We start from the raw sequence: 72,089 nt of genomic DNA, 5'->3' as shown, positions 1-72,089 counted from the left end.
TTTGTTACTACCCGGATGAATAAAATTATTTATGACATTGATATTGTAAAGTCTCAAAAGAAACTTTTTGAGTTTCAAATATATAAGTCAAATTGGTTGGCATATTTAGAGTATAAATGAAAGGAAGATTGAATATCTTCATATTTCTATAATCATACCGGGGAAATATGAAAGGTTACCCGATTTTCTTTCTATTTGTACTACAAAATATAAGCATGATGATGGAATTATATTGTCACACCTCCTTTTTCCGCCCATGCGAGGGGTGAAGGAGTTTTTTCCAATTAAAGGATAATCGAAACGGGATTTGTTTATTTATTTCAGAGTCGCCACTTGGGAGATTTAGGGAGTCCCAAGTCACCAATTTAATCCCGAATCGAGGAAAAGAATGACTCTGTATTACAGTCTGCGAACCAGAAATCTGGATAATGAATTCTGTTAACCCGGGAGAAGGTGTCAGGCATTCCCGAGTTCCGTGGTTCTAGCACGGTCGCTCAACTGTCATATTCAGCTTAATTATCTGATTTTATACATGTTGAACCTATGTGCGAATTTTAACTTTTAACCGCTTTTATCATTTACTGTTATTTTTTTTATCAAGAATTGCAACATCGTGGAAACACATCTCGAACCACGTCACATTCAATGCACCCGTGGTTGTTGGCATATTTCAACTCTGTTGAGATTGGGATTTGGGTCACATAAATGTGCACCCGAGTTTAAGAAGATAACATTATTAAATACGCACCTAAAGCGACTAACGTGTCATTATTTTGGGTAGGGCCGTGAAATTTGCTAAACGGCCCGTCCCGGAATCTAAGTACCCGAAACAACTATCCGCTAAGGGCCCCGCACTTCGGGTATTCTCGTTTATCGAGGCTCGTCTCATTCGTTATTATTTATTATTATTATTGGGCGAATTTGCAACGTTGTGAAAATACATCTCGAGTCACGTTACAGTCAATGTACCCGTGATTAAAGACGCATTTCGACTCCGCTGAGATTTGGATTTGGGTCACATAAATGTACACCCGAGTTTAAGAATGTAATTTATTAAATACGCGCCTAAAGCGACTAACGTATTATTATTTTGGGTAGGGTCGTGAAATTTGCTAAACGGCCCGTCCCGGAATCTAAGCTTTTTTAAAGCAAATTTTTACTGGGGGCCCCGCAATTTTTGTATTTTTATTCGGCGAGGCTCATCTCATTCTTATTATTAAAAGGGCAATCCTAGAAGTGGCTAAGGTTTTCTATTAAATTTGTCTCTAAATATGAAAAAAAATAAAGTCCTAATTAGTTCAACATGCTGAAAAAGTCCGGGCCCTTTAATAACTTCTGCAAATTCGATTAGTTCCGAAATGTCGTTACACAGTAAAACGTACCGGAATCCTGGCATGATTCGAGCCACCGTAAATTGCTAACTCACCACATCACGCGAGCCTACTCTTGCTCGTTACCTTAGCTAACAATCTTAGACTTACAACTATGCTTCTTTTTCCTTAAAGTGTTGCAATACCTTTTGAGTAACAATCGAGGGTAAGATTAATGCTAAGATCTAGTTGACCGAGAACTCAAACAATCATGCTATAATTCGAGATTAGTTAACAACCTACTAGCCATTTCCGGGATCAAACCGCAAGTGCTATTTTGCAAATTATCGGAAGTTATATCCAACATTCATTACATGACCAAGTTCTGATTGAATACGAGCTAAACTACATTACTCCAATACACGATCTAACGCCTAGCAGTTTTATGCAGTCCCTTACAAACAACTAGAATGATGAAACTATATTTTTACAAATTACAGATTCAGCAATGCCTTAAGGAACTAAATAAAACAGTAACAACAGGTTTTAAATAAAACGGATTTGCTTTTTCTGGTTTCCATTTCAACTTCAACTTTCACATGAATTCATGCTTCACATTTTTTCAGCTTACAACAAACAGGATAAAGTCGTGTACCTGATAGAGGAACAGAAACAGAGTAGAAAAAGAAGTCAGCTGCAGTTGCAATAGCACAATAGCAGATTCAACAAACAGCAGTCCAAAAACAACCCAGCAAATAGATCAAGACCCAACAGCAGCTTCAGAAAATACCATGCAGCAACACCAAATGACCCAAAAAAAACTTGAGTTTGCAACAGAAGATAGACCCACAGATTTCCAGAAAAATTCCCACAGATCTCAATGCCACAGTAACCGAGGTAAATACTGATTTTTTAACAGTAAAATGAAGCAGATTTTTCCTTCTTAAATATCAAAACCACTAAACTTTAGTGTAGGAACATCTAGCCTACTCCCCCTATTAAAGTTAAATTTCCATTTTTTATCCTCTTCTTTTCTCTCTGGTCTCTTAAGATTTTAGCCAAAAGAAAAACTAGCCCTTTTTCCTCTAAAAATCAACCTATTAATAGGCCAGAAATGGCAAGCCCCCAGGCTGCCTTGATCCCTTTAGCTTTTCATGCCCATACCCCTTTGATTCCCATGCCTAAGTGTCCTTTATTGATCCCTACTATGTTGTCCCCCATGCTTGTCCTATTTGTTTTAATCAAGAGTTATGGGTGTATTATAATACTCGCTTAATTCTCATGTCTTGTTGTTTTGTTCCCCATTGTCATTAAAATAAGCTTAATGAGTGACCCTCTAAGCATACCCCATCCTTAACAGCCTGTTAGTATGTTACTAAATTCCCGGAATTACCCCTTAACCCTTGCATATTACTGTACTACCCTAAGCCTTACTTGTCTGAACTTACCAACTATATAAGCTTAACACTGATTTCTGATTGATCTGCTAGATTTCTATAGCTATATCCAATACTTAGCCTAAGTTCAACTTAAAATCAAATTACAAAGGGGTGTCAATCAGGTGAAATAAGTTGATCAAATTGGGGAACCAATCCTGATCAACTTAAATCAAACAAACAACAGGGAGCAAAAATGATGAAACAGTGGCAATCAGGTTTCCATGGTCAACTATGAAGAACAGGGGATTACTGAATGAACAAGCAATCTAGTTCAAAGACAAAAACTGAACATATTTAACGGGTTCATTACAAGTTAGCATAGCAGATGCTGAACTGGTGTATACATGGAGAACATCAATGAACTATTATCATGTATCCTCTGATTTTAAATAAATTAATTGACGACACTTATTTGAATGACTATACAAGCTATAATATACAACATACAATCAAATAAAACATTAAAACAAACTAAACACTATCTCAGGGTTCACAGATTTGACAGAAAAATCAGAAACAAACCACCAAACATGAAAGACAGATAGAATCCACAAGAGAACGAAAGAAAAGGGAAAATTACCTCAGGGATTTGAAATTAAAACTGCCTCAGGCTCGAACTCGCACTCGACCATTTTTGGGGTCGAATGGACTTTAATCGAAGTGTTCTCAACTGAGAACACCTCGGTTAAAGTCTATTAGACCCCTATCTTTTGTTGATTTGGACAGACCCCATAAATCTGAGTTCTAAGGTTCTTGGGGGTTTGATTTGGGATTTGTTCAGTCCTGGTCAGACTCGAACGGAACCAAGGTCATTCAGGGGGTGAGGAAGGTCAGGAGGTGTTGTGGTGTGAGTTTGGGGTCGGTGGGTGTAGATCTGTTTGTTGCTCGAATCTTCGATTGAAAATTCGAGAAGTTGCAGGGTGATTCGAGGTAAACGGTTGGTGGATTCGTGTTCAGGGTGGTTGGGTGCATCAGGGGTGTTGTTTTGGTGGCCATCGGAGTCCGGGTGGCCGGGTTTATGGTGGGGGAAACCTAAGACAGCTAGGGTTTGAGAGGGGGAGGCTCTAGGGACGAAGGTGAATAATGTGTGAAGGGGGGGGGTCTGGTTTGGGGCGTAGGGTGGCAGGTTGGGCTTATATATGGGGTGGATGGTGTAATCCTGGCCGTTGGATCAATCAAGATCGATGGCCAGGATTAGGGGAGCTTATCCATACGGTGTCGTTTGGTTAAGTGGGGGGTCGGTTTAAGAAGGGAGTGGGTCAGGTCACGAGGGAAGCCAGGGACCGTTGGATTGCAACAGATCAACGGCTCTGATTTGAGTCGCCAAAACTGCACCGTTTGGTGCATCTGAAGGGTCAGGTGATCGGACTGGGTCAGTGCAGCGGATTGTGCCTGATTTTCATTTGAATTTTTGGCCCAAATCTGGTGTTTCCTTTCCCTATAATTAAACAAAAATTCCCAAAACCCAAAATTAAATTATACAACTATTAATTAACACTTAACAACAATTATCATACGATTTAAGACCTTTAATAAAATCACCATGACAACAAATAGAATAAAACGCATATTTTTGTGATTTTTGCTTTTATAACCAGATTACGGTTAATTAATTCCGAAATGTACCATTTATTCCTAAATGTCTGCAACACGTATCTTTGTATTTTTAACTATAGTGAGGCGAGCATTACGGACAAAACCTTTATCAAAATGTCACGCAAATTCTCAAAATTATGCACAGATGAAATTTGTTTCATTTTTGATTTCTTTTGGAGTAGTTTTTTCGTGAAGCAAAAATCACGTGCTCATAGCTGCCCCTCTTTGGCCGAAAACACAAAGAGTTTTCATGCAAAGATAAAGTGAGCGGATACGAGAGATTTTTGCCCGCTGGAATACTCCGTGTGAAGCATTTTCTGGAAAAAGATTTAACCGAACCTTTGCTTTAAAGGTTTCCTACATATCCCTGGCTAAAGGGGAATCAGGTTAATATAGTTCGGGAAATTTTGGTAGCTGGGATTACCATGGGACTGCAAGGTACTGCTGTTGCATACTATTACTATTGCTTATCGATCTCCTTGTTACACCGTGCTTAAAAAAAATCAAGAAGTTAGGCTAGACTACGGATCATGAGATCTCATCTGCCTTCAAACTTGTTCTTGTTGCCTTGCTTTCTTGTTGGCTCGTGCTTCCTCTGGTGCTTTTCTTCCGATAACTTGGGGATGACACTAGCCTTTTACTTTTCTGAATACCGGTTTCATCATTTTGCTTGGTTCGCTGGGGATATGGCTTTCTTCATCAGACTTTTCGGTGGTTCTTCTGGGGATACGGCTTTCTTCATCAGATTTGTTATGTTGGGCATAATTTAATGTCCACAGGCCGCTTCTTTCAAGACGCGTCTTCTCTTCCTTTTGACTCATGCCCTTGAATTTGTGTTGGAACCTCCTCTTGCAACCTTCTGCTTTCCGGTGCCGGGGATTTTTTATTGTTTCATGCTGAGAATTCTTGTGGTAACCTTCTGCCTTTCAGTGGGTTACTGATTTCAAGATCTGCAGTATGAGACTGAAAAGTATTCCTCTCGTTATACAGGTGGGCGCCCTCATTATACTGGTGGGCGACCTAGAACAGGAAATGAAAACAGAAATGCATACCCTCATTATACTGGTGGGCGACCTAGGACATAAAATGTAAAGACAGAAATGTGTATACCCTCATTATACTGGTGGGCGACCTAGAACATGAAATGAAAACAGAAATGTGTACCCTCATTATACTGGTGGGCGACCTAGGACAGGAAATGAAAACAGAAATGCATACCCTCATTATATTGGTGGGCGACCTAGGACATGAAATGTAAAGACAGAAATGTGTATACCCTCATTATACTGGTGGGCGACCTAGAACATGAAATGAAAACAGAAATGTGTACCCTCATTATACTGGTGGGCGACCTAGGACAGGAAATGAAAACAGAAATGCATACCCTCATTATACTGGTGGGCGACCTAGGACATGAAATGTAAAGACAGAAATGTGTATACCCTCATTATACTGGTGGGCGACCTAGAACATGAAATGAAAACAGAAATGTGTACCCTCATTATACTGGTGGGCGACCTAGGACAGGAAATGAAAACAGAAATGTATACCCTCATTATACTGGTGGGCGATCTAGGACAGGAAATGAAAACAGAAATGCATACCCTCATTATACTGGTGGGCGACCTAGGACAATGAAATGAGAAGACTGAAATGCATACCCTTATTATATTGGTGGGCAACCTAGGACATGAAATGAAAAGACTAAAATGCATACCCTCGTTATACTGGTGGGCGACCTGGGACATGAAATGAAAACAGAAATGTATACCCTCATTATACTGGTGGGCTACCTAGAACATGAAATGTAAAGACAGAAATGTGTACCCTCATTATACTAGTGGGCAACCTAGGACAATGAAATGAAAACAGAAATGCATACCCTTATTATACTGGTGGGCGACCTAGGACATGAAATGTAAAGACAGAAATGTGTATACCCTCAATATACTGGTGGGCGACCTAGAACATGAAATGAAAACAGAAATGTGTATACCCTCATTATACTGGTGGGCGACCTAGAACATGAAATGAAAACAGAAATGTGTACCCTCATTATACTGGTGGGCGACCTAAGACAGGAAATGAAAACAGAAATGTATACCCTCATTATACTGGTGGGCGACCTAGGACAGGAAATGAAAACAGAAATGTGTATGAATTTGTTTCCTCGTTCCCCCGAAAATTTTTTGGACAACGACAGAAAATTTTCTGCCCCGGTTTTGGTGACCTTTCTTGTGGCGTGTCTTTCTGCCATCATCAACTTTTATTTTTCTGTAGAAATCAAAGAGAATCTTGTTAGTTTTAACATGGTGAGTGATCGTGTCACTCCTGCTGGGGGATGATTGTTCCTTTCCCTTTCCCTTGCTCTGTGCTCCCAAAAATTGGTTGGGGATAAAGTTGCTTGCTGGGGATGGTATTTCTGCTGGGGATGGTTTTCCATTTATCCCTTCCCCGCTCTTTTGTTTCAGAACATGCTGTGGGAGTCCTCTTCACTTCAAAACTATTCCCTTGAAAGTTTATTTTCTCCCAGCCCTGCAGGGCATAGAATGTTATCACCTGGGGATAACGTTATTGGGGACAGGACAGTTAGGGTTATCTTGCGGCGGATTAATTTTCTCTTCCTTCCCCCTTTCTGCGATGTCTGACCACCTCGGACCTTGGTCCGTGATCTATCAAAGTTTTGCTGGGGGTCTTCTTGGAACTTGGTTCATAAGTCCCTCAATCGTCGTTTTCCGCTTCTTTTTCATGTCCCCCCTTAACTTTCCAAGCCAGTTTGTCATTTGGTTTTGCAGCAAACGCCTTTTGTCTTTTGCCTCTGCTTTGGCCTGTCCCATTCGCATTTTGCTTTGCACCATTTTGGCCCCTGGTAGTAAACTTTGAAAAATCCTTTTCAAAACAAATTTCTGGAAAAATACTTTTAGACAAAAAAAATGAAAAGTAAAGAGAAAAATCTTTCTGAACAGATGCTGGGGAAGAAGAAAAGGAAAGAACTTGTCTGGATGGTAGGAACGGTCCCAACTATCATGTCGTGCATTGCAGATTAATCGACCCAGTCTATCTGTATCAATCAATCTTCCTGATGGCCTTACTTGCTGGGGATAAATAGGTGCCCACCTCTTCGCAAATGCGGATCCTTTTTGCCGATATATCTTGCGCCTTATAGTGCCCTTCGAGGGGTTTTCACTAATAAGGCTCTCTCCTTTCTCTCAGCTCCCGTCGCCTTATGGTGCCTGTGAAGGTTTTCACCGATAATACTCTCTCATTTTATTTCTCTCATCTTTCGTCTTTCGTCGCCTTATGGTGCCTGTGAAGGTTTTCACCGATAAGATTCTCTCATTTTATTTTCTAGCGGGGGGTTGGAGTGCTGCCGATATGACTCTTTCTTTTGGAGATTCTTTTCGGCTATCAACTCTTTTGGGGATCAGTGTATTATTCTCGGTGTTCATTTGCTTGACTCGGAACCTCTCGGATATTGATCGGGAGGTCTTTTTGGGACATCGACGTTGGTTTTGCGGGGGTTTAATGAAAAGCTATCAAAATTCAAAAATCACTTCGACGGGTGAAACACTACAACTCTTGGAATCAAACCCCTTTTTAAACTTCAAAACATAACTCCTGCCCCAGTTTTCTTGCTTGGGGATATTTTTTTTTTATATTTTCACTATGTGGAGTTATGCATACTATGCACATTATGGTGCACTTATGACCGAGCCGTGAGGCGCCTACATATCCTCTTTGAGGAATCAGGTCAAAACGTAGTTCCTACTTCCTCTATTTTCTCTTTTTTTTTTTCATATATATTTTCCGTTGTGATTCCAAAAGAGGGGTATGGAAAAATAACTAAGGCTCAAAAGGGGGAAAGCAAAGGTTAAAAGTGTTTGGATAAAGAAAGAATTGCCTCCGTCATTTCATTATCCAATAAGTACCAAGTACAAACAAACGAACCAATAACTACCATAATCAAATAAATTACGCATAATATCTTTTGACTGCATCAGAATTGATAGCCATGTCGACGCATCTTCCCTCGATATCTGTTAGACATAAAGTGATGTTGGACAACACTCTGGTCACGATATAAGACCCTTGCCAATTTGGGACGAACTTGCCTTTTGCTTCAATCTGATGCGGGAGGATCCGTTTCAATACTTGCTGCCCTACTTCAAATCTCCTGGGGCGCACCTTCTTATTGTATGCCCTCGCCATTCTTTTCTAATACAACTGGCCATGACACACTGCTTCCAATCGTTTTTCATCTATTAAGTTCAGCTGCTCTAGTCGAGCTTTGACCCATTCATCGTCGTCAATCCCGGCTTCAGCGACAGTTCGGAGGGACGAAATTTCGACCTCTACTGGTATTACTGCTTCAGTTCCGTATACCAACAAATAAGGAGTTGCACCTATGGAAGTCCGGACTGCAGTGCGATAACCCAACAAGGCAAAGGGTAATTTCTCATGCCATTGTCTAGATCCTTCCACCATCTTCCGCAGTATCTTCTTGATGTTCATATTGGCTGCTTCGACCGCTCCATTCGCCTTGGGACGATATGGGTGGAATTGCGGTGTGTAATCTTAAACTGTTGGCATACCTCTCTCATCAAATTGCTGTTAAGATTTGCACCATTATCCGTGATGATCACTTTTGGGACCCCAAATCTGCAGATGATATGGGAGTGAACAAAATCCACCACTGCCTTCTTAGTTACCGACTTGAAAGTTTTAGCTTCAACCCACTTGGTGAAGTAGTCGATGATCACCAGAATGAACCTATGGCCGTTGGCTGCTGCCGGCTCGATAGGCTCAATGACATCCATGCCCCATGCGACAAATGGCCAGGGCGCTGACACCATATGCAACTCTATTGGCGGAGAATGAATCAGATCTCCGTGTATCTGACATTGATGGCATTTCCTCATGAAATTGATGCAATCATGCTCCATAGTGAGCCAATAGTATCCTGCTCAAAGAATCTTATTTGCCAATACATATCCGCTCATATGTGGCCCACAAACTCCAGCATGCACTTCTGCCATAATTGTCGTGGCTTGACCGACGTCTATACATCTTAGCAATCCCAAGTCTGGGGTTCTTCTGTACAACACTCCTCCACTGAGGAAGAAACCATTTGACAAACGCCGAAGGGCTCTTTTTTGGTCTCCAGTGGCCTGCTCCGGATATATCCCCATTTTGAGGTACCCCTTTATGTCATAAAACCATGGCTCGCCATCTACCTCCTCCTCTACCACGTTGCAATAAGCATGCTGATCACGAACCTGAATGTGCAACAGGTCAATATACATTTTGTCGGGGTGGTGCAACATTGATGCTAAGGTGGCCAATGCATCGACAACCTCATTATGAACTCTCGGGATATGTCTGAATTCCACTGATCGAAATCGCTTGCTCAGATCGTGCAAACATTGTCGATATGGTATGAGTTTCAAATCCCGTGTTTCCCACTCACCTTGAATCTGATGCACCAGGAGGTCCGAGTCTCCCAAGACCAAAACGTCCTGGACATCCATGTCTGCAGCTAGTCGCAGACCCAAAATGCATGCTTTATACTCGGCCATGTTGTTGGTATAATAGAAGCGTAGCTGAGCTGTAACAGGATAATGACGTCCTGTTTCAGAAATGAGTACTGCTCCTATTCCAACCCCTTTCGCGTTTGCGGCTCCATCAAAGAAAAGCTTCCAACCTGGTTCCTCGGGTAATTCCAGCTCACCTGTATGCATTACTTCTTCGTCGGGAAAATACGTCCTCAAAGGCTTGTATTCTTCATCAACGGGATTCTCAGCCAAGTGATCGGACAGCGCTTGGGCTTTCATGGACGTCCTCGTCACGTAGACGATATCAAACTCTATGAGCAAAATTTTCCATTTTGCTAACCTCCCTGTAGGCATAGGTTTCTGGAAAATATACTTTAATGGATCCAAACGGGAGATGAGATAAGTAGTATACGAGGACAAGTAGTGCTTCAACTTCTGAGCCACCCAAGTTAGGGCGCAACATGTCCTCTCGAGTTGAGTGTACTTGACCTCATACACTGTGAACTTCTTGCTAAGATAATAAATGGCCTGCTCCTTCCTTCCTGTAATGTCGTGTTGCCCCAACACGCAGCCAAATGAATTCTCCAGGACAGTCAGATAAAGAATTAATGGCTTCCCCGGCTCAGGTGGAACCAACACAGGTGGATTGGACAAATACCCTTTGATCTGGTCGAAAGCCTCTTGGAACTCCGCCGTCCAGTCTACCGCAACATTTTTCTTCAGTAGCCGAAATATGGGTTCACAAGTCGCCGTGAGTTGAGCGATGAACCTGCTGATATAATTTAGTCTTCCCAATAGACTCATTACCTCCGTTTTGTTCTTTGGCGGTGGCAAATCTTGGATGGATTTGATCTTGGATGGGTCCAGCTCAATACCCCATCGACTGACGATGAATCCTAATAGCTTTCCTGATGGAACCCCGAAGGCGCATTTGGCTGGGTTGAGCTTAATATCATACCTTCGAAGTCTTTGAAAGAACCTCCTTAAGTCCGCTACATGATCTTCCTGATGCCAAGATTTTATGATCACATCATCTACGTACACTTCAATTTCTTTATGTATCATGTCGTGAAACACAGCAGTCATTGCTCGCATGTACGTTGCCCCAGCGTTCTTCAGTCCGAATGGCATTACCCGGTAGCAATAAGTTCCCCATGGTGTAATGAAAGCTGTCTTTTCTGCATCTTCTTCGTCCATTAATATTTGATGGTATCCTGCATAGCAGTCTACAAAGGATCCGATCTCGCGCCCGACGCAATTATCGATCAGGATATAGATGTTGGACAATGGAAAATTATCCTTAGGACTTGCTTTGTTGAGATTGCGGTAGTCGACACATACCCTGATTTTTCTATCCTTCTTCGGCACTGGTACCACATTGGCCAACCAATCGGGATATCGAGTGACCCGAATAACTTTTGCCTGCAACTGCTTAGTCACCTCTTCTTTGATCTTCACACTCATCTCTATTTTAAACTTCCTCAGTTTTTGCTTGACCGGAGAGTATGCCGGGTCAGTGGGCAATTTGTGAACCACTAGATCGTTGCTTAATCCCGGCATATCATCATATGACCATGCAAAAACATCTTTGAACTCAATGAGGGCTTTGATTAATTCCTCCTTGACGTTTGGCTCAATGTGGATGCTGATTTTGGTTTCTCTGACATTATCTGCATCCCCTAGATTCACAGCCTCAGTGTCATTCAGATTAGGCTTGGGTTTCTCTTCAAATTGGCACAGTTCTCGGTTTATTTCTTCGAAGGCTTCATCCTCGTCATATTCAGACTCATCGTCACAATCAACCTCTTGTATCATTAAGTCGGAGTCGAATTGATTTATTAGACTAGGTCGAAGATCCGCTGTGCATGCCATGTCATTAGAACCAGTAAAAAGAGAACTGTTCAAAAAAAAAATTAAAATGAGACAAGAGAAGAGAATTTTATTAAACATGCGGGATAACAGGGTTCACACTTTTACAAAATAAAATAAGATTTGGATTACACCCTAGAATAATCCGAAACAAGAAAGCAAAAATCAAAGCCTACTACCAGGACTCCCCCCGGATAGGAAGAGGAGTAACCGTCCAATTGTTGGTTTTGGCCCCAGGCCCCACAAACTGTATGTCTGCTCTGCTGGAACCCTCTCCAACTTCTACCATATTGACATTAGTGAACAGCCTTTCGAAACTCTAATTCAAATCCCCGTCCATCCCAATCAATGGTCCGAGAATTTTTGGGACCGGTGACCCCTTGACACTTGCTCTAATAAAGGATCTTGAGAGACGCGGTATTGGTTTGGGAAGAAACCAAACTCTCTTCTTCATTTTCCGCGCTTGCTTTACATCTGCCGCAGTCGGTTTGACCCCCAGTCCAAAGGTCTCCAAATTCTTGGGCAAGGAGACAGGTTGGACAATCCCCTGAAGCTCAGCCCCTAGGCCTTTTCCCTGCACAAACCCATTACCCAGCATTTCTGAAACCATCATGACCGTTGCGGAAGCTACCCTAGGGTGCTGAATGATCTCACCCTCGGGAATCTTGTTTGCCGACACTGCATCGAAAATCTGGTAAACCCAGGGACCTTTGTCAACATTGGTCTCTATGAAGGGCACAATGGCGCCTCCCATGGTGCATACAGTGTCCTCGCCGTGTAGTACGACCTCTTGTCTATCCCACTCTAACTTGACCATTTGATGCAAGATGGATGGCACTGCTTTAGCCGCATGGATCCACGGTCATCCCAACAGAAGGTTATAAGATACCGCGACATCTAATACCTGGAACTCCATGGTAAACTGGACCGGACCGATGGTCAACTCAAGTATAATATCCCCCACGATGGCTGTTCCATTTTCGTCAAATCCTCGGACGCAAATGTTGTTCTTGTAGATTCTACAGTGGTCGATCTTCAGCTGATTCAGGGTGGATAGTGGACAAATATTGGCCCTTGATCCGTTATCCACCAGTGCTCGAGTAACTGCCGAATCTTCACATTTGACAGTCAAGTAGAGAGCTTTGTTATGTTCCGTGCCTTCCACTCGCAGATCATCATCAGAGAATGTTACCCTGTTTACCTTAAAATTTTTGTTGGCAATCATTTCAAGGTGGTTTATTGAAATTTCATTGGGCACATGAGCTTCATTCAGTATCTTCATCAGGGCCCGGCGATGTTCATCCGAATGGATCAGTAATGATAGCAGCGAGATCTGGGCCGGTGTTTTCTTCAACTGTTCGACCACGGAGTAATCCAACACTTTCATCTTTTTCAAGAATTCCTCAGCTTCTTCTTCTGACACAGGTTTCTTTGTCACAGCTGGGTTGGATCTTCTCAACTCCACTGGAGCAAAACACCGTCCTGATCGAGTCAGTCCCTGTGCCTCACAACTATCCTCCTCCACTTGTTTTCCCTTGTACATCACCACTGCCTTTTCATACTTCCAAGGCATGGCCTTTCTATCAATCATTGGCAATTGGACTACCGGCTTTATGGTGACTAGTTCCCTGCATACCCCTTTCAACACAACTGCGGGTGTGGGTGATGTCCCTGATATTACCAATTTGGCTGGCTCTGGTTTCTTCGTTGCGGTGGACGGACTCTTTCCCAATATCACCACTGGCTTGACACCTTCCCCCTTCAACTGTACCCCTGGTCTTCCACCGGTCGATTCTTCTTTCAGAGCGGCCTTGATCATCATCATTGTCTGTGAGGGCTTCCTCAGCTCTCCTCCCTTATACACCAACTCGATCATGTGAGCTTCGTGGTGTGTTGGCAATGAGTTCTGGTTGATGTTAGGTGCCTCCGGCGCCTGGACCTCGATCTTGTTGGCATCAATAAGATCTTGTATTGCCTGCCTCAACCTCCAACATTTTTCGGTATCATGCCCCAACATTCCCGAGTAGTACTCGTAGCTTATCGATCGGTCCAAATTTTGGGGTGGGGGGTTTGGCTCTCTAGGCTCGACAGGACTCACCAAACCTAGCCGTCTCAATTTGTGGAACACGGCGGTATAGGTCTCTCCCAACTCAGTAAAAGCTCTCTGTCTCTGTAACCTGTCATTTATAGCAGCATGATTTCCTCGAAAGCCCGCCCTTGGAGGGTTCCTGTATGCTCTTGGTAGAGGATAGGTGTTTTGTGGTGGAGGGTAGGTGTTTTGTGGTGGTGCATATATGTTCTGGGGAGCCGGCGCGCGCCATTGCGGGCGAACCGGAGGCTGAGTGTATGTTTGGGCTTGGTGCACGGAGAAGTGTGGTTCTTGAGGTGGATAGTAGTGTTGTGGTGGGCTGTATGGGTAGTTTGGTCTGTGGGGTATGGGTTGGTTGTAGTATGGTTTGCCGGACCTGGACCAACGGCCTGCCTCATCCGTGGCGACTTCTTCTTTCTTCTTCCTTCCCAGCGCACCTCCCGTGCCGTTCTGAATAGCTTGGGTCGTTGCCTTGAGTGCTGAGTAATTCAGGATTTTATTAGACCTCAGCCCTTCCTCGATCATAACCCCTATCTTTACTACTTCATTGAAGGATTTTCCAACCGTCGTCACCAAGTGACCAAAGTAAGTTGGATCTAGCGTTTGCAGGAAGTAGTCCACCATTTCTCCCTCTTTCATGGGAGGATCAACCCTGGTTGCCTGTTCTCTCCAGCGGAAACCAAACTCACGAAAGCTTTCCCCAGGCTTCTTTCCGGTCCTCAGCAATGTGAGACGGTCGGGGACTATCTCGATATTGTATTGAAAGTGACCCGCGAAAGCCTGCGCTAGATCATCCCAAGTGTACCATCTGTTGGAATCCTGCCTGGTATACCATTCCAATGCCGATCCACTCAAGCTTTGACCGAAATAAGCTATCAGTAGCTCATCTTTGCCTCTTTCCCCTCTCATTTTGCTACAAAAGCCCCGCAAATGTGCCATGGGATCGTCGTGCCCTTCATATAAATCAAACTTAGGCATCTTGAACCCAGCCGGGAGTTGGACGTCCGGGAAAGGGCATAGATCTTTGTAGGCCACACTGACCTGGTTGCCCAATCCATGCAGGCTCCTGAAGGATTGCTCCAGGCTTTTGAACTTCCTCATTACCTCATCTTGCTCTGGGACCTTAACCGGCTTTTCAATCTCCGCCGGTACTTCCAAGTGCGGATTATAGGTATGGGGTTCTGGTGCATTGAATGTGGGTTTAGGGGGATAGTACTGCGTATCGTGAGCCTGAAACAACGGCTCACTAGTTGATCTTTGCAGTATGGCTGGTGTGGGTCCCATAAAAGTGGGAACATTTGGTGTTGGGAGAGGTTGATGGGGTGGTGGAGCTTGGGAATCATGGGAGCTTCTCTCCTGATAATAACGGTGATTTGGGAGGCTTGTTGAAGGGCCAGAGTGAGGGTAGTCCGGCATATGCCCTAGTGGTTCAGGGCTCTTTTGCACTTTGGCCAAAGCTAACTGCATTGCATTCATCTCCAATCCCATCCTTTCTATCTTCTCCATCGCTTCTTTCAACAACTGGCTTACCGGCCTTTCTTCCTCGGTACTATTTTCTGAAGTAGTCATGCTTGTTGGTACCGGTCCTTTGGATCTGGTTTGATAAGGGTGTGTTGCCAGAACGCTTTAACAACTAACTGTCTGATATATGGGAAAACAACAAACTAGTTAGCATTAGAGTTTTAATAGATTTGACAACAACACATTGGGGATGCAATGCTCCTAAGCAGTTAACCATTTCTAACATGTTTTGCTTCAAACGCATGCGTCATCCTGGCTTGCTTTTTTGTGCCTTTAAAGTGTTTTGGGAAACCCCCGTATTTCTTTCCATCATTTTTTTTCTTTTTAATGGCGGTCGAATCTTACGTGGATTGCCTACGTATCACCTCCCCGCGTGAATCAGACCGGGCGTAGTTCTTCCACAAAGTAAAGACGCAAAATTCTTTTTGGAATCATTCAATTTATCGCCAAAATTTGCTATTACAAACTACTTATCTTAAACAAAGAAACAACAGTAGTACAGATTCCAAAATTCTTAACCTGACTCGATGAAAAGAAAAACAACATATGGGAAGACAATGGACCCATACAGCCAACATACAAGACTCGAACTAGGGATACACTAGGGATTTCAACTTAGGTACTCGCGAGGCATCGTTCGGCCTTTCTGCGGGCTTTGGTGTGAGACCTCTTTGTAAACTTTTCAACTCATTCATGATCCGGTGAACATAGCTCATGACGGAGGTGAGTAGGATATCGCGAGGCATCTGCTCACATGCCAAGCATCTCCTGTAAATGTAGTGCCCAATCTCGTCAATCCTATCTCAGATGTTGTCCCTTTCCCTGAATAATTGCTCGATTCGCCGGTTTTTCAGTCCCAGTGCTTGAGCATTGTCGGCGAGTCGATCCTGGAACCTTTCCATTTGTTTTTCCATTCTGGTCATCGCATCATAACAGCGCCTTCGGTCAGCTTGGGCATCTCGTGCTTGTTTGAAGATCCGCTCCTGAAGAGTGGAGTTCGTTTCCCTTAATATCCCGATGCTCATTTCAGAATCCCTTATGACTTGTTGCAGATGCTTCCTCCGGGCCATTGTACCTTTTGCCCATCTGACTTTTATTATTTCTATGCAAGCTTCAGACCTCTCTAAGTCCTCTTGGCTTTTGCTGACCTGACTCCTAAGCTCTGCTATCAACCTCACATTGGATCGATTTTTCTGTCGGTCACCGGCATTCTTTCTGTCTTGGCGGATTCGGGCTCTCAGGGCCTTGTTTTCTTGAGTCAACTTGCTTTTCTCCCCTGTATCAACATCAATTTGCAAGCTGTTTTGATATTTAAGCCCCTCAATTTGCCGTTTTAGTTTGCCAATCTCGACCCGATATTCTTTCTCTTTGGCTAACCAACCCCATTGTGCATGCGACGATTCTGCAAAGTCTTGGACGTGAGCTCTCTTAGTTGGTCTCTGGTGCTCAAGCTCTCTTCTGTACCACGTGAGGTATTTTGGCGACACTTCGCCCTTGGCCCGATCTTGTACACAAGTATCTATTTTCAGGGTTTGACATTCATTCCAGATTCTCCGAACGACTGCTTCAGGGAACTGCCCACCAGGCCCAATTTCAACCACCTGGCTACTGAGATCCTCTTCCTTCGGGCTATTTGACATCGCCCCAATTGCCTCAATACTCTGTATGGCGCATAAGGCTGGATACTTTGGAGACCCATCAACAACAAATGAGACTCGACGGCTGACATGTGTATGATCTCATATATGGGTAGCCACCCAAATGCCCATTCTATCTGGTTTGCTGAGACGGAGCGCAACAGAGTGACCCATTTGGCGACCCCTTCTGGCAGGCTGAACCCGTCGACCCTGGTGGAAAACTCTTCTATACAAGTCTTTTGTGATGACCCATATTTCAGAAACTGAGGGCGATGACATAGATGCTCTATTATCCACATTTGCAGTAGTATATTGAATCCCTCAAAGAAACCTCCTCCGGTTTTGCAAAGAGTGAGTGCGCGGAAGATGTCTGCTATTATCATCGGTGCCAGAGTGTTGTTGTCTTGCTTGAGCAAAGTGCTGACGACCCCAGCGATTTGTATGTTAATTTTTTCATACTTTCTAAGGAATACCAGAAAACCCAGAAAGGCTATCATAAAAGCAATACACCTATGTCTTTCCCATTTCGGCCGGCTTTCCCCACTGCAGATCTTACTCTCGGGATTGCTGAACCCTCCAAGATGACCATACCTGTCGTATAGAAATGCCAAACTAAAAAACCCTTCTGATAACTCTGGATTGTGTACAATTCTGCGAATCTTCACGGTGTCTAGGAACCTGTGTATGGTCACGGTCCTCGGTGCAATAAGATACTACTCTCTCATAGGGATTTTAGGACATCCGATGTACCATGCCAGCTCCTCTAGCGTCGGTGTGAGCTCAAAGTCTGAGAAATGAAATACATTGTGTGCTGAGTCCCAGAATGAAATTAAAGCCCTTATAATGTCCCCTCGCGGATCGATGTCCAGTAATCCAACCAAGTTTCCTAAGTATATTTTGACTGTATCTTGCCCTGATTCTTCCAAGTCGTTCCACCACATGCATAACCCCAAAGGGACTCTGTTTATAATGGCCCCAGATGAACTCTTACTCGTGCTCATTCTGCACATTTATTAAGGTGATTTAGACGAAAGCAAAAATCTTTATTTTGACTCCAAAACTATTTTTCCCATTTTCCTTAATTTTTGAGAAAAGAAAGACTGACTTTCCCAATACGGCCTTTCAACTCTTCAGGGATGAAGACTTTAAGGCAGTGGGGTTTTAATCGGCCAAAAGGTAAGAATAATGGCCCAAAGGCGGCCGTTTGTGCAAAGACAGCCTTCCGGCGTCCCTTTCGGGAACATTCGGCTGTTTCCGCAAAATGGCATCACCCGACTCTTTTATGAAAGAAGCAATATATATATATATATTTTTTATTATTATTTGCAAAAATAGGAAGTTGGACCCGATAAGGGTTGCCTACGTATCTCACATCCGGTGAGAATCAAACCGACGTAGTTCGGGTAAGAAAAATTAACTAAATCACGAATCCAATTTTCTTTCCTCAAAAATCAAAAGGCGGCGTTTTCACACTATTTGGTTTTTCTTAAATGAGCAGCTCGTAATTTTTCAAAATTCCCGTTTTCACCCACCGGTCAGCATGCAAATTCGAAGCAAATTATATGCGCCAACAGACAAGATGCAGCAGGATGGTCTTTTTGTTCCAGGTTGCTATTCCTAGACGGACCCAACCCCTGTGTTGAGCCCCCTAAGTCAAATGCAACGTGATGCAAATAAGCATTTTCCTACTAGGGATCCGGCATGAAGTCATGTTTTACTAAATTTCAAACTGGGCTTTGTTCTAGACTTGGCTTACCCGAGCGGACAACTCGAGTCGAGGAGGGGGTTACGTACCGGGGACCCGCGGGGTCGTCCGGCTTTGTAACTTATCCGAGCCTCTTTCTACTTGGGCATGACACTAATAGAATAGGGAGTATCAAACCAGTGAGCCGCATCCCCGAAGGTAAGAAGAGAAGGGTTTCAGCACAGTTTATATATACAGTCAAATAATATCAAAGCGGTAACATACATCATTTTGCACATGAAGCACATATCTCATAAAAATATCAGATAATAAAAAATCCAAATAGAACAATTATTTTAAGCTCGAATTTCTAACCCTGAACCAATGGTTCTGGGATAAGAAATCCCCAGCAGAGTCGCCAGAGCTGTCATACCTCCTTTTTTCGCCCCCGCGAGGGGTGAAGGAGTTTTTTCCAATTAAAGGACAATTGAAACGGGATTTGTTTATTTATTTTAGAGTAGCCACTTGGGAGATTTAGGGTGTCCCAAGTCACCAATTTAATCCCGAATAGAGGAAAAGAATGACTCTGTATTACAGTCTGCGAACCAGAAATCGGATAAGGAATTCTGTTAACCCGGGAGAAGGTGTTAGGCATTCCCGAGTTCCGTGGTTCTAGCACGGTCGCTCAACTGTCATATTCGGCTTAAATATCTGATTTTATACATGTTGAACCTATGTGCGAATTTTAACTTTTAACCGCTTTTATCATTTACTGTTATTTTTTTTATCAAGAATTGCAACATCGTGGAAACACATCTCGAACCACGTCACATTCAATGCACCCGTGGTTGTTGGCATATTTCAACTCTGTTGATATTGGGATTTGGGTCACATAAATGTGCACCCGAGTTTAAGAAGATAACATTATTAAATACGCGCCTAAAGCGACTAACGTGTCATTATTTTGGGTAGGGCCGTGAAATTTGCTAAACGGCCCGTCCCGGAATCTAAGTACCCGAAACAACTATCCGTTGAGGGCCCCGCACTTCGGGTATTCTCGTTTATCGAGGCTCGTCTCATTCGTTATTATTTATTATTATTATTATTATTATTATTGGGCGAATTTTCAATGTTGTGAAAATACATCTCGAGTCCCGTTACAGTCAATGTACCCGTGATTAAAGACGCATTTTGACTCCGCTGAGATTTGGATTTGGGTCACATAAATGTGCACCCGAGTTTAAGAATGTAATTTATTAAATACGTGCCTAAAGCGACTAACGTATCATTATTTTGGGTAGGGCCGTGAAATTTGCTAAACGGCCCGTCCCGGAATCTAAGCAATTTTAAAGCAAATATTTACTGAGGGCCCCGCAATTTTTGCATTTTTATTCGGCGAGGCTCATCTCATTCTTATTATTAAAAGGGTAATCCTAGAAGTGGCTAAGGTTTTCTATTAAATTTGTCTCTAAATATGAAAAAAAATAAAGTCCTAATTAGTTCAACATGCTGGAAAAGTCCGGGCCCTTTAATAACTTCTGCAAATTCGATTAGTTCCGAAATGTCGTTACAGAGTAAAACGTACCTGAATCCTGGCATGATTCGAGCCACCGGAAATTGCTAACTCACCACATCACGCGAGCCTACTCTTGCTCGTTACCTTAGCTAACAATCTTAGACTTACAACTATGCTTCTTTTTCCTTAAAGTGTTGCAATACCTTTTGAGTAACAATCGAGGGTAAGACTAATGCTAAGATTTAGTTGAATGAGAACTCAAACAATCATGCTACAATCCGAGATTAGTTAACAACCTACTAGCCATTTCCGGGAACAAACCGCAAGTGCTATTTTGCAAATTATCGGAAGTTATATCCAACATTCATTACATGGACAAGTTCTGATTGAATACGAGCTAAACTACATTACTCCAATACACGATCTAACGCCTAGCAGTTTTATGCAGTCCCTTACAAACAACTAGAATGATGAAACTATATTTTTACAAATTACAGATTCAACAATGCCTTAAGGAACTAAATAAAACAGTAACAATAGGTTTTAAACAAAACAGATTTGCTTTTTCTAGTTTCCATTTCAACTTCAACTTTCACATGAATTCATGCTTCACATTTTTTCAGCTTACAACAAACAGGATAAAGTCGTGTGCCTGATAGAGGAACAGAAACAGAGTAGAAAAAGAAGTCAGCTGCAGTTGCAATAGCACAATAGCAGATTCAGCAAACAGCAGTCCAAAAACAGCCCAGCAAATAGATCAAGACCCAACAGCAGCTTCAGAAAATACCATGCAGCAACACCAAATGACCCAAAAAAAACTTGAGTTTGCAACAGAAGATAGACCCACAGATTTCCAGAAAAATTCCTACAGCTCTCAATGCCACAGTAACCGAGGTAAATACTGATTTTTTAACAGTAAAATGAAGCAGATTTTTCCTTCTTAAATATCAAAACCACTAAACTTTAGTGTAGGAACCTCTAGCCTACTCCCCCTATTAAAGTTAAATTTCCATTTTTTATCCTCTTCTTTTCTCTCTGGTCTCTTAAGATTTTAGCCAAAAGAAAAACTAGCCCTTTTTCCTCTAAAAATCAACCTATTAATAGGCCAGAAATGGCAAGCCCCCAGGCTGCCTTGATCCCTTTAGCTTTTCATGCCCATACCCCTTTGATTCCCATGCCTAAGTGTCCTTTATTGATCCCTACTATGTTGTCCCCCATGCTTGTCCTATTTGTTTTAATCAAGAGTTATGGGTGTATTATAATACTCGCTTAATTCTCATGTCTTGTTGTTTTGTTCCCCATTGTCATTAAAATAAGCTTAATGAGTGACCCTCTAAGCATACCCCATCCTTAACAGCCTGTTAGTATGTTACTAAATTCCCGGAATTACCCCTTAACCCTTGCATATTACTGTACTACCCTAAGCCTTACTTGTCTGAACTTACCAACTATATAAGCTTAACACTGATTTCTGATTGATCTCCTAGATTTCTACAGCTATATCCAATACTCAGCCTAAGTTCAACTTAAAATCAGATTACAAAAGGGTGTCAATCAGGTGAAATAAGTTGATCAAATTGGGGAACCAATCCTGATCAACTTAAATCAAACAAACAATAGGGAGCAAAAATGATGAAACAGTGGCAATCAGGTTTCCATGGTCAACTATGAAGAACAGGGGATTACTGAATGAACGAGCAATCTAATTCAAAGACAAAAACTGAACATATTCAACGGGTTCATTACAAGTTAGCATAGCAGATGCTGAACTGGTATATACATGGAGAACATCAATGAACTATTATCATGTATCCTCTGATTTTAAACAAATTAATTGACGACACTTATTTGAACGACTATACAAGCTATAATATACAGCAGGCAATCAAATAAAACATTAAAACAAACTAAACACTATCTCAGGGTTCACAGATTTGACAGAAAAATCAGAAACAAACCACCAAACATGAAAGACAGATAGAATCCACAAGAGAACGAAAGAAAAGGGAAAATTACCTCAGGGATTTGAAATTAAAACTGCCTCAGACTCGAACTCGCACTCGACCATTTTTGGGGTCGAATGGACTTTAATCGAAGTGTTCTCAACTGAGAACACCTCGGTTAAAGTCTATTAGACCCCTATCTTTTGTTGATTTGGATAGACCCCATAAATCTGAGTTCTAGAGTTCTTGGGGGTCTGATTTGGGATTTGTTCAGTCCTGGTCAGACTCGAACGGAACCAAGGTCATTCAGGGGGTGAGGAAGGTCAGGAGGTGTTGTAGGGTGAGTTTAGGGTCGGTGGGTGTAGATCTGTTTGTTGCTCGAATCTTCGATTGAAGATTTGAGAAGTTGCAGGGTGATTCGAGGTAAACGGTTGGTGGATTCGTGTTCAGAGTGGTTGGGTGCATCAGGGGTGTTGTTTTGGTGGCCATCGGAGTCCGGGTGGCCGGGTTTATGGTGGGGGAAACCTAAGGTGGCTAGGGTTTGAGAGGGGGAGGCTCTAGGGACGAAGGTGAATAGTGTGTGAAAGGGGGGGGGGGTCTGGTTTGGGGCGTGGGGTGGCAGGTTGGGCTTATATATGGGGTGGATGGTGTAATCCTGGCCGCTGGATCAATCAAGATCGATGGCCAGGATTAGGGGAGCTTATCCATACGGTGTCGTTTGGTTAAGTGGGGGGTCGGTTTAAGAAGGGAGTGAGTCGGGTCACGAGGGAAGCCAGAGACCGTTGGATTGCAACAGATCAACGACTCTAATTTGAGTCGCCAAAACGGCACCGTTTGGTGCATCTGAAGGGTCAGGTGATCGGACTGGGTCAGTGCAGCGGATTGGGCCTGATTTTCATTTGAATTTTTGGCCCAAATCCGGTGTTTCCTTTCCCTATAATTAAACAAAAATTCCCAAAACCCAAAATTAAATGATACAACTATTAATTAACACTTAACAACAATTATCATACGATTTAAGACCTTTAATAAAATCACCATGACAACAAATAGAATAAAACGCATATTTTTGTGATTTTCGCTTTTATAACCAGATTACGGTTAATTAATTCTTAAATGTACCATTTATTCCTAAATGCCTGCAACACGTATCTTTGTATTTTTAACTATAGCGAGGCGAGCATTACGGACAAAACCTTTATCAAAATGTCACGCAAATTCTCAAAATTGTGCAAAGATGAAATTTGTTTCATTTTTGATTTCTTTTGGAGTAGTTTTTCCGTGAAGCAAAAATCACGTGCTCACACATATGTCACATGTAAACTAGAGGTTTTCTAAAACAAATATTAGTTGGCATAACCGGTTGATCATCCTGGTTCAATTATGATGCGAAAAATTAATTGAGAATTACATTGGCATATATTGAAGAATAGAAAATTCTTCAAGAATTATCTTGTGCTGCTTATTCTCATGATATACCAGTTAAGGTTGGCATTGAATCCCTTGATTTCTAGAACAAATAAAAGGTGATAAATATATGGGCCTAATCACCTGCCATGTGGACCGTTTACTATTATATGATTTTAATAGATGCATCTATTCTATGGTCACATGTGCATTTGTTATCAACTTGCAGTTTGGTTTTTGCAAGATTGCTTGCTCAAATTATTAGAGCACAATTCCAGAATATAAATTATGATGATTTATCTTAATAATACTGGTTTAAATCCAAGTTGGTTTAGCAGAAATTGTATGCCTCCAATTATAGCTAAATCATTGGTTATGAGAACAAAACTCCCAAAAACGAAATTTGGTATGAGATGTATTATTTAATATACAACAGCACTTGTACGCATCTAGCCAAGTTATAAAAATTTCTCCCTATCATAATCGGTTCAGGGTCAGGAACCAAATAATTTCTATATAGAAATATGGATGTGCTATATGATTTAATTATGCCACCAAAATGCACAAAGATGAGTTCCCAAAGAAGGTTGGGAAATGTGTTGGTGATCCCAACATTAGAGGGAGAAAATGGGCAGCTGAGAAAGTGATACGTGAAATGAATTATTATGAATACATACAAATCCTCGTACAAGAAAATATGAACTTGAAGTGCAAGTGATAATTCATTTACAAATTATTGTCAGACGCATTTGCTGACCCAAAGCTAAATGTCATATTTCAGCTGCTAATGCTCCAAATAGAATAAAGTACATGAGACACAGAGTCTATGGCATGCATGAAGCGTAACAGACCAATTGGTTCCAAAGATAAAACTCCTTGAAGAAGGATAAAGATAAATATTCAAAATGCTCATAATTAATAAGGAGGCAAGTGCCCTAGAAGAGCACCACGACATAACACTTCATAAGACCTCATGGGAGAGGCTCATGTACTTGAAAATAATGAGAAAAAGAGATCTCAATAAGTTATGTCTTTATTAGGTAATAATGGAACCAACATAAAGTGATCGTTGACGATATTGTTAATATAATGTAGCGCCCAATATTATTAATATTGACGAGGATCTTGAGCTCAAATCTGTCATAAAATTTGGACAGATAAATGATTGGCCAAAAAAAATAAAAATAAAATACGCAACCAAGATTGATTTCACCTAAAAAAATGTGAAGTTGGATGGATATTCCAAACACCTGAAAGTATAAAGCCAGTGGAGGTATAAATGTGTTCTTGTGCGAAGAAAGACAAGTCTATAGACATAAAGACGACTTGTGCAACAAGAAGATTTGTAAATATCCTGGCATTCCAGGTTTTAATCTGGCAATATATGAAAAACGTGATATGCGTATAATGGAAATTATTGAAGGATTTAAATTGTTCTGAAGCATATTATGGTTTCCAAGAAATTTATTAAATAAAGCTTCAATAATCCTTATACGGATTGAAACAATCAAGGCACATGTGGTATAATCGCCCAAGAGAGTACTTGTTGAAAGAAGGATACACGAATAATTCAATTTGTCCTTGTGTCTTTATAAAAGGATCTGAATTTGAATTTGTTATAATCGCCGTGTATGTTGATGATTCAAATCATTAGAACTCTCGGGGAGCTTCCTGAAGCAGTAGACTGTTTAAAGAAAGAATTTGAAATGAAAGATCTTGTAAAGACAAAAACAAAATTTTGTCTTGGTCTACAAATTGAGTATATGAAAGATGAAATTTTTGTCTATCAATCAGCATACACTGAAAAGATTTTAAAGTGATTCTATATGGATAAAGCATATCCATTGAGTACCCTGATGGTTGTGAGATCACTAGATATAAAGAAATATCCATTCAGACCTCATGAAAATAATGAAGAACTTCCTGGTACTGAAGTACCATATCTTAGTGCAATTGATGTACTAATGTATCTTGCTAACTGATGATAGGCTATAATTGTGTATTTTAGTCGCTTATTACACTCTAAGTTACTGTACTTTAATTGAGTTTGAGCTTTAATCGCTAGTATTTTGCACTAAATATGTGTTTTATGCCTTGTAGGAGTGATTCCGATCTATGTAGATGTTATGGAATGAATTCAAGTGATTTGGAGCTTTGAAGTCTGAGTAAAAACCCAAGAAATCAAGCCGGGATCATGTTCGGGGGTCAACGGATGATAGTTAAGAATGAAACGAAGAATCGAGCGGGCATACGATGCATTGTCTAGTAAAATGCACATAACTTTACGCTTGGATCTTAACCCTTAGGGGGAGCGGATTTGTGGTTAGGATAGGAATATACCTAGTCACCGTGCTTAATTAAATATCGTGATCTTAATGCGTTCTTAATAGATTGATTTCATGGGAATATAGGCGTTAATCTATTGAGAATAGGTGAGTAGTACTTCAGGAGAAAGCTATAAGAGCATTTATCGATTAATTAGCAACCATGAGTGAATTATATGAAAGGGAGAGTTAATTAGAACATAATACGAATGGTGAATCGATCACAACACTGGAATATTTGTCTCTACTGAATACACAACAATCAACTCGTTACTTGATAATTTAGTTATTAGTTAGAATTGTAGTATAATATAATCATATTATTGGACATTAATTTTAGCTGGATTGAATAACAATTTTAGTGATTTAGTGAGTACTTTACACAAGTCTCTGTGGGTTCGACACTCAACTTATTATTATATTACTTGTCGACCACGTATACTTGCATGTGCGTTTGGGAGCAACAAGTTTTTGGCGCTGTTGCCGGGGGCTTGAATATTAGCTACTTGCTAGTTTTTGCTTTAATTGTTTATTTCATCGAGTCTAACGTTACTTGATTGTTGCTCGGCTCTCAGGAACTTTGATTGAATGCGTAGGGTCAGAAGCCAAGACCGACTTCAAGGTTTTGATCCTGAATCTGAGAGAACATTTCACATGAGGTTGAGGGAAGCAAGGGACGCGAATTATATTCAGGCACTTGTTCAATTTCCTGTGGATATGGCAGAGGAGAAACCCATGGCTGTTCAGGAGGTGGCGATGCCCAACATTGCTAATGTCACCTCCACTATAGTGAAGCCCAGGATCACTGGGCACTTTGAGCTGAAACAGAGCATGATCCAGTTGCTTCATGCAAACGGGAAATCTATGGGTCTTCCACACGAGGATCCACAACAACATATTCTGAACTTCTTGGAGATTAGTGATACTTACATCACTAACGGGGTCACTCCAGATTATGTGAGGCTCATATTTTTCCCATTCTCTCTATTGGGAGAGGCTAAGCGGTGGCTAAAGGCAGAACCAGCTAATTCAATTACAACATGGAATGATTTGGCAAGAAAATTTCTGGCAAGGTTCTTCCCGTCAGGAAAAACTTTAAAGATCAGAAGTGAGATAGTTGCATTCAAACAGAAAGCGGGGGAATATTTATACTCAGCTTGGGAAAGGTTCAAGGGGATACTCAAAGACTGTCCTCATCACAATCAGACGAATGGAGTGTTAGCTCACACTTTCATAGAAGGGATACATTCTGAAACAAAGATCGTGGTAGATGCTACAGCTGGGGGTCAAGTGTTGGAGAAAAGCTTTGACGAGATATATGCATTATTGAACAAATTCTCCAAGAGCAATCCGAATTGGCAAGGAGAGATGGGCCGACACACAGTGCAAAAGTCTGCAGGGGTTCTTGAGTTAGATGTCATCTCAGCATTATCAGCACAGATTTCTACACTGACCAATTAAGTCAACTAGATGAACTTGAGTATCAACAAGCAACAGGCACAACAGGTTCAAGCTTTTTGTGAAATATGTGGAGAAGGGCACACGAGTGACAAGTGCCCCGCAAACCCAGAGTCTGTCTACTTTGTGGGTAATTCAAATAGGGGCCAAACAAACCAATATGGGAACACTTACAATCCCAACTGGAGGAACCACCTAAACTTCTCTTGGGGTGGAAACCAGGGCACTCAGAATCAATACAGGCCTCAAGCACCTCAACAGCAATATAGACCACCTCAGGTTGAACAACAAGCGAGTCCTACAAGTCACCTTGAAGAAATGTTTAAAAAAATGATGGCTGAATAGCAAGACCTCGCCACAACAGTGAGAAATTTGGAGCGTCAAATGGGACAGCTTGCTAGTGCTCAAAACACTAGACCAGCTGGAGCTCGTCCAAGTGACACTGAAGCAAATCCTAGGGCGGCCCTTAATGCCGTGTCGTTGAGGAATGGGAGACAACTAGAAGAAGTTCAGTCTAAAAAGAGGAAACAGATGACTTTTAATGAGAGGCCAACCACTATAGAATCAACATCAGAGAAAGCTGAGGAGCCAGAGAAGCCAGCTGGAGCCTGGAGAGGCGGTGGCTGAGCAACCCCCACAATTGGTTGCAAGGCCACCACCTCCATTCCCTTAAAGATTGCAGAAATTAAGAGACAATGCCGCATATAAAAGGTTTCTTGATATCTTGAAGCAAGTGCAAATCAATATTCAATTGGTTGACATCTTACAAGAAGTACCCAAATATGCAAAGTACATCAAGGACATTGTGGCAAATAAAAGGAGGCTAACCGAGTTCGAGACTGTGGCACTCATTGAGGAGTGCAGTTCCAGAATTCAAGGCAAGTTACCTCAGAAATTGAAGGATCCAAGTAGTTTCACTATCCAAATCTCGATTGATAAACATGTTGTTGGGCGAGCTTTATGTGATCTTGGAGCGAGCATCAACTTGATACCGCTATCTGTGTTCAGACAGTTGGGGTTGGGTGAGCCACGCCCAACAACAGTTATCTTACAGTTAGCTGATCGCTCCCTTGCTCATCCTGAGGGAGTGATTGAAGATGTGTTAGTTCAAGTGGGTTCTTTCATATTCCCTGCTGACTACATTATCCTGGACTACGAGCCCGATCAGGAAGTCCCATTTATTTTGGGGCATCCATTCCTAGCCACGGGCCGAGCTATTATTGATGTTTGCGAAGGAAAGATGATAATGAGAGTGGGTGATCGAGTGGAGGTCTTCAATGTTTATAGAGCACTCAAGTTACCAGCCCACTATGAAGAGTTATCCATGATCTCTGTGGTGGAGAGTGATGCCATATCATTAGGGCCCTATATGATCCCTGTAGATCCTGTTGAACGAGTATTGATTGGGGATGTAGAAAATAGTAAAGATGAAATGATAGGAGAAATTGAGCAAGTACTGGATATGTCCTGCAGTTATGTGCATGGGTTTAGAAAATTTGAAGAGTTGGATAGGCCTGTTACTCTAACCTTTCCAGGCCATCTATTGAAGAAGCTCCGAAACTAGAACTCAAGACACTTCCAGCGCATCTGCGCTATACTTATTTGGGGAACTCTGAGACATTGCCCGTGATTATTTCGTCCAGCTTGACCAGCACTCAAGAAGAAAAATTGCTCAGAGTACTCTGTGAGTATAAAAAGGCCATTGGGTGGACTATAGCTGACATCAAGGGTATTAGTCCATCATTTTGCATGCATAAAATCTTTTTAGAGGACGGACACCGCCCCAGTGTGGAGCAACAAAGAAGATTAAACTCCATTATGAAAGAGGTGGTGAAAAAGGAAGTAATCAAGTTGCTCGATGCAGGTATCATTTTTCCTATTTCTGATAGCAACTGGGTAAGCCTAGTTCGATGTGTGCCCAAAAAGGGAGGAATGACTGTAGTTGAGAACGAGAAGAATGAGCTAATCCCTACTCGCACTGTTACGGGATGGAGAGTCTGCATTGATTATAGAAGGCTCAACAAGGCAACTCGCAAGGACCACTTCCCACTTCCATTCATCGACCAAATGCTAGACAGGTTAGCCGGGAATGAATATTACTGCTTCCTTGATGGTTATTCAGGATACAATCAGATTGTCATATGCCTAGAGGATCAGTAGAAGACTACTTTTACTTGTCCTTATGGCACTTTTGCCTTCAAGCGAATGTCGTTTGGACTTTGTAATGCACCAGCCACTTTCCAGAGGTGCATGATGGCTATTTTCACCGACATGGTGGAAAAATTCGTGGAAGTGTTTATGGATGATTTTTTAGTTTTGGGGTCTTCTTATGATGATTGCTTGAGGAATTTGAGCAAGGTGCTAGCCCGTTGTGAAGAAACAAATCTGGTACTGAATTGGGAAAAGTGCCATTTTATGGTATAAGAATGCATCGTGTTGGGTCACAGAGTATCTAGGAGCGGCATTGAAGTTGATAAAGCGAAGGTGGAGGCGGTTGAAAAATTACCTTCACCTATTTCAGTGAAGGGTGTTCGGAGTTTCTTGGGACACGCGGGTTTCTATCGGTGCTTTATTAAAGATTTTTCGAAAATTGCTACTCCTTTGTGCAGGCTGGTTGAAAAAGATGTAACTTTAAACTTTGATGATGCTTGCCTCAAGGCATTTGAAGAACTTAAAAAGAAGTTGGTAACTGCTTTCATTATTGTGGCACCTGATTGGTCCTTACCATTTGAACTTATGTGTGATGCGAGTGACTTTGCTATTGGGGCAGTGCTAGGCCAAAGGAAGGACAAGGTGTTTTATTCCATCTACTATGCGAGTAAGAGTCTTGATGATGCCCAGCTGAATTACACCACCACTGAGAATGAGTTATTAGCTGTTGTGTGGGCCTTTGAGAAATTTCGGGCATACTTGGTGGGAACGAAAGTCCATACCGATCATGCAGCAATCAGGTATTTGTTTACAAAAAAAAAAATCTAAGGCTAGATTGATGCGCTGGGTTTTATTGCTGCAGGAGTTTGATGTAGAAATACGAGATCGAAAGGGGACAAAGAACCAAGTATTTGACCATCTATCAAGGTTGGAAAATCATGATCACGTGGAGAAGGGTGGCCAAATTAAAGAAGTATTTCCTGATGAGCAACTTTTTGTTATAACCCAAGACACTCCTCCATGGTACACAGACTATGTGAATTATCTTGTGAGTAGGGTACTTCCTCCTAAAATTGAATCTGAAGCAAGAAAGAGGTTTTTACATGATGTGAACTTTTACTACTGGGATGAGACCTATTTGTACAAGCAATGTGCTGATCAATTGATGAGGAGATGCATTCCTGAAAAAGAGGTGGAATTAGTGTTGTATGATTGTCACGCATCACCTTATAGGGGCCATCATGGAGGAGATAGAACACCTGCAAAGGTGCTACAATCCGGTCTCTTTTGGCCGACTTTATTCAAGTATGCCCATGCATTCGTTAAGAAGTGTGACCAATGTTAGAGTACGGGAACAATCACAAGGAGGCATGAGATGCCTTTAAATAACATTCTAGAAGTTGAGCTTTTTTATGTGTGGGAGATAGATTTTATGGGGCCATTTTCACCGTCCAGAGGAAACAAATACATTTTGCTAGCAGTTGACTACGTGTCAAAATGGATGGAGGCAATTGCTTTGCCAACGAATGATGCCATGTTGGTAGCGGCTTTGTGAAAAAGAACATATTCTCGATATTTGGGAATCCACGTGCCTTAATTAGTGATGAAGGGACTCATTTTTGCAATCGATTGCTGAATAACCTTCTAGCTAAATATGGAGTTCGCCACAGAGTTGCTACAGCATATCATCCTCAAACCAGTGGGCAAGCTGAGGTGTCAAATAGAGAAATAAAGCAAATATTAGAAAAGACGGTAAATGTGAATAGGAAGGATTGGGCTGCAAAGTTGGATGATGCCTTATGGGCGTATAGGACTACATACAAAACGCCAATTGGAGCGTCTCCTTATAAGCTGGTTTATGGGAAGGCATGTCACTTACCCGTTGAACTGGAACACAAGGCATACTGGGCCATTACGAAGCTGAACATGGACCTTGAGGCCGCAGGCGAGAAAAGACTTATGCAGTTGAATGAGTTAGATGAGTTCAGACTGCACTCTTATGAAAATGCTAAGCTATAAAAAGAAAAGACAAAAAGATGGCATGACAAGCATATCAAGCCGCGTCACTTTGAGCCAGGCCAACAGGTATTATTATTCAATTCTAGGCTATGTCTATTCCCTGGAAAGCTAAAATCGAGATGGTCAGGTCCGTTTGAGGTGGTGAGAGTCACGCCTTATGGTGCAATCGAGCTGCGAGCTTTAAATGGTAAGAGGAAATTCTTGGTGAATGGTCATAGAGTCAAGCATTATTGGGGAGGAATGATTAATCGTGAGAAGACCAAGGTTGTACTCGCTGATGAGTAGGCGAGACTCTGTGTCGTGCCGTGACATTAAATTAGGCGCTTGTTGGGAGGCAACCCATCTTTACTGATTCCTTTTATTATTATTTTTTTTTGTTCTTATTATGGTTGTAGTATTTGTTTTTATTTTGTAGGATTATAAATATATGAGGCAAAGTCATTGGAAGAGGGCAAAAGCGAGTTAGAGGTTGAGGACTAAGTGTGGGGTTCCCACACGAGGGACTATGCCTGGGGGAAGTCTGAGTACTCGTGAGCCGCTATTGCTTTGGCCTTTGGCCTTTCAGGGAGTTTCTTGTCCACCCTTGTTATTGTTTTGCTTTATTTGTGCATTGAGGACACTGCACTCTTTTAAGTGTAGGGTGGGAGAATTGCGTAGCATTTTAGTAGCTAGAAAAAAAAAATAGAAAATTGGACTTTTCCCGAAGATGGATCTCCTAGACAGTTTTCTTAAGGGATTTAAGTCTAAAGAAAAAGAAGAAAAAGATTTTCTTTGTAAGTAGTGTAGCAATTTTCCCTTGGTTTTTCTTTGTGTCGTGGTTCTTTTTCAAGGGTTTTGTTTGAACCGGATATAGTTAATTTTTTATTTTTTAGAAATAGGAAGTCTTGTGTTATGTTTTGAATTGAATCAATCTCTTTTAACCTTGTCATGCCTTGAGAATAGTGAGTGCTTTAGTTGTGACGCTTAGGCTCAGTTTTCGACTCTTATATTAGTACCTTAAATATTATGATCGTGACGTTGCTTAACTTCTTTGACTATAGTGTCTTGATGAGTCCAATCCTGAGTGAGTTATGTGCCATATATGTGTAAGGTTTTGTGTTATTCCGTGCATTACTTTTGATGTCTAGAACTTGCCCCGTGTGTTTACAAACGAAATGGTAGTTTTGTTCAGTCTTGGAAGTGATATAGGCGTTTCTTTGTTGAGCCATATAAATATGTTACCCGTCTAATTGTTATGTATCATAGTTAACCCCTTTGAGCCTGTAATCCTGTTTCTTTGGCAACCACATTACAAGCCTTACCCATTCGTTTGAATTAACCATCTATTTGAACCTTTTCACCTCTCACAAGCATTTGAATTGTTATGAATTTTGTATAAGTTAAAGTGTGGGTTAGTTGGTTTGGCTTTTGAGTGGAACAAATAAAATAAGGAGAAATGTGCACTGATTTGAAAAAGTAAGAGCCACATGAATTGAAAAGAAAAAAAATAGTTGTATTGTTGTGAAAAATAATTCTAGATGGTGGTGGCTAGTGATATACTTGTGCTTAAATAATTTGGGAGTTGATGTATATTGACGTGAAGGTGGAGTCATGGTTTGACAGAAGTGTGGGGTTTTCAATGGTAAAGTATATGTATTAGAGTGCTTAGGGAGGTGTAGCCACTCATATATCTAAATATATCCTACCCCGTCCCGCAGCCTACATTGCAGCCAAATAAAGTCATACTTGATCTTAGACTGAATGAGCTCAATTAGTAGAGTAGTACACTATGGGCAAGCTTATGGTGCATCTTTTGTGGCATATGAATGTTATTTCTGAGAGTGAGTGAATTCTTTCTATCTTGAGTTCCTAAATGTTCTTAAATTTTATTGTGTGGAACTACTCTCTTTTGTTGTGTGAGGGCACTTGATTCATGAAGGAAAGGTAATGTCATTGACCTCTATGTTAGAGTAAGTGAGTGAGTTGTGAATATTGCATGGTACTTGTGAGTCAAATCTTGAAGTGAAGATGTTACGCTCTTGTGCTCAGTCTATTTTAAATATTCTTGGTATGATGAGTTAGGAGAGCTATCTAAAAAGGTTGTGTCTATATAAAGTGCAGTTTAATTGCTCGAGGACGAGTAATGGTTTAAGTGTGGGGTGTTGATGATAGGCTATAATTGTGTATTTTAGTCGCTTATTACACTCTAAGTTACTGTACTTTAATTGAGTTTGAGCTTTAATCGCTAGTATTTTGCACTAAATATGTGTTTTATACCTTGTAGGAGTGATTCCGATCTATGTAGGCATTATGGAATGAATTCAAGTGATTTGGAGCTTTGAAGTCTGAGTAAAAGCCCAAGGAATCAAGTCGGGATCATGTTCGGGGGTCAACGGATGATAGTTAAGAATGAAACGAAGAATCGAGCTGGCATACGATGCATTGTCTAGTAAAATGCACATAACTTTTCGCTCAGGACTCTGTTTGGACTCCACAATATATCGTTGGAAAGCTATTCAAAAGGGATACAACTTTCATGTTTTGAATTTTTGCAAATTCTCATTACTGCGCCGCATAGGACGCCGTAGGATGCGGCGCAACATTGTAAAATGCTGCCTGATGCGAAAAGTTGAGGCTGCTGATAATTTCCATTAGCGTGCCGCATGGTGCGGCGCGGCTGAACAAATTTCACAGAGCCAGAATCTTATTTCACGCGGAAGAAGGTGTTTTCATCTGGACCCAACCCTACTTGGTATAAATACATATAAAAACGTTATTTTGAGGACTTTTGACGGAGCTTAGCCTGGAGAGACGCAATTTGGAGCAAAAATACACATAAGAACATCTCAGATTTCTTCATCTTTTCTAGTATTTTCAATTATTCAAAACTTATGCAATTGTTTGATTTCATCATGAGTGGCTAAACACCCATTGTTCTGGGGTTGTGATTTAGCCATGAATATTGTTGTTTAACGTTGACTTGGCCTTGATTATAATTTGCCAATATATGGTTGTTTCTTCAATTCTGGTTTAATTGCTTAATTGTCTGGCCAACAATTAGGTTCTATTTACTATCTATGCTATGCTTGGGAAAGCCGTGTTTAGATTAGAGAAGAATTGAAGAGAGCATGATCTTAACCCTTAGGGGGAGCGGATTTGTGGTTAGGATAGGAATATACCTAGTCACCGTGATTAATTAAATATCGTGATTTTAATGCGTTCTTAATAGATTGATTTCATGGGAATATAGGCGTTAATCTATTGAGAATAGGTGAGTAGTACTTCGGGAGAAGGCTATGAGAGCATTTATCGATTAATTAGCAACCATGAGTGAATTATATGAAAGGCAGAGTTAATTAGAACACAATACGAATGGTGAATCGATCACAACCCTGGAATATTTGTCTCTACTAAATACACAACAATCAACTCGTTACTTGATAATTTAGTTATTAGTTAGAATTGTAGTATAATATAATCATATTATTGGACTTTAATTTTAGCTGGATTGAATAACAATTTTAGCGATTTAGTGAGTAGTTTACACAAGTCTCTGTGGGTTCGGCACTCAACTTATCATTATATTACTTATCGACCACGTATACTTGCGTGTGCGTTTGGGAGCAATACTAACACTACAAGGCGTGACATAACTTTTTCAGTTAATGTCTTAGCAAGATATAGCTCTGCTCCTACAAGGAGACATTGGAATGAAATCAAACATATATTGCGTTATCTAAAAGGGACTACCGATGTGAGCTTATTTTATGGCAATGATTGCAATCCCGGTCTTGTTGGTTATACCGATGCGGGGTATTTATCTGACACACACAAGGCTTGATCTCAAACATGTTATATGTTTACATACGGAGGCACTGTCATATCTTGGCGATCGACTAAGCAATCAATCGTGGCTACTTTATCTAATCATGCTAAGATAATTGTTATTCATGAAGAAAGTTGAGAATGTATATGGTTGAGGTCTATAATATATATTATTCGAGACAAATATGATTTGAAGTGTTACAAACTACCCACAATTTTGTATGAAGATAATATAGCATGCATAGCCCAAATTGAAGGGAGGATTCATAAAAGGAGCTAGGACAAAGCACATTTCACCAAAGTTATTTTTTATGATCTTCAAAAGAATGGCGATATCAATGTGCAACAGATTCGTTCAAGTGATAATATGGCTGATTTGTTTACCAAATCTCTACTGACGTCAACCTTCAAGAAACTAGTGTACAAGATTAGGATGTGAATGATCAAGGATGTGAATTGATGCTCTCATCAAGGGGAGTTAATACGCGTTATACTCTTTTTCCCTTACAAGGTTTTGTCCCACTGGGTTTTCCTTGCAAGGTTTTTAACGAGGCAACCAAAATGCGTATTTCTAAATATGTGTACTCTTTTTCCTTCATTAGGATTTTTTTTCCCACAGGGTTTTTTTTAGTAAGGTTTTAACGAGGCACATTATCTATGGACATCCAAGGGGGAGTATTATGATAAATATCATATTAGGTGGATGTCTACTCTTCCTCCATGATCTTCATCTCAAATGTTTAATGACATATTCAATGACATATTTTCTATGTTCAATGACATATTTCATGACATATTTTCTTCACTTTTCATGCATATATAAAGGTCTTGTAATAGACAGAAAAATACACACAATTGAAGAAGAAAATCTCTTTCTTCTCTCTATCTCCATTTCTTGTTCATGTTTTACTAAATCGCTTTTATTTCCTTGTTCCATATTGTTACTTTGAGTTATATTTCAACAAATTTTTTGCAAGAGCATAGAACATTTAGCACCACTAATGAGGCGAAATTTTTGACTTTCGGCAAAATCCAAGAACTGAATAAAGGGCGAGGTAAAAGATGTTCACACCTTGACTTACCCCTCAAATGGAGATTCAAACCTAATTTATATCTTCACTTAAAGAGCAAACAAATACAAATGCATTCTAATTTGACACTTTACACCTCGGAATTCACCACTGCAGATCAGAAATTATGCAAACAGGCACTGCAAAAGAATCGAAATCTGTGTTCTGTCTTACAAGTTACAATCCTACTTTTATCTTTATGGATGTAACATAAGATTTCACCAAATACATACAACTTATACACATGCAACTTAATGGTGCAATTGTGACTAAGGTCACACACCTCCTCCCTTTCCCCAATTGAGGAAAAAGGGAAAAAATCGGAATAATGACCTACTGATACTATGCTTACAACATATCTTGCGAGAAAAGAATGCCAAAACCAAAATCGATGTAATTCGTGTCACAATGCATCTTTCTACTCTGTTTGTAAAGGATCCACAAGCTGTGCTTCTGCACATTCCTCTCAGTATTCTCCATGTTCAGAGCTGCCTTTTTTTTGTCCGAGAGCATACTTTTGTGTGCACAAAACTCTTCCAATTAAGTCAAAGGCCAGAGCCCTGGAGAATAAGCAGTCTACATTCCTCACTGCAGCCTCTGCAGAGCAATCTCCAGTTGACATGGTGCTAATCCAAGTACCTCATCTCAGATTTGACACTTCACAAATTTGATACCAACCTTAGATATTTTCTCACCATCCAATAGTTAAATGTGGCAACTCCGGAGGGTCACTGCTTATAAGATTTGCCCACAGATTTGCAAGTGTGAGGAAGTAATGCTCTCCATTCCAGTCGATAAGTTTCATCCCTGATTCATTGCAAGGGTAAAAGAATTTAAAGTGAAATTAGCAGACTTGCGAGAATAATACACAATGTGTGAAGGTTGATTCCGAAGGACAGAACCGAGCAGTTCAATGAGTTTTACTATATTCTTATTCTACCACACCAATCATAGTAACAAAAGAACAATTGAGAACAAAGTTATTGCACAAGTTTCAGCCTAGGACTACACCTAATTTTTTTTTAACATTTCTTTATTAAGTTTCAATATCTGGTTATGTATCTCCAACAATAGGAACATTCACATTGTCATGACTCTGTGGCTCCTGCTACTAACAATGGCTTTGTCACAAGACCGGTAAGAAGTACAGTAATTATTCACTCTGAAAATCATGATCTTTTAGAATTAATATACCTGGTAATACTTCCAAAGTTAGAAGCGACAGCCTACACACCTCTTTCTGAGCATAGAGATGTTTTTGAAGGGTAACTGCATCAAGACTACGAATTAACTTGATAGAGTCCAGCAATGAAGCAACAGATCTCCCATCTCCAGAAGAAGCAGAGTCTAACATACTCGACACAGCTTCTCCAAGACCCAAAGAGGACCACATAGTGTGACATTCATCTAGCACAGAATGAATACTTGTACACTGAGCAGAATTCAACCAAATCCAAGGTTTGCAAAGTTTCACAGATGCTTCAAGCACTAAAGTTACCCGATAGATCTCACCCAGGGCCCGGATGAATTCCCTTCCTGCATTTATAATATTAAATGAGATACTGGAACAACGAAATCAAATCTTTCCTACAAAACAATTTCATGGAATTCCCTATTATGGGCCAACAAACTTTTCATTAAGCCATTTTTGTGGGCCATGCACCAATAAGATACAGATAACGTACCTCTGGGGAGAGATAATATATGACTCTGAGCATTCATTTCCAATATCTTCTTCCATATACAGGAGCCATGTTGCAACTCTTGGGCACAAACAGAGATCATTTTATACCATACTGAAACATAAATTGATTGCTCCTCCAAAGATCCTGATCTCAAAATCTTTAGCATCATTGTAGCATGTCTTACAAGATCCGCTGTTGTTTCCAAATCATTCTCCACCTAATTACCAGAAAATAACATGTAAGTATAGCAAATCAAAGCTTATTTCTTCTTTCTTTCTTGTGTTTCATGATAACAAATGAATATACAAGCACAATATCAAAAAGGATGACTAAGTACATAGGATTTTATACGAAACATTTTTTCTTTGATGAGTGGATTTGTTAGAAAATATTCAGTATTGGTTTGAAATTCAAACCAAAAAAAGCCGTACATTAACATTATTGCCTTGATTAGGCCTGGGCGTCAAGCTGCGCGTTGTTACAATGAAATGCCCAAGCTCAAAACAACTATTATTTTTTGTCCGACGACAACAAAAGGGACTTACCCAACTTTGATTAAATTGTTAGCCAAGTTTGTGATATCTCGGTTCAAAAATCAAGAAGTCTAGTTCAATAGAATTACAAATCTGGATACCATGTAGTTCAGAAACTTGCTGGATATATTCAGAAAACTTAAAGATTCTTTTTTTAAAATGGAAATTTTTTTAATACTCTATTAGTAAGTAACATCATAATTACTTAATTGATAAGTAAATTAGGAATTACTCCCTCCAGTCCACAATAAGTGACCAATTTTCTTTTGGCACGCCCATTAAGAAAATACTAAATTCTATACAAAAATACCTAGTATGACTAAATTACCCTTAACTAAATAGTTAATGTGAGGAGTAAGAAAACTTTTTTAGGGATATGTACATAATGGTAATTTTGCAAAAACAAATTGAATTTTGTCTTGATTATATAAATGGACACTTATTTTGGACCAAAATAGAAAAGCAAATTGGTCACTTATTGTGGATCGGAGGGAGTAAATTAGCAGTTTAAAAATTTCCTAAGCATTAGGAAATGGAGAAAATGACATACCAATGATAGTCTCCTTGATAAGTGGTAGTCTGATTCAAGTATTTGAAATTCTGGTTCCTGCAAAATCTCAATAAATGCACTCATACAAGCATTCTGAGGTAAATGTTCTTCCAAATGGCCATCCTTGCACATAGCATTATCCAGGTCAATATCCTTGCAAGCCTCCTATAAAATGAAATATATTAAACATAACATCAAGCATTGAGAAAGAACTTTTTGCACATCATATTGAGGAAATAAAAGAAAAAGGGCAAATTCACACCTTATTAATAGTTTTTTATTTGGGTCTCAAAACTATTAGAAACAGAGAGCCACTGAAACCTAGTGAATCAAGGAGGCATATGAAAACATGAGATGGTGGTGAAAACGATTCCCCAAGGACCTTAACCTAAAATAATTTATTGGAAACCGAACAGCTCTGAGCAGCCAGCTCCTATCCTTGAGTTCCCCGAATTGAGCAGCACCTATTTTTAGAAGATTCTTATTACCAGGTCTAGCAGACCTAATTGAGAAGCACCTGTTTTCAACTCCTTGAGGACAAAAGTGTGGATCTCGATAAAGCACAGAATGAAGAAAAGAACTCAAAGAGGGACAGAAGTTTGGAGACCAAACGCTCTTTATTTCAAATTGGATGTCATGTTTTCACTTTGGCCCATGCTAAACAAATGTCCGCTTCCCAAAATGGAATAATAGGCTCTATTATATTAGAAGCACGCCAGAATAAGGCAATGAGATTTAAGCAGCATGAACAATCAACGTGACAGTTCACAGTTGTCAGAAAAAGGTAGTCTCAGCTATGCTAAATGGAAGGCAACTACTAATAGTATGATTAGGTATGAACCCAAGGAAGTGCACCCACCCAGTAGGGGTTGTATATGTCAGTTCCACAAGAAGTTTCCATTAAATCTCAGAAATACAGTGTGCATTGCATACAAATTCTAGGTTTCATCTATGGAGACTTCCTCCTTTTATAAATATGAAGTTCCATGACATAGTAACATGTTCTACATTTTCCCAAAACCTAGTTAGATCCTCGGGTAATGGTAGCAGGACTTCTACACTACAAAACTTGGCAATCTCACAAATTGGAAGGGGAAGAGAAAAGAGGATATTGTTCATTAACAAATGTCCATAATATTCAGTAATATATGACATAGATAAAAGAGCACAAACCTCAATTTCCTTATTAAGAGTTGAAATTTTTGCTTCCTCTACTGGAAGTCCATCAATGCTTTGAGCTCTCTGGAAGAATATAATATAAACAAGTCAATGCACCAGTACATAAATTCAGCTGGTTCTCTGTATGTGGAACTACTGACGACAATTCAAAATATATTTAGCAACACACAGACCTTAAGCTCATCGAGATGGCGTTTAGCATGACAGCACAACTCCTTCCTTAATTTAGAGTACAAATCCAAATAATTATCCAGATTGAGTTTGGAAAAACTTTTCTTTGGTGGATCCTCAGAAGTAAGAAGAGAAGTATCGTTATCCGTTCTCATTGGAGAAGAGCCCTCCTTAAACTCCCATTCACCATCATCCAAGTCATCCTCACCATTCACCAGATTTGAATTTGAGACTGAATCTTGTGGATTGTCACTAATGCTATTTGGCACTTGAACAGAGTGACTAGGTGAGATTTGTTCAGCTTGGCTATATAAATTTGAAATGAGATCATTAATGGAAATATTTGAATCTGGACTTCTATCATTCTTCGAGTAAGAAGCATTATGGGGGACAAAAATATCTTCAATATTAGATGAACCATCAATCTCCTGCTCTTCATCACCAAATATTGATAGGGGAAGAGCCCCTTTATGATTCTCTAACTTTGACTCCTTCACCTGGATAATAATCAAGATTAGGTAAGGAAGGGTTGGAAATAAGTTGCCCAAACACTATACTTACCTAAGTTCAAAATGTAAAAAAGAAAAGCTCTACCAATATTGGTAGATGATGCAGTTCTCAACTCTAAACGTGGCAATTTAAGAGAATAAAGAGGCTGAATATAGTAGTTACTTTACATGTATTTCATTTAATTAAATGTTCCTACCTATAAAAACAGACCAAAAACCTACAAAAAAATTTCTATAAAGAAAGAGAAGAACAGTCCAACCATTATACACACGCACATCCCAAATCATGCCAAGAGTAAACTTAGAGAATTATTATTCATACTCTGCAGAATCAAGCGTAGATGGATCAAGGGAAGAAGAATTTTGCAAGAGAAACATGCAGGCGCCATGGTTGTAGGAATGAAAAAGACAAAGTGACGAAGATTGGAACTTCATATCAAACTTTTAGCACCTTGCTTATACATTTAACGTAAAACAGAAATACCATGTATTGATAGGGAGAAAGCATTCACCACGACCAAAATGCTACGTAGAAGGAACAAACTGTAGCAAAGTTCAAATGTTAAGCTAGGTTGAAAAGAAAAAAATGAGAAAAGGATGCAAATGGAATAAACTAAATGCTGAACGAACAGTTATCTTTAACAAAGTCCAAAAATGTTTAGCAAACAAAAAAGAAAAACATGGGAGTAGAGCCAAAAGAAACGAGTAAATACTAAACACAGACTATCTTCAACAAAGTCCAGATTGCTGACCGAACCTTACAAAATATATGAAAATAAAAGGAGAAAAAAGAGGAAGAAGCAATTAATCTTTTCCCCAGCAAAAAAAAAATAGAAATTTCTTAACCAAAAGGAGTGCCATTAAGTCAACAATTGACCTGGTCTTTATCATCAGATTCAGAAGCTTGGAGTTCATAATGAGTAACATCATTAACCTTCCGTTCTTCCTGCGCAAAAAGATAAAAAGAAGAATGGCCTATAAGGGGAAAAACTCCAATATTGGTATACAATAACAAAAATATCAAAATAAAATTACCTCAGGTTTCAATCCAGAATCTGAAAATGCCGTCGTAAAGTCCCCAAAATCCTCATCGGTTTCAGCACTCCCAACAATTGGATGAAGGTCCAGTGAACCATTACTCTCCTTTTGTTCACCTCTACCATCTGATGCTGGAATGTAAACGTTTTTAGATGCAATAGATGGTTCAATATCAAATCCAAGTATATTGTCAGGGTGAACAGAAGAAATTCCATTACATGTTGCAAATAGATCAATTGGTTCATTTGGCGTGGCGAATAAATCGATTGAACCATTTAGACTATTGCCAAATCCATAGGAATATGCCTGCCAGTCACCAGCGTGATGTGCCTCAGAATCAGCTGTTACCGATCCATTAGATGTTGCAAACAAATCGACTGAGCCATTCAAGCCATTATGAAAATCGAAAGAGGATGCATTAGTTTGCTGCAATTCTTTCGCCTCTGAGGTAGCCTTCACACAAAAAGAACAAGATTAGTGAACCATAAACACCTTCATGCGTACAAACTAGCAAATAAGTACAAAAATGTAACCAGTCAAGAAATCAATCAACTATTCCTCAATCTTAAATTAGCTGGAGTCATTATATGAATCCTCTATGTTCATTCTACTAAATTCAGGCACATTTCATCCCAATATTGAATAATTTGCCATTCAGAGTAAATTAGGAGTTCACTTTCCCTGATAAAACTTCTAACAAAAAAAAAAAAAGAACCCAAGACTTAGTGTTAATAAATAAATAAAAGTAACCAAAATAATAAAATTGCATGAACATGTGAATGGACAAAATAAATTACCCAAAAATACCACTAGAACAATGTGAAATACATAGCTAGCAGATCTGAAACTGCAATGACCACCAAAAGTTACATCTTGCCACCCAGAAATTGAAGGATGGGAAACCTGAAAAGTAAACAAAACCGCCTGGAATTCTTGCCCTACCGTCAAAATTGATGCGGATGACTACAATATTACATGTTCATAATATGAGTTTAAAACAGTGTTTCGAAGGCACTATCAGCACTGAACATAAGATTAAGATGAATTATATAATTTTATTTCACTTTTGGTGTAAAGAAGGCTTCTTAGATGATGTATTTTCTATTTTAGACAACCTAGTGTCGTTATATTGATCTACTACAAGACTACTTTTGCTCTCTGTCTGTAATGGTTTTACTACTATAAGCACTCCCTTTGTGCTAATGATTTATAATATTACTACCTTACTCAAAAAATATGAGTTTAAAACAGTGCAGAGAAGGTTTTTCCACTAGTGCACAACATAACTATTATCGATGGTAAAAATGTCAGGCTTTACCTTATTGTTACCATCTTTGATTGTTGACATTGAGTAAGCATCCTTGAACTCCCATCCATCATCATCATCATCATCGTTGACATCATTGTTGTTGTGAGCATTATTCAAATTTTCACTTGAGCCAACAGCATTGAAGTTTGAATTCAACCCACTAATATCCGGACTAGCTGCAGAAATCGACCTCCCAGCATCGGATCCAAATCCGCCAAAATCGAAGTCCCATCCACTTAAAGTTGAACGTGGTGCATTTACAGAAGAACTATAACCATTTGAATTGGGAACGAGCCCCCCACTTTCAGTCTTAATCTGCTGACTCTGATGATCGTTCAAATTTGTGAGACCATCCAGACTCAAAGTTCTATTCAAACCATTCTGATTGGATTTGGACACATGGAAAACCGGAGTCCACACACCAAAACTAGAACTTGTGAAATTTGCTGAAGAACTCAATGCATTCGACTCGAAATCAAACCCAGTGCTTTTGGTCTTGATCTGCAGATACTGATCATTCAAGCTTGTTACAGCATCTACACTCAAAGTTCTGTCCAATCCATTCTGATTAGACTTGGACAAATCAAAGTCCGGATTCAACATAGAAAAATTTGAATTTGATACATTTGTACTTCCTGTATTGATCTGTTGAACCTCTTCATTCAAGCTAGCCAGGTAGTTCAAGCTCTGCACTCTACTAACACAAGGAGAACCCGAATTGGGATCGAAACCCAACCCATTCAACTGGAAAACGGAATCTTTGGAATTCGACTTAACACTATTCAAACCTACCAATTTATTGGAATTTGAAAGTGACCCATTTTGTGATTTCAAGTTGTGATCTTGGTTGTATAAGTTTGAAATAACTGAATCAAATCCATAACCCAAATTGGAATTAGAACCGTTATTTCTTACTTTAGTGTTGGTATTCGCTTCAGCAGGATTTTGTTTCTCTTTACCCACGTCATCATCTTCTTCTTCTGCTTCGCCGAATAATGAAAGCGGAAGAGCACCACAAGGTTTTACCCACCCAGATTCAGAAACGGAAGGACTATTACCAAAAGGGTCGAAGGGTTTGGATTGGGTGAGGGAGGATGCTGTGGAAGGTTCAGATCCGCTAGGGTGTTCGACGAAATCACCCCATTCATCGTCTTCAGCAGAGGGGTTGATTGATTTGGGTGGTGGGGTGAACTGGGTGTTGAGGTAATTGGTAGATGCGAAGGTGAAATCGCCGAAGCTGTCATCGTCGTCTTCCGCCATAGTTGTCGCAGCGGGCGGTGGTGCGCGGCGGTTTTGCGTCACCTTGCTCCCCCCGACTGTACGAGGCTGTTATGTTCCATTTTGCGGTCAAAACCGCCCAACTCCGACTAGCTTTAATTCCCGAGTGCTCCTTTGGTCACGTGCTAAACTCCTTCCTACTTAGAGCATGTTTGCAAAGTAAATGTAATTACACAATTTAATATTATACACGCTAATATAATTTTTAAAATTTTCTTTTACTAGTATTTTTAATTATTAGTATTAATATTTATTATAAAAAATACTTTTTAAGCTCATATCTAACTTTCTTATGTTCACATGAATTGATGAAAAAATTAAATTCGTTATTAACATTTTTTATTAGTTAAATTAAGTAATAATATTATTTATTTTTAAGATATAGATTATTTTTATGATATTATTTACTAATTTATAATTATATAATATATTTGATGGGATAATATTTATTTAAAATACCTATTAGTTAATTAATTTTTTATATTTATTATTTACATATACATTTGTCATATAGTAAAATTTATTCATATGTAATTTTTTTATTTGACTATGTAATTATATTTGTCCAATCAAATATGGCAGTGGAAATTATACTGTAACTAGGTTGTGACAAACAAATATGTCATTATAATTACTATATTGTGCAATTACCAGGGTGTGTTATTATTATCCGGTGCGTAATTGCTACCATAGCCATTACGTTACTAGGTAACTACACATGGCTTTCAAATAGATCCTTAATATAAAACTAATGCTCCTATTTATAAAGAACTTTGAATTTCACTTCTTAAATATACCTGATTTCGTTCTTCGGGGGAAAAGTGATACCACGTCGGGAGGTCAGGACGTCGAGCTCGAGGTCGAAGCTCCTTTTTAATGTCGAGGTCGGTATCATTTACCGAGGTCAGAATAAGGCATGATTCGAGATGATACTGTTATGATTCAATAACGGAAAGAGCGAGATACCCGTGATGGGTCAGAGATCACGGCGTAAATTTCAGAATGGATTGGTTTTCGGCTGTTAGACAACTGTTAAATATGATTTCCTACTGTAATTAGAAATGTACCTTATTTAGGATTCCCCTACTATATAAATGGGGTTCCCATTAATTTGTAGAACACTGTTCACTGATAAGAAAATATACGCACATTATTCTCTTGCTATTTTACCTATTGTTCTTCAGAGTTGTTTTTATCATGCTAGTTAAGTTCCTGCGCGCAGAGGACCATTTGGCTCATTTGCAGGATACGTTCGAGATTTGAGGAAATATAACATGAAACTCAACCCCGAAAAATATGCTTTTGAGGTTGGTTCGGGCAAATTCCTGGGCTTTATGGTGTCGAAGTGGGGGGGGAGAGATCGAGATCAATCCTGATAAAATCAAGGCCATCGAAGACATCACCGTCGTGGATAGTGTAAAAGCCATGTAGAGGCTAACTGGACGGATAGCTATTTTAGGCCGATTTATCTCGAGGTCATCAGATCGAAGCCACAGATTTTTCTCTTTACTCAAAAAGAAGAACAATTTCACCTGGACCCCGGAGTGCCAACAAGCACTAGAGGAATTAAAGCAATACCTATCGACCCCACCACTACTTCACACTCCAAAGGCAGATGAGAAACTTTACTTGTACTTGGCGGTATCGGAAATCGCAGTAAGTGGTGTCCTAGTTCGAAAAGAGCAAGGTATGCAATTTCCCATTTATTATGTAAGTCGAACCTTAAGAGAGGCAGAAACTAGATATCCACACTTAGAAAAATTGGCACTTGCACTGATAAGCGCTTCTAGAAAGTTAAAACCATACTTTCAATATCACCCCATATGTGTGTTAACCACTTATCTACTTCGTAATATTTTGCACAAGCCCGAGCTATCGGGCCGACTGGCCAAATGGACCGTCGAGCTCAGCGGGTACGATATCAAATATCAACCCTGCACGACCATCAAGTCTCAAATTTTAACGGTCTTCATGGCCGATTTCACTCCAACCCTCATACCCGAAGTTGAAAAGGAACTCTTGTTAAAAATAGGCACATCATCGGGCTATGGACCATTTTCACAGACGGTTCTTCCAATGTGAAGAGGTCCGAGCTAGGCATCGTTTTGAAGCCGCCCACAGGTAGTACTATTACGCAGTCTATCAAAACTTCTAGGTTGACTAATAATGAGGCCGAATACTAGGCCATGATTGCAGGTCTCAAACTAGCTTAAATCTTGGGAGCAGAAGTCATTGAAGCCAAGTGTGACTCTTTATTGGCGGTGAACCAAGTAAACAAAAGTTTTGAATTTCGAGAGGATAGAATGCAAAGGTATTTGGACAAGCTGCAGTGAACTTTGCACCGCTTCAAGGAGTGGACTTTAGACCATGTTCCTCAAGAACAAAACAGTGAGGTCGATGCACTTGCAAATGTGGGGTCATCGATCGAGGAAGACGAGATCAGCCTGGGGACTATCATTCAACTATCGAGATCTGTGATCGAGGAGGGTCATACCGAGATAAACTCTACAAGCTTAACCTGGGATTGGAGGAATAAATATATTGAATACTTGAAGAACAGAAAACTTCCATCGGACCCTAAAGAATCGAGGGCCCTACGAACCAGAGCTGCTCGATTCACATTGGATGAAGGTGGAACGTTGTACAGAAGGATATTTGATGGACTATTGGCAGTATGTTTAGGGGCGGGGGACACTGATTATGTTTTACGAGAGGTCCATGAAGGCACTTGCGGAAACCACTCCGGTGCCGAATCTTTGATTCACAAAATCATTAGAGAAGGATACTATTAGGATAGCATGGAAAAAGACACTAAGGAGTTTGTTCAAAAATGTGATAAATGTCAAAGTTTTGCACCGATGATCCACCATCCCGGAGAACAACTTCATTCAGTTTTGTCCCCGTGGCCATTCATGAAATGGGGGATGGATATCATCAGCCCCCTGCCATCGGCTCCAGGTAAATCCAAATTCATTTTGTTTATGACTGACTACTTTTCTAAATGGGTGGAAGCACAGGCCTTCGAAAGGTCAAAGAAAAAGAAGTTATAGACTTCATATGGGATCACATGTCTGCCGATTTGGGATACCTGCCAAAATCATATGCGACAACGAAAGCAATTCATCGGCAGCAAGGTAACGAAGTTTATCGAAGAACATAAAATAAAAAGGATCTTATCGATGTTGTATCACCCGAGTGGGAAGGGACATGCCGAATTGACGAACAAGACTATCATTCAAAACTTAAAGAAAAGGTTGAACGACGCTAAGGGAAAATGGAGAGAAGTTCTACCCGAAGTCCTTTGGGCGTATTGAACAACATCGAAGTCCATAATGGGGGCAACCCCGTTCTCCTTAGTATATGGCTCCGAGGCCTTAATTCCAGTCGGGGAACCTAGCGTCAAATTTCGACATGCAATGGAGGAATCAAATCACGAGGCTATGAATACTAGCCTCGAACTATTGGATGAAAAACGAGAAGCTGCTCTTGTTCGGGTGGCTGCATATAAGCAAAGAATCTAGAGATATTATAATAGAAGAGCCAACTTTCGCCACTTCGGAATCGGGGACTTAGTTTTAAGGAAAGTCACCCTCAATACTCGAGACCAAAACGAAGGAAAACTAGGCCCAAATTGGGAAAGACCATATCGGGTCCTCGGTATCATCGGAAAGGGATCTTACAAACTTGGCCCAATTGAGGGCGAACAATTACCAAACAATTGGAATGTATCACTACTCAAACGATATTATTGCTAAGGTATGGCTTTCTCCCTTTTCCATTTGTATTTGATACTAACTTATTGCAGGTGCTCGATCAAAGAAGTCGAGAAAACTCTTCAACACGAAGACCTTAGGTTTTAAAGCACGTGTTGCACTCTTTTTTCGCTTAGATCGATTTTTATCCCAAATGGGTTTTTCCGGCGAGGTTTTTAACGAGGCAACAATTATGTGCTAACTGAGAAAATTTCAACAGTATCCAAGGCTTCTTTACAATCAACCTCGAATACTGGAGGGCATCACCCTTGGATGTTATATTTTCGAGAAAAATACTTCATATCAAAGGGTCTCGGTAGGGAAACTTTGTAGTGGGCCAAATAGTCGAATGAACCGTGTCCACATAGATTAGTCGAGCCCCGATGGCAAAACATGTACGCATGTATGAATTATTCAATGAAACACTCTTTCTATATCAAACACTTTGTGTCTCAAAGAAAATTTGCTACTATACGAGCTCCATACTTATGATTTTGCGAAATGGCTCAAGGGCCAAGCGCAAATATACCTCGAACGCTCGGGGACTGTCGTCGACAATCAACATATTCGAGTTATCTAAACTCGAATTCGTAAGACCTCAAAGAGGCGCCCCTCGATCTATAGGCCAAGCCCATCATTTTTGGGGACTAACACTTTAGGGAATAATCTAAGAGGCATGCCCAAAGGCTACAACCAAATTAATGCGGCTCGGAGATGTCCGAATCCCGTAATCATAATAGGCTTTCAAATTCTTTGAAAAACTAGTTTAAAAAGGCTACTCTCGGCGAATAATCAAAAAAGGCTTCAATAAAATCAGCCCTCAAAAAACCTTAAGAGGTATTAAATTATCTTAATACAAACATGCTAAGGCACAAAAAGCAAAAGGGTTTCGATCAACATCGAACCCTCAAAAAATCCAATAGGTAAAAAATACATGTTAAGGCATAAAAAAAATTTCACTAAGTATTTTAAGCCAAAAGAGGGGAATAGTAGCCATCTTTTTGAGGCCATATCGGCCCGATCTAAAGAAGCCTAAGGGCCAATATACTTAGAGTTCGAGATCTTGTTCTCACTCCATCCGAACCCAAGGGTTCGACTATCCCGAGCCCAAAATAATAACTTGATTATAGCTCGGGAACTCGCCATTATCCGACACAAACCCTTAAGGGTCATGGTGACTTCGAGGAAGCTACCAGAGACCAAAGTATTGAACACACCGTTCAAAGCATAAGATTGTGCTAAAAAAATTTACAAGGCAAAAGGCATATTTATAAAGATCGAGAAGGAATTCAAGAGAAACTTTCTTTTATATATTTGAAAAGGGATATGTACAAGAGATCGTCAAAGGTCTTACAAAGATGAGAAAGAAAATAACCGTCAAAGGTCTTACAAAAAAAAAAGAAAAGAAAATCCTAACTATGCCCGGGGCTGGTTTCTCCCTCGGGAGAAGCTTCTCCTTCGGGCTCCTCATTGTTATCGGACCAATCCTGGCTGCCTTCATCGCCATCATCATCGTCGGAGGAGGAGAGAAGCAACCTAGCATCGGCTTCAAGCACTTTAGCTTGAGCTATTTCTTTAAAGAGGTCATAACCTCGAGAGTGGATTTCCTCGAGGGTCTCCCTCCGAGATTGGCACCTCGCCAAGTCATTACTCTGTCGCTCTCGATCGGAGGCCTCCCTTAGCTGCATTTGAGCAACTTCAGCATCAACCAAGTACACGGCTATAGACTTATCAGCCGAGATCTTCATCTCCCCGACTTCTGCCTTGGCCTCAGCAAGCTCGCTTCGAGCTCCTCAATCCTTTTGTCTTGGGCCAAACTTTTCTCTTTGATACCCCAAAGTCGGACCTCGACCGATAATAATTTGGCCAGGGAGACCTCTTTCTCCGCAGCAAGGCGGTCCATGTTCTCCTTCCACCAATCGCAGTCAGCTTTGATTTGATCGACCTCCCCTCGGAGCAGCTTGAGCCTCTCCAGTTTTTGCTGCAACTGAGATACTGAAGTATTAGCCTCCATAGTTGAGTCGAGTAGACCGTACTCTTTCAAAATGATAGTTACCTGCGCATCTAGCTCGGCTCCTTCCTTACGAGTCTGGCCAAGTCTGCTCGGAAGTCCTTGATCTCCTCTTCATTCTTCACATAGAGGCATTTGAGGGCATCCCTCTCCTTGGTAAGTTTCTTGAGATCAGCCTCACACCGACTCAGCTCGGCTTGGGACTTGTTGAACGTTTCCTGATGAAGCACCATAGCCTATGAAGAAAGGAAAGAAGTGAGCAAGAAGAAAATAAAATGAAATATGATAACAGGGAAAGAAGTTTACCTAGTTCAGGATGCGATGGGCCTCGTCAAAAACCATCGACGCATCTAGGTCAGAAACTTCATCGACCTCTGCAAGGTAGCTGCGAAATATGTCTTCCCCATCATGGGTCATTCCTATATCGGGGGTTTTCATTGCTCGAGCCTCCCAAAATTGCCCTTCAGAAAATTGAGGGTCGGGCGGCGAATCATCGATAGTGATTGCCCCATGCAAGTTACTTGGGGCACTCTCTCCCTTTTGAAGAGCCCTGCTACTGGACCCTTCGGGCACACTCGCCGTTTGTTTGTCACGGTAGGAAACCTCTTCTGCCCCCGATGACTCAGGGACTTTGCTTAGAGTACCTTCCGAGATCTCCTCGGTCCGAGGATAAGTCTCATCGACCGTCACCGGCCCACCTGCCTTTGAAGCCTCGATGCTTCCCCTCTTTCGAGGCACCAGCTCACAACCAGCGTCCTCCCCCTCCTCTTCCTCATCTCATAGCTTTTGGGCTACGCTGGCAGATAGAGCAATAGAATCGTCCTTTAGCTTACGAGCCCTACTCTTCTTAGGCTCTGGGATGTTGGAATGCGAGGTCCTTCTCCTCTTCTTGTCCTTGGCCAGTTTGGGAACCACCTCTTCCCCAGGTGGGGCTGGCCTAAATTCAGTGACGTCTTCGAGGCCTTTGTAAAAGGGAGTTTATGTAAAAGTAAATGTCTTAGAAAAAGACGTCGTAAGCATACAGGGTAAACTTACCATGGTTTTTAGCCTCCCATTTACCCTTTGCTAAGTCACGCCAGCAGCGCTCGGCATGAGAGGAAGTTGTATCCAGCTTTCGAACCCAGTCTTCGAGGTCGGGAACCGCATGAGGCATGTAGGCGACCGTTGCATAACAAATGAAAATGTTACACAAAGCAAAAAATAAAGCACGAAGATTAATGGCTAACACTTACGTTTTGGGTTCCACTTCTCTGGGAACGACAGTTTCTCCTCGGGGATAAGGTCGCATGTCCTTACCTGCATAAACCGGCTCATCCAACCTCAATCATTGTCCTCGTCAATACTTGTAAAAAAGGACTTTGTCGATCGGTGTTGGAGCTTGATTAATCCTCGATGGAGCTTTGGTCGATACAACTGTATAAGATGGCTAAGAGTGAATGCCAACCCCTTGGCCTTACCGGAGAAGAAGCACATCATAACCACTATGCACCAAAATGAGGGGTGCACCTGGCCGAGGGTCACCTGGTACGTCTTGCAAAAATTGACGATAACCGGGTCGAGGGGACCCAATGTGAAGGGGTAAGTGTAAACACTTAGAAGCCCCTCTATGTGAGTAGTGATGCTTTCTTCAGGGGCGGGGATCTGTACCACGACCTCGGGCCCCCAGTTGCAATCTTCCTTCATGGAGTCGATTTGTTTTGCCATTATCGAGCAAATATACCTCGATACATGTTCACATCGACGAAGGGTTCTCGACTTTGAAGTCGTTTTTTAGAACACAAGGGCCAGAAACAATCTCGTGAAGGAGCGGTTCCACCGGCGTTTTGTCACTGACCGGACGGGAAGAAGAAAAGAGCCTTTCTCCCTTTGAGGGATGGTTTTGGAGGTTTTCGCCATTGATTCTGATGAGATGAAGCGAAAAGAAGCGGACTTTGATATTTTTGATCTTAAAAGATTGAATCAACAATCGGAGGAAGAGAGGAAGAGAGGAAAATACTTAGAGAAATTGGTGAAGGTGAAAGTAAAGTTTGACTCAAATGGGAAACCTGTATTTATAGGTTCACGGCGACGGTTCGGTGGCGCTAGTGGCCGGCCACCACTAACAAGCATTTAATGTTTTGGGGAAATGAATCGACGGGACATTTCGGTCATCTCGAGCGCTTACATCACAGGGATGACATAATCATCTGGGCCTCCAGAAAATCGAGGTTTAAGTTGTTTATTATCATTTTATTCTAAGAAACGAGGAGACTATTTGTATACGGTGAAAATCGGGGCTACCCGATTTCGTTCTTCGGGGAAAAAGTGATACCACGTCGGGAGGCCAGGACGTCGAGCTCGAGGTTGAAGCTCCCTTTCAATGTCGAGGTCGATATCATTTACCAAGGTCAAAAGAAGGCATGCTTCGAGATGATACCATTATGATTCAATAACGGAAAGAGCGAGATTCCCGCGATGGGTCAGAGATCACGACATAAATTTTGGAATGGATTGGTCTTTGACGGTTAGACAACTGTCAAATATGATTTCCTATTGTAATTAGAAATATACCTTATTTAGGATTCCCCTACTATATAAAGGGGGATCCCATTTATTTGTAAAACACTGTTCATTGATAAGAAAATATACGTACATTATTCTCTTGCTATTTTACATATTGTTCTTCAGAGTTGTTTTATCATTTATTCCCATAATCATACCTCGAGACCGTCACAGGTCGAGGTCGAGACTTAGCCTACACACTGGTTTGATCTGCTTTACTCTTTAATTTATCTATTTAATTCCTTGTTTATCAATTGACGTTGAATTAAATCACATATTCTTAAAACCATAATACAAGTTTAATTGTTACTTGAGTTTTTGGGTAAACAATATTATCACATTTTGTGACATAAATTATTTTATTAAAATAAAATAAAAGGTTCAATTTAAATTATGTTCAAACATAAAATTTCTGAAACAAACTAAATCATGTAATACAAAATAAAACAAACGGGGTACCTCTCTAATCACTAAAAGTAATACTCCTACTTAAAAAGAACTTTAAACTTAAACTCTTAAATGTACTATCATATTTTTTGACGTGAATTAATTTATTTAGGTAAAATCTAAAAATTATTTATCCGTAAAACAATATAGTTGAATTTATAACATAATTTATAGACACATGAATTAATTTGATCCAATAATATAAAGTAACAAAGAACAAAAGTAAATTAATTAAACAAACTTGAATAGAATACAAGCCTGGTTATAGGATCAGCTTCTCCAGAAGCAATAATAATAGCAATATGAAGAGCAAAACAAAAAGAATATTGTTAAGAGAATAAAAGCTAACTTTGTCTTTTTTGCATACAGATGTTTCGTGTCTGACAATAGATACAAATTCTCCTATTCATAGTTCAATTCAAGAAGACATGAATCCCCAAATCAAGCTCTTCTTTAATATGAATAAAACGCACCTTGATAGTTGCATAACAATTGAGAATTAATGCAAAGATTCTTTATAACGGTTGCTCATTGAATTTGTCTTTTCAAAACGATATCTTCCTTTCGAATTTTTTCCCTCGGTTTTAACGAACTTATTCAGTACCAATCACATGTTCGTAACCGGTACCAGCTATTTACTGATTCATATCTTACTTGTCTTTACTTTCACGTATCAACTCGTCGAGCGTCCACTTGTCGTTCATCAATTTTACCTTATACACATAGTCCCCATACTTTTCGGTGACAAAACTTTATGTTACCGAAAAGTAGATAAGACTTTTTTTCTTGGCGGGAAAGTTTCTGAACGGTTTCTAACACTTGAAAGAACGTATGTCTTCTTGTATTTAATGAACCGAACATGTGTTATCCCGTGATTTGACAAATATATTTGCCAATTTTCAAAGTAATGATGACCATGAATTTTGCCACCTATAAACTTCTCCACTACTCATCATTTCTATCTTTTACTTTTGCAAACTTTTCTTCTTCAAATTTCCTTAGAGCTTTTCTGCAAACCCCTTTTTGTCTATGAAAATTTTCTTACAGAGATTTTCTACCACCATGTCTTCCACTGCTTCTTTCTCTAGAAACTCTGGCCTTCACATCAGTATGGTGGCCTTTGTAAGAAGAACAAAACCAAAGAAGCCGTTGTCGGTCCTCCTACCACCAACATAATCATCCCATCTCAATTAAATTTTGAAACTGATCTCAAGTACAAAAAGAACCTATCAACCCCCAAAATAATAGAAATTGGCTCGTTAGTATATATCATTCTTCCATTCGCTCTGCTAGTATTCTTGTTGTGAAAGAAGACTATAACTGAAAAAATATTGAAATCTCAGCCCCCAATGAAGTGAAAAGGGTCACATTTAGCAAACCAGGATTCATGCACATACACATATCCTTTTACTTTAAGAATGAGCCAAAAAATTGATCCCACTATTTTAGAATTTTGCCATCACTATCAAATCTACTTGGTCCAGGTAAGCCCATCAATATGGCTTATGGTGGCTTGGCTTCGGGTATTGTGCTCCCAAGCCAGAGAAATCTTCATTCTTGCCTATTTGATCAATCTTTACTCCCGAAATTTTTTCATTCTTGTGTTATTATACAAAATAAAACTTGTAAAAAGCTATTTTACTATTTTTTCGAAGTGACTATTAAAGAAGATAATAACTTTTTATTAAATTTTATGATTTTTCTACCATCATAAGAATTTGATGAAAACTTGAACAATGAGTTAATATATGTTGGGATATATACTATTAACCATGAGTTTGGTTTAGATATAGTATTTATTATGAAATAATTGTTTATTCAGTTTTAATAAAGTTTTAAATAGATCATATAATAGTCTGTGTCCTTTGCTTATATAGTAGATGATTTAGTGTATAGAGTTTAGCTTATACACGGAAGATTAAATCATCGGTTCTTATAAGTATAAAGTTTGAGTTCACAATCTAATGATGGAATTGGACAAACCATCAGGAATGATTGTAGCACAAGATTAAATATAATTAATCTTGATTATGGGAATGGTTTAATTCCAACTTCTTGTGCTAGTACATTTTGTATGTATTGAACGGACCAGGTAGAGATAAGTATTTTATACTGACTTAATAAAATAAACTCTCTAGCCATTAAATGTACTTATACTCTTAATCTTGATATAATTATTATTAGCTGTGTATATTATTATTGTTTTGATTTATTAAAAGGCGAGATTCTTTCGTGGGTCAATATGCCTGGTAAATTGGATAATAATAATATACATTGGCGAAGTAATAGTTAGTTGATGGAATCCATGTCTCGGTTTAGAGATTGATGATATACCTTTATGAAAGCTTATAAGTTTTCATGTGTAAACCCGGCCGGTGGATTTTGTATCCGACACATGAAATAAGTTAAGCGAAAGTCTAAAGGAAATAATCAATAAATTAAATCGTCAGTAATTTAATTTAATTGATTCGTATCTGAATCTTAACATGGGGAGTTAAATAAGATTTAATGGATGAATTTCGAAATTGAATAAGGAGTGTAATTACGAATTTTTAGTGGAATAATTCGTAATTAATTATGGTGGATATTAATTTCGAAAATTACAAATTAATTCCATAATTGGAAGCCTTGTTAATTAAATTCTGTGGTCCCTACTGTGCCTAAATAATAGGAAATAAAGGAATCATTTTTCTGGTGGAAAAGAAAACCCAACATGTTTTGGAAAAGGGTCTTAACCCTTAAAACTTGTGCTATAAATACATAAGGTTTTGCACCTAGAGGGATGAGTAGATGGTGGCTGAAATTTTCAGCCAAGTTTTCCTAGAAATTTCGCCCACACGAAATTGCTATTTTCGGGTATTATTTGGGTAACACAGTAGAAGACCGTGGAACGTTCGAGGATCACGATTGTGCGGGTGATGGAGATTCCATTGAGAAGTTATGGAACTGAAGGCTCACGTGGTAGAAGAGATATGTTCACGCTTCAAGAGGTAACCCGTGAAATCCCGTTTATGCTAGTTGTCTAAATTACATGTGATTTTGATACTGGGATTGCTTCCGCTGCATATAATAATCCATCAAAAGACACTTACTACATTCTTAATATAACCTTGCATATTTTTTCTTCTTTTTTTTTTCCCGACTTTTTCCCCCTTGTGGGGTATATTTGATTTGCTTTTGCCCGTTTCTGCAACATTAACCAGTTGTCTAGGCATTCATATTACAATGAAAATACGTAGTGAAGATCAATTAAGAGACATGAGAACAATAACACGAAAATATTAGGTAACTGATTTTCCAAGAACATTTTATTTTATTTTCCCATAGAGATGAAACCAAACAAAGAGATTTGCTTGCTGTTAGCGAGTTCAACGTATGTAGATTATCGACAATTAACTTTAAATATTACATTCTAAATGAATCAAGCACACTAAGTACAATAATATCTTTTTATTTCCGGACTGAACAAGTTTCTTGAGTTCACTGTAAGGTAGAATGAATACTAATTTGCAACCAATAGGAAGTTATCTACAGAACCGGCATATCCGCGAGTATTTCTTAGTCATTCTTTAATTAGTCTTAACTTGAAGTAAATCTTGGTGTGACTGAATAATTGGATTTAATAATCCCTACAATGTAGGGGTACATCTGCTTATAATTCCTAGTCTGATCCTTGGAAAAGCTTTTTGTGACTAGTTGTCATCGACAACTTGTTTCTCATCTTAGGTAACTGACTTTCTATATGCCTATTTTCCTCCACAAATAGTAAAAATTGCAACTATAAAGAGCTTATATTTTTTAAAAAAAATATCAATATAAACTGATGCCATTTTGGTCCAATTTCTCAAAAAATGATATGTACACATTACGAATTAAATAAAATACAACTACCTATTCTAACCTTTTTTCCTAGATTAATGTGAATAAAAATTGTAAAATGGAACCATGGACAACTTTGCTAATTGTAAAACTCTCTCTCATATATTACTGATGGGAAGGTCACAGTCAGCTGAAGTTTCTGTCAATATTGTAATCCAGCTTTTAGATAGAAGCAAAACAGTTGCAGGGATGTCTTCTCAATAGAATGACGCATGAACAAAAGAATATCCCCATCCGTCATGTATCCTTGCTTATTAACCTCACAAAACTTTATTGTACGACATTTTTTTCCGGATCATGCAGGAATAAGATGTAGATTTTAATTCTCAACTTTTTTTGGCCTTGGCGTAATGAAATCATACTTGAAATTTATCAACAACACAACAACAACAATTTATAAGATCATGCTCTTGAGGAGACTCGAACTCACAACCTCTTAGTTGGAAGTGGAGGTTGCTTACCATCAGAGTAACCCCATACTTGAAATTTATATGTAAGTAAAACCTTGAAATTCACAACCAACGACTATTTATTATACTTATTTAATTTGGTCAGCGCTAGTTTTAGTTATAAGATATAGACAAAGTATCTGCAATACATTACATTAGATCTTAGTGGGAAAAAAGTTATTTACTAATATAAAGATTTAAGTAATTTAGTTTAAAACTCTAAAATATTTTTTTGCTAAAAACTTGAAAACTTGAAATAAAAAATTTAACGGCAAAGAGATTTCACTACATTAGTGCAACATACAAGAAAATATTTTCTTTATTAATTAAGTCAATAATGGATAAACATAATGAATTTCAAAATATTAATTAACTTTTAATAAACGTGGTAGTCTTTCAATCTTAAGAAAATGCATCCCTAGAGAACTAAAATTAATTGTAATTTGAAAATAAAAATTGAAACTTGTAAACTTGAAGATAAGATTTAATGCTTTCTTATGTCATTATACAAAATAAAAGAGTTGTAAAAAGCTATTTACTATTTCCCCGAGTGACTATAAAAAAAGATAAATAACTTCTTATTAGATTTTATGTTTTTTCCTATTGTTATGAGAATTTGATGAAAACTTGAAAAAGGCACTTACTACATTATTCTTAACATAACCTTGCACGAAATTATTTTTTACTTTTTTCTTTCTACAATTTCAATATTATCCAAGTAAAAATAAAACCATAAAATTAATATTAAAAAGAAATTTGGATTTCAAGATTTTTCTTTTTGGGAGATGCAATGGCTTTAGATGCGTGCTTCCCCTTGAACCGCCCTCAAACAAGAAATACTCTTAACCTCTTAGCTGCTAAGAACTTGTTTGGATAGTTATTATTTATTATATCATATCGTATTATTATTTTAAATATAAAATTTATTTTGATTTATTCAAATTTAACTTTTATTATATCATATCGTTAAATTTATCGTATAAATATTATGTTTGTTTGTTACTCAACTTTTTTGTATCATTAAATATATTATTACGTAAGGACGAAAAATACACTTTATATAACAACCAATTTGGTATAATTGCATCGCCTGCCTTATATTTTTCTCTCTTACTTTCCTTATTATTAAATAACCTCGTACCTTACTTTTTCTTTATAATATTATAAGTTTATTTTTCATATTATTAATACTAACAACGACAAACAATACAAAACTTACATACATCAGAACAATACAATACGATACCTTATAAAAGGATACATAACATGAATTGTTGGACAAGAACGATCAATTTCATAACTATCCTTCGTACGTGGAACCATTCAGTATTTCAGGTAATTAGCAATGCAATTCAGTGTAGAAATTACTTAATTACCACATATAAAAAGCACATGAAGCTTGATCTCCACAAAACGTTCCCTTGCAATACATACACAACATACGAAGATGCAACGAATATAGATATAAGTGACCACTTAATTACCAGTCACACTAATAAACATTAACTAGGAACATACCTAACAACGAAAACAGCAAATTATAACGACTCCAACCAATCACATGACTAATCAAACTAGTAGCTCCACTAGCAAAGCTTCCTCCGGCAGTATTCGTGGTCAAGACTAGGACAGTCCAATCATCCTCAGCGCCAATTCCAGCTCCACTATACTTAGAATTGTTGAGGAACCTTGCATGCTGGGATTGAGTATAGTTGGTCAGCACGAGGGTCGCGACACGATCGTGGACGCAAACCGGGAGGATAATGCCGTCTGCTGTCGTGTTTATGTCTATGTCGCACTTGTCCAAGAGTTTAGGGTACTGTGCGAATTGAGGTGCGGGACCTGGAGTAATGCCACCCCTGGGGCAAGGTTGATTTTGCATCTCGTCCGCTATTTCGTCGGCAAGGCAATCTGCTTTGTCGTGCTTTGTTAGGGCTGGTAAGTTGTGGGATTGTCGGTAACTGTTGATCCCCGAAAGGACATGGCCTTCTTCATCTGCGTATCAACAGTCATCACAAATTGAAAACAAATTATTACTATATATCTATAAACGAAGACGCATATGGGAATCAAGTCAGCAGATCCAGATCAATGTTTGTGATCCTATTATTTTTCTACTATATAGAAGAGCCCTGGCAAGCGACCGTCGACATCCCTCCTTGCCGACACAAGTGCATTTCTATCTCAGATTTAGCTTTTGATTTATGATATGCTATGTATAGATATTCATTTTTAAAGTTCTGCATATATGTTTTCATAGTACCTCGGTATTGAAATGTTGAATCAATTTGAATAACGAGAACACATGCAAGTACGGATCCAACGGCTATAATTAAAGATCTTTTGCTAATATTCACATTGCTCAAAAAAAAAAAAAAAACATTGCTCAAGAGTATACACCCATTATATATAATCATTTTCTGCGTAGCGACAAGTAACACAGTATAGGGACTCCAAATTGTGGCAAAAATAAAAAATTTGTTTCTAGTCCGTCATATATACCGTTCATATCCAATTTATTGGGAACTAATTAAGAATTCATCAACACCTTATACAAAAAACAGTTTATTAGTTTAATATACATCGGTATTATGTAAAACACCATTACATCATATTCAAAATAATTTCATAATAAGTGAAAGTAGTAATAAATAAAATAAAACAAGTAAAATTTCATTACACTGTTAGTGCACATAAATTAAATACAAAGCTAAAGACAAGGAATTGAGAGTGTCAATTAATGAGAAAAGATTTAAAAAAAATTGTAAAGAATGAGAGAGGGGAGAGAGTGTGCACCATCGCAGTTCACGGGAGCCCAGATAAGAAGAGGTGCAAGCAGAAACAAAAGAGCAGCAGGAGGAACCCTAAGTGACGCCATTGTTTCTGATCAGATATCACTTGATCAATTTAATTATTCTTATTTTTTAAGTGGAATATAAAACTACCAGAATTTCTGCTAGAGAATAGAAGAAACAATCGAGAAAACAAGCTGTAGAGCAGAGTGGAGAGTAATGCGGATATAAGGTTAGTTCTCCGAAGCTAGTGTCTTATCGTCAAAGCAAAGGGAAAGTGTTTTAGGTTTGAGCGCCGTATCGAAATTTGCATGGGAAATTACACGTTGCGGACATGCAAAGCAGCTGACGTAGAAAGTAACCTCTTACAACTTCCCTAAACATACGTCTTAGTGGCACCTGTTAACTCGAGGAGTATTATATATCATTTCTACATCCACCTAATATGGCTTATCTCTTGAGATCAAACACTTCTCTTTTATTTTATCAAAAAGGATAAGATCTTATGACTTTTGAAGTAATATATCAGAGAGTTGGTTTTCATGTTAATTATACAATCTTATATGTACCCACAAAAAAAAAAAATATTGCAGGAACAAGGTGCAGTTTGTTATAAATATATTATATTATCAATGTTCATTTAGTACTTCGTTGTAAATAATCTTTCTGAAGAAGTTTATCCATATGGGACTCCACCGTAAATATGTTTATCCATTTAGTACTCTATTGGAAATAAGCTTCCTGAAGAAGCTTATCACTTCGGTACCTGGTTATGGATAAACGTTACCCTAGGTAGAAGATTATACATACCGGGTATAATAAGCTTATCCATTCAGTACTTCGTTATGGATAAACATTGCTCTCAGTAGAAGATTATCCATATCTGGTATAGTAGCAGCTTACACAACAGCTTGCAGTAGCAGCTTGCGTAACAGCTTACACAGCAGCTTGTAGTAGCAGCTTACACAACAGCTTGTGTAACAGCTTACACAGCAGCTTGCGTAGCAGCTTACACAGCAGCTTCCTTTCTTCTATAAATAGAAGAGATTTCAGTTCATTATGTACAATAGTTTGAATTCGAATAATATATCAGTTTCTCTCTATACTTATCTTTACTTTATAGTCTTTATTTTATAACACGTTATCAGCACGAAGCTCTACCTTCTCGAGCAAATATTTTGAAAGTATCTGAGGTAAGAACTTTCTTTTCCTAAATAATGTCAAATCTTTCTAAACTTGAATTTGTAGCCCTGGATATATCGGGCAAAAGCTACATGTCTTGGGTGCTTGATGCTGAAATTCATCTTGATGCGATGGGTCTGGCAGACACCATCAAGGATAAAAATCAGGCATCAAACCAAGACCGTGCCAAAGCAATGATATTCCTACGCCATCACCTTGATGAGGGCCTGAAAATGGAATATCTCACTATTAAAGATCCAGTCATACTGTGGAATAATTTGAAAGATAGATATGACCACCTGAAGATGGTCGTTCTTCCACAGGCACGTTATGATTGGACTCATCTAAGGCTACAAGATTTTAAATCTATCAGTGAGTATAATTCTGCTATGTTCAAAATTATTTCCCAATTGAAGTTATGTGGTGATAATATTACTGATCATGATATGTTGGAGAAAACTTTCACCACTTTTCATGCCTCGAATATGCTCCTGCAGCAGCAATATCGAGAGATGGGATTTAAAAAGTATTCTGAACTTATCTCACATCTTCTTATAGCAGAGCAACATAATGGGCTATTAATGAAAAATCATGAAAGTCGACCTATTGGTTCTTGTCCATTCCCTGAAGTGAATGAGACGAACTTCCACCAAGCTAAACGTGGAAGAGGTCGTGGCCCCAGTCGTGGTCATGGACGTGATCGGGGAAGAAACCCCAATCATGGTAATAATAATGCACCAAAGAAGCCTCCTCACCACCAGCAGTGGAAAAGGAAGGAACAAAAGCATGAAGCGGTGCAAACGCCAAATGTAGAAAATGCATGCTATAGATGTGGAGGAAAAGGGCACTGGTCACGTACTTGTCGTACGCCAAAGCACCTGGTTGAGCTTTATCAAGCCTCCCTGAAGAAGACAGAGAAAAATGCTGAAGCAAATTTTATTTCTGAAGATAATTTAGACTTCATGCATTTGGATGTAGCTGATTACTTTGCACTCCCAGAAGGAGAAATAAGTCATGTAATCGGTAGTGAATCTGTAGAAATGTAAATATTTTAATTTTTGTTGTTTGTAATAGATAGTATGGTTATGTAATTGTTGTACATAAATAAAAGTTATGCTTTGATAATGATGTTTACTATAATATATTTTATTTATGTTATTTTGAAGAATATGGATAACCCTCAAATTATGTTTGGATCAAAGACAAATCATGAAGATATTTGTGTTATTGATAGTGGAACAACTCATGCCATATTCAACGATCAGAAATACTTTTCTTATTTGCATAAGGAAAAAGCAAATGTTACAAAAAATATATATACAAATTTTAGTTTATGTATTTCTCATAAACTTGAAAAAATACAAAAATTGTACTTTATTTTGGTACTTTATATAAATTCGAAAATTACAAAAAAAAAATTTCTATTAATGTTTTGTAGTCATTTTAATTTTGGAAAAATACAAAAATATTACTTAATATTTTGTCTTTATTAAAAAAACGAAAATTACAAAAAAATAGTTTTATTAATATTTTGTAGCTATTTTTAATCTCGAAAAAATATTAAGAAAATAATAATATAGTTTTGTTTTAAATATTAGTCTTATTTTTGTTAGTTATTTTGCTTACATAGGACTAGTTAAGCAACGTTTTCTTGTTCTCGGATCCGGGCAAAAGAATAATATTCGGGTTCAAACTACCCGGTTTTAGGCCTAATTTTCGGACCTAGCCCATAATAAACCGAGTCCATGACACATGGGGAACCCCACCACGCATGGGAGACACAAACCTTGAACCCCACCACGCGTGGGGCTCATTTTTCTTGGCATTGTGTATCAAATACACGGACAAGGCCAAGGCAAAAGGAAGGACTTTAAAAAATTTGGAAGGAACAGGATTTGGAAAATGAAAAAAAAGGAAAACAAGGAGTACTGTAGATGTTCTTCTTCCTAAAGAAGAAGAACAAAAACCCTAGCTCTAAAAAGCTTCCCGATCCTCTGCCGGAACCACCAACAAACACCCCCCAACACCAGCTCAACCTCACGTCCAAACACCACGTCCAAGCGCCACCACCGAGCACCACCACCGGCAGTCCACCAACTGTTGCGTCACCTTCCCGACTAGCCATAACCAACACCCAAACATCATCAACCTCGTCCCCAGCTGCTCGTCGCAGCTGCGTCTGCGTCATCACCTTCCCGTCGGAACCGCTACCATCAACCACCCTCGCACCCCAGCAACTCCCCAAAACCACCAGCCCGGACGCCTTCCCCATCGCCTACAACCACCGGCAGTCCCCATCGCTGCTCCATCATTGATCACCATCAACAATGCCCGCCACCAGCTCCCTCCGTGAAACCACCATTGCTGCCCGCTACGAGCTCCAGCTCCATCCAAACACCACCACCAAACAGGCCCGTCGTCACTGCCCGCTACCAGCATACCAACCCGACAACCTCATGCTTCACCCGTCACACCTCGTCGAACCCAGCCTTTAAAGTGACGAGCATCCAAATGACCACCTAGAAAAACCAGTAGCAGTCATGACTCATTTTCAGTCCGTTCGTGTTCGAGTTTCCGGCGCGAGCTATTCTGTCTGAGCTTTGGTGACTATTTCCATGGGTTCCCGTTCGAGGTTATCCGTTGAGGTCGATATTGAGGGTTGGTCCATGGATCTATCCGTTTCAGTTTGTTCAGGTTAGTAAGCCTCAATGTATTAGATAAAGAAACGTTGCGTTAAATATTCGAAGATGTAATATAGAAATTCGTATGATAATTCTCTGTTTATGTTTTCACCGTATGCATTTTGGTCATGTTGCGTTATGTTATTCTTGTTTATTCGATGTCATTTAATTAAGTTGGGCTAGTTGTTCTATGACACAAGTTTAACGTTAATTTGTTCGTGGTCCTTTGCTTAGTTCGTTCGGACAAAATTAGCATTAGTACTCGTTGTTACCACTTCCGAAACACCCATTCACTAGACTCATTTTATTAAATCTTGACAAGTTATGAGATTTTAGTTGTAAAGAAGCCGTAAGGTTTAGTATTGTTAAAGACGTAAAATTGACATCCTTTTAAAATATAAAAAATAAAAATAAATAAAAATAAAAAATAAAATAAAATGAGACGAGCCTCGCCAAATAAAAGGGACAAATTGCGGGGTCCTCACAATATATATGTATTAAATACTTAGATTCCGGGACGGGCCGTTTAGCAAATTTCACGGCCTACCCAAAAAAAAATAAAAAAAATAATGCGCTAGTTGCTTTAGGCGCGCCTTTAATAATATTATCTCCTTAAGCTCGGGTGCGCGTTTATGTGACCCAAATCCAAGTCTCAGCAAAATCGAAATGTGTCTCTAGTCATGGGTACATTGATTGTGGCGTGGTCTGAGATGCATTTCCATGATGTTGCAATTTTTTTTTTTAATAACGAATGAGACGAGCCTCGACAAAAAAAAGTGCACAGGCTGCGGGGCCCTCTAAATGTATATATTAAAATACTTAGAATTCAAGGACAGTCCGTTTAGCGAATTTTACGGCCTTCCCCAAAATAACAATACGCTAGTTGCGTTAGGCACGCCTTTAATAATTTATTTTCCTTAATCTCGGGTGCACATTTATGTGGCCTAAATCTAAATCTCAACCGAGTCGAGATATGTCAAACAACCACAGGTGCATTGATGTAACGTGGTTCGAGGTATGTTTCCACGACGTTGCAATTCTCGTAAAATAATAACAATAATTGATAAAGCGGTTAAAAGTTAAAATTTGCACATAAGTTCATACTTGCATAAAATCAGATAATCAAGCCGAATATGACAGTTGAGCGACCGTGCTAGAACCACGGAATTCGGGAATGCCTAACACCTTCTCCCGGGTTAACAAAATTCCTTATCCGGATTTCTGGTACGCAGACTGTAATATGGAGTCATTCTTTTCCTCGATTCGGGATTGAAATTGGTGACTTGGGACACCCTAAATATCCCAAGTGGCGACTCTGAAACAAACAAACCAATCCCGTTTCGATTGTCCTTTAATTGGAAAAAACTCCCTTGCGCCCTCTCGGGTGCGGAAAAAGGAGGTGTGACAGCTCTGGCGACTCTGCTGGGGACATAACCCAGAATCTCTAGTTCATGGTTAAGAATTCGAGCTTAGAATAATTGTTATTATTTGGCTTTATTTATTATCTGATTTTATTATATGTTTGAGCCTATTGTGCTAAATGCTGCTTTTACCGCTTTGATACTATTTGGACTGTATATATAAATTGTGCCGAAACCTTTCTCTTCTTACCTTCGGGGATGTGCTTACTGGTTGAGACTCCTTATTCTGTTAGTGTCATACCCTAAATAAAAGAGGCTCGGAAAGTTTCTAAGCCGGCTGGCCTTTTGGTTCCCGGAAAGGAGCTCCTTCCTCAGCTCGAGTTGTCCGCTCGGGTACACTGTCTAGAACACTGACCCAGGTTTTTGAACATAGAATAATGTGACTTCATGCCGGATCCCTAGTAGGAGCGTTTATTTGCATCATGTGCATTTGACTTAGGGGACTCAACACAGGGGTTGGGTCCGTCTAGGACAAGCAACCTGAAAATAATAGACCATCTTTTGGCATCCTATGTGCTACATGTTGTATTTATTCAAGGGTGAATGGGTCATTTGGCGGACCAATGATATTTGCGGACAAATGACACTCCTTATCATGCTGATCACGTTAAATAAGAAAGTTGCACTATTTTTGATAAGCATGCTATTAGGTTAATTAAGCACATGGGGAACATTGTGGAATTCAAGAAGTCTTGGTATTCCACATGTCCCCCACGCTTCATTTTTTGGAAAAAAGCGCATGAGGAACATTCGCGGAGTCCAAGATGTCTTGGAAGTCCTTGTGTCTCCCATGCAACATTTTTGAAAATAATAATAAATTAAATATATATATATATTTTCCACAAATATATTTTAAAAATGAAAATTTAAAAGATTTGGTATGTTGTCATCATTTTCCACAAGTTAGAAAATCGTGAAAAATGACAGTGTAGAGATAGAACTACTTATTTTTAGAAGAAAACAAAACCAATGTCCGAGTAGTATCGAAACTCTGCCGAAATTTTGAGAAAATGAAAAAATAAATGTCTTATTAGTTTGTTATATTAAAAGCAAAAGAAAAATAGAGAAAAAAAAATCATCATTGTTCTGTCTTGTTTTTTCAAAAAATATAGAAAAGAAAATAGTTTGTTTTGCCATGAAAATGAAAATGAAAAAGAGTCTGGTTTTTAAAATGTTTTATTTTATTTTGTTTGTCTATGAAAATGCCAAAAATAAAAATAAAAAGAGTCGGGCGTTGAACGTGATTTTATTATTTGTTCCAAAATAAATATATATATAATCCAAAAAAAAATTCAAAATTCAAAAAATATTTTTTTAAGTATTTCTTTTATTAAAGGTAAAAATTCCAAAAAAAAAACATTTTCTTTTCTTTTGAATAAGAAAAACAAATGAAAAAAAAGAAGGAATGTTTTATGTTTTACGTTAGTTAGTTTGTTTGTTATGAATGAAAAATAATAGTTGGTTTGTTTGTTATATAAAAAAAAAATAGAAAATGGAAAAGGGTCTTCTCAAAAATAGTTTATTTGCCCGAACTACGCGGGTTTGATTCTCACCGGATGTGAGATACGTAGGCAACCCTCGTCGGGTCCAACCCCCCTTTTGCTAAAAAAGCCAAAAATAAATAAATAACAAAAAATATATGTCAAATTTTAATTTTGGTGATGTTGTTTTGTCATAAATAGCCGAATGTTCCCGAAAGGGACGCCGGAAGGCTGACTTTGCATAAACAACCACCTTTGGGTCATTTTTAAGACTTGGTCCAGTTGACCCCCACAGCCTAAAAATCTGCGTCCCCGAGACGTTGAAAGGCCGTGTTTGCAATATTGACTTTTCTAATTTGAAAAACGATAAAAAAGAGTTATAAATAAGTCAGGTGATGCTGTTTTGTCATAAATAGCTGAATGTTCCCGACAGGGACGCCGAAAGGCTGACTTGGCATAAACAGCCACCTTTGGGTCATTTTGAGATATGGACCCACACAGCCTTAAAAATCTTCGTCCCCGAGGCGCTGAAGGGCGGTGTTTGCAACATCAGGTTTTTGTTATAATTTGAAAAAAAAACAAAGAGTCGGCGGTCAGGTGAATACCGTTTGAATTTTGTCATAATAAGCCGAGCCAGCTTCGGCCGCGTTTTAAACCGTTCTTGCCGAAATAGCCTTAGAGTATCTTTCAGTTGTCGAAAGGTTGTTTTCGTAAAAGAATGGACAAGTTGGTAAAGTGCCAAAATAATCCTCCCCGGCCTCAAAATTCATGTGAAGTTTGACAGGGGCCACATTTGCAAAAATAACCGTTTGGTTGCATTTGACAAACGGGGAAAGGAAGTTGGCCGTTGTTTTTGTAAATCTTTTGATTAGAATATGCGGGTTGTTTGATTTTCAAGTTTGTAGGTCATCTTTAAACCTTCGAAACCCAATTTGTTTTATTATGAAAATTGATAAAGAAAATGTTTCATTGCCTTTTACCTTTCATTTTGTCCGAACTACGCAAGGTCTGATTCATGCGGGGTCAAGATACGTAGGCAATCTCCATAAGATTCGACCACAACAAAAAAAAGCAAAAAAAAAAGAGAATGAAAAAAAAAACGAAATGAAAAAAAGAATGAAAAAATGAAAAATGAAAAAATAGAAAAAAGAAGAATGAAAAAAATCAGAAAAAAAAGAAAATGAAAAAATGTTGTTAATAATGAGGACCGACTGAGTCCATTCTAACCTGTTTGTTTCGCAAAGAAAATTAAGGTGGTTGGTTTGTGGTAAGCCGGACAATGACACTCAGAATCCTTTACTTGCACCTCATGATACACTCTGCGGGGATCAGGCCTGATAACAGAAGCACGTGAATCCTAGTGGGAACTTGTTGACGAAGTTTGATGATATTAAAGCTGGAAATGGTCTGGACAATACTGATGCGAAGCTCAGTGGCTAAGATGCCAATTTTGATAAAGTGGGAGAACGCTCCGTTCCTTGTGGTGGCTTATTTTGTTGTCATTTCTGTTTGTTCGGATTATTAGGATTGTAATTCAGATTTTTGTTTTGTGTCAATATCTTTCCGTTTTGTCATAGCGGTTTGTTTAAGTTTGTCCAGGTTGTTTTAGGATTTTATTCTGGTTTGTTTCGCTTGTCTTGTTGTTCAAACCATTCCACCGGTAGTCTAATACAAAATCCGGTCTTTTATTATTTCCAGCCATCTTTTGTTTAGTCCTTTGTCATTTTATTCAACGCCGATTCTAGTGACATGACATGCGCACACAGTTTGGGCCTAATCTTTAAAGTTAATCATAAAACCCTGGAAAGGCGATCAGACCATTTAAAGAAAATAAGGACGGTTTGAGATCATTCAGAGCTCGAGTCATGTGGAACTGGGGCAAGTTAAGCACAAAGAAAACCGTTAAAAGCAAGATTCGCCAAATTGGCATGAGGGTCGGCCATGATAATGAGAGTGTCGCCCAACGGTGCTTTAGAAATGACAAATGAAGAAGCGAAATGTTCAACATGATTGTCAAGGCCAGCACCATCGGTAGAGACTATAAATTTATTGTTTAATCGTATTGTTTGCACTTGGCATGTTTTGAAGACTGGAATGACGAAGGCATTTTGTTCTGCTACCTATACACTTTATCCTTCGTTACCCCTTTTGAGCCTTATTTATTTTCTTTCATACCCCTCGTTCGGAATCAGTAGCAACTAAAAAAAAAAAAAAGAAAAATCAACAAAACGACAAAAGAAAAATGAGAAAAGAAAAAGAGAAAAGAAAAATGATAACGAAAAAAAACGAAAGTCAAATGAAAAAGAGGAATTGGGAACTACGTTTGACCTGATTCCTCAAAGAGGATACGTAGGCGCTTCACGGCTCGGTCATAGTTTTGAAAGAAAAAATGAAAAAAATCAATTAAAATATCCCCAAGCAAGAAACTGGGGCAAAAGTTGCGTTTGTTGTAAATAAATCTAATTCCGAAGGTTGTAACTAATAACCCCAAAAATTAATGTATTTTTGAGCCTTTTATACCCTTTCTTTCTAGCCTATCCAAAACCCACATTACGGTCCAAACAAAGACCTTCTGATCAGTCTTTAAAAAATGTCAAGTCAGACAAATGAAGAGTCTTACTGGCGAACATAACATTCTGTTCCACAGCAGAAAGGACTCTAATCTCCAACAGAAGGAGTCATACCAGCAACACTCCAAATCCCCAGCTGGAGAGATATAAAATGAGAGAGTCTTATCGGTGAAAACCTTCACAGGCACCATAAGGCGATGAAAGCTGAGAGAAGAACCAAAAATGAGAGAGACTTGATAGTGAAAACCCTTCGGGCACTACAAGTCGAATAAGATTAAGAATCAGATGGGGAATCACCAATTGAAGATCTTGAAAGATGATTGACGGTAAAGGATAGGCCACATACGCATGTCATGGCCATTAGAGTCGGTATCTGCATTTGATATATTTTTATTTATAGTTTCTTTTGTAAAAGAGTCATCGTTTCCTTTGTCTTTTATTTTGTTTCTTTTATCTTTCTCCTTTCATAAAAAAATTCCCCAATAGAGTCTGTCCGGTTAGAACAAGTATGAAATGACTTCAAAATATGCCATCAGCTTTCCAAGATGAGATCTGACTAGTATATCCAAATGGTATAGTCAGCGAGGAACAAGCACGAGGCCAGTGTCAAAAAAGATATCCCCAGCAAAGGGAATTGACAAAAGGATTGACGAGCGTCAAGAGAGATATCCTTGCCAAAACCAAGGTTATAAACCTCAAAGGCCAAGGCCCATGAACAGAGCAAGGAGAGCAGTGAGCATGATTTGGCGAAATCCATACTAGACTAAAAGGTCGGGAAAATGCCAGTTTCCGAGCTATGCCACAAAAGAAGAGGGATATCCCCAGCAGGAAGGGATTATCCCCAGCACACAATATCATCCCCAACAAGTTGTGGAGCACAGAGCAAGTAAGGAGAAAGGGAAAGCCATCCTAGTAGGAGTATCACAACCAACCACCATGTTTTAAACTAACAAAATTTTGTTTGATTTGAAGCAGGTAACGGAAATGGCATTGATGCCAGAACTGCATGCCATAAGGGATATTATCAAACTGGGGCAGAAAAGTTTCCTTCCATTTAGAAAAATTTTCTGGAAGTCAGGTATCCCCAGCTGATAACATTTTATCCCCCAGCAGGTAAGTAATAATCCCCAACAAGTTTTGAGGTAAGACATTTTCAAGTTTTAAAGGATATTTCGGGTTCATCCGCCCTCGAACAGGATATGTCGGGTCCATCCGCCCTCGAACAGGATATGTCGGGTCCATCCGCCCTCGAATAGGATATGTCGGGTTCATCCGCCCTCGAATAGGATATGTCGGGTTCATCCGCCCTCGAATAGGATATGTCGGGTTCATCCGCCCTCGAATAGGATATGTCGGGTTCATCCGCCCTCGAATAGGATATGTCGGGTTCATCCGCCCTCGAATAGGATATGTCGGGTTCATCCGCCCTCGAATAGGATATGTCGGGTTCATCCGCCCTCGAATAGGATATGTCGGGTTCATCCGCCCTCGAATAGGATATGTCGGGTTCATCCGCCCTCGAATAGGATATGTCGGGTTCATCCGCCCTCGAATAGGATATGTCGGGTTCATCCGCCCTCGAATAGGATATGTCGGGTTCATCCGCCCTCGAATAGGATATGTCGGGTTCATCCGCCCTCGAATAGGATATGTCGGGTTCATCCGCCCTCGAATAGGATATGTCGGGTTCATCCGCCCTCGAATAGGATATGTCGGGTTCATCCGCCCTCGAATAGGATATGTCGGGTTCATCCGCCCTCGAATAGGATATGTCGGGTTCATCCGCCCTCGAATAGGATATGTCGGGTTCATCCGCCCTCGAATAGGATATGTCGGGTTCATCTGCCCTCGAATAGGATATGTCGGGTTCATCCGCCCTCGAATAGGATATGTCGGGTTCATCCGCCCTCGAATAGGATATGTCGGGTTCATCCGCCCTCGAATAGGATATGTCGGGTTCATCTGCCCTCGAATAGGATATGTTGGGTCCATCCGCCCTCGAACAGGATATGTCGGGTTCATCCGCCCTCGAACAGGATATGTCGGGTTCATCCGCCCTCGAACAGGATATGTCGGGTTCATCCGCCCTCGAACAGGATATGTCGGGTTCATCCGCCCTCGAACAGGATATGTCGGGTTCATCCGCCCTCGAACAGGATATGTCGGGTTCATCCGCCCTCGAACAGGATATGTCGGGTTCATCCGCCCTCGAACAGGATATGTCGGGTTCATCCGCCCTCGA

At 39.4% G+C, this 72,089-nt stretch overlaps 2 protein-coding genes and 1 non-coding gene across 4 annotated transcripts; 1 reads left to right on the top strand and 2 right to left on the bottom strand.

The window, feature by feature from the left end:
• Positions 1-26,985: 26,985 nt before the first annotated feature.
• Positions 26,986-27,090, bottom strand: LOC138882053 (small nucleolar RNA R71). The gene has a single exon (XR_011403520.1). It is a non-coding gene; the product is annotated as a small nucleolar RNA R71 (small nucleolar RNA).
• Positions 27,091-27,729: 639 nt separating this feature from the next.
• LOC104238935 (uncharacterized) lies at positions 27,730-31,515 on the top strand. Its single transcript, XM_070153982.1, has 7 exons — positions 27,730-27,964; positions 28,116-28,830; positions 28,881-29,423; positions 29,955-30,258; positions 30,359-30,763; positions 30,842-31,032; positions 31,167-31,515. The coding sequence occupies exons 1-7, from the start codon at positions 27,730-27,732 to the stop codon at positions 31,513-31,515; spliced, it is 2,742 nt and encodes a 913-aa protein (XP_070010083.1).
• Positions 31,516-36,514: 4,999 nt separating this feature from the next.
• On the bottom strand, positions 36,515-44,770 carry LOC104238933 (uncharacterized). Of its 2 annotated transcripts, none has more exons than XM_009793450.2 (10): positions 43,373-44,770; positions 42,273-42,507; positions 42,052-42,179; positions 41,894-41,962; positions 40,510-41,004; positions 40,331-40,399; positions 39,158-39,322; positions 38,075-38,291; positions 37,584-37,925; positions 36,515-37,196 (listed from the first exon to the last, which is right to left on the bottom strand). In XM_009793450.2, the coding sequence occupies exons 1-10, from the start codon at positions 44,621-44,623 to the stop codon at positions 37,081-37,083; spliced, it is 3,087 nt and encodes a 1,028-aa protein (XP_009791752.1). In that variant the 5' UTR covers positions 44,624-44,770; the 3' UTR covers positions 36,515-37,080. The 2 variants fall into 2 exon arrangements, with proteins under 2 accessions (XP_009791752.1, XP_009791751.1); XM_009793449.2 differs by having other exon boundaries at positions 42,052-42,185; positions 43,373-44,769.
• Positions 44,771-72,089: the final 27,319 nt, after the last annotated feature.

Source organism: Nicotiana sylvestris, chromosome 1 (genome assembly GCF_000393655.2).
Source record: "Nicotiana sylvestris chromosome 1, ASM39365v2, whole genome shotgun sequence".
Taxonomy (NCBI): domain Eukaryota; kingdom Viridiplantae; phylum Streptophyta; class Magnoliopsida; order Solanales; family Solanaceae; genus Nicotiana; species Nicotiana sylvestris.
Note: the sequence above shows the minus strand (reverse complement) of the source record. Positions and strands in the feature narration are given on the sequence as shown.

What these genes read in the sequence shown, in the direction of transcription:
- LOC104238935 (XM_070153982.1), top strand. Translation starts at nt 27,730, where the DNA reads ATGGGACAGCTTGCTAGTGCTCAAAACACTAGACCAGCTGGAGCTCGT. An exon ending in TCCTGCAGTTATGTGCATGG is followed by an intron (nt 28,831 to 28,880) that starts GTTTAGAAAATT and finishes TAACCTTTCCAG; the next exon opens with GCCATCTATTGAAGAAGCTC. An exon ending in AGAAATTTCGGGCATACTTG is followed by an intron (nt 30,259 to 30,358) that starts GTGGGAACGAAA and finishes TTATTGCTGCAG; the next exon opens with GAGTTTGATGTAGAAATACG.
- LOC104238933 (XM_009793449.2), bottom strand. Translation starts at nt 44,623, where the DNA reads ATGGCGGAAGACGACGATGACAGCTTCGGCGATTTCACCTTCGCATCT. An exon ending in CTCTTAATAAGGAAATTGAG is followed by an intron (nt 39,323 to 40,330) that starts GTTTGTGCTCTT and finishes TTCATTTTATAG; the next exon opens with GAGGCTTGCAAGGATATTGA. An exon ending in TATCAAGGAGACTATCATTG is followed by an intron (nt 38,292 to 39,157) that starts GTATGTCATTTT and finishes TCTGGTAATTAG; the next exon opens with GTGGAGAATGATTTGGAAAC.